At 43.9% G+C, this 64,561-nt stretch overlaps 1 protein-coding gene and 2 long non-coding RNA genes across 16 annotated transcripts; 2 read left to right on the top strand and 1 right to left on the bottom strand.

Moving 5' to 3' along the window:
- Positions 1-5,381: 5,381 nt before the first annotated feature.
- Ttll6 (tubulin tyrosine ligase like 6) lies at positions 5,382-52,255 on the bottom strand. 14 transcript variants are annotated; one of them, XR_007342667.1, is made up of 16 exons: positions 52,046-52,254; positions 44,875-45,090; positions 43,861-43,964; positions 42,609-42,727; positions 42,253-42,383; positions 40,600-40,756; positions 39,655-39,798; positions 38,948-39,033; positions 34,506-34,731; positions 33,033-33,208; positions 30,608-30,796; positions 29,548-29,725; positions 28,327-28,605; positions 13,755-13,877; positions 7,998-8,811; positions 5,383-7,892 (listed from the first exon to the last, which is right to left on the bottom strand). XR_007342667.1 is itself a non-coding variant. In XM_048789548.1 (16 exons), exons 1-15 carry the CDS (start codon positions 52,144-52,146, stop codon positions 12,453-12,455), a joined length of 2,745 nt encoding a protein of 914 aa, XP_048645505.1. In that variant the 5' UTR covers positions 52,147-52,253; the 3' UTR covers positions 8,675-8,811. The 14 variants fall into 14 exon arrangements, 13 of the variants coding, with proteins under 13 accessions (XP_048645532.1, XP_048645505.1, XP_048645513.1 ...); XM_048789548.1 differs by lacking the exon at positions 5,383-7,892 and adding an exon at positions 12,453-12,721 and having other exon boundaries at positions 8,675-8,811; positions 13,508-13,877; positions 52,046-52,253; XM_048789556.1 differs by lacking the exon at positions 5,383-7,892 and adding an exon at positions 12,453-12,721 and having other exon boundaries at positions 8,701-8,829; positions 13,508-13,877; positions 52,046-52,253.
- LOC125612337 lies at positions 38,214-41,401 on the top strand. The gene is made up of 2 exons (XR_007342673.1): positions 38,214-38,961; positions 40,739-41,401. It is a non-coding gene; the product is annotated as an uncharacterized LOC125612337 (long non-coding RNA).
- Positions 52,256-55,332: 3,077 nt separating the features above from the next.
- LOC125612336 lies at positions 55,333-59,215 on the top strand. Its single transcript, XR_007342672.1, has 4 exons — positions 55,333-55,342; positions 55,689-55,692; positions 56,593-56,600; positions 58,640-59,215. It is a non-coding gene; the product is annotated as an uncharacterized LOC125612336 (long non-coding RNA).
- The last annotated feature ends 5,346 nt before the right edge of the window (positions 59,216-64,561 follow it).

The raw sequence follows: 64,561 nt of genomic DNA, 5'->3' as shown, positions 1-64,561 counted from the left end.
CCCCCGGCCCCCCCCCCCCCACACACACATAGTCAGGGTTGGATTGAGAGGGATTTTAAGCTTCAGTTTCTGAAACCTTTGTTGACATTCTCTGACATCAATTTCCCCTTTCTGTCTCTTAGTTTTTACTGTTTCCTGAAGCTCCTCGGGAGACAGTGTCCACATGGGCAAGGTGAGTTATGGTGGAGTAGATGGTGAGGGGGCCCTATTTTAGCACAATTAGGTGACACAGAAATTTGGTTCCCGGGGCAGAAACTGAAGGGGGGGTAAAATGGAGAGCAGGGGGCCAAAGGCAGAACGTTGTATTGGCGAAAGGGAGCACTATGGTATACTGGAGTCCAGCGGCCTAGGAAAGTACAGAGACACCCCAGGCGACCCTCGGCCTAGGGGTCGGGGAAGGGACAAGCAGAGAAGTCTAGAAAGGCAAAGAAGTTAACGATGTTTGGTCGTCTGGGGGCTTATCAGTGCGCCCAGGGTCAGACTGGGGCCGAGCTGACGCGATGCAACAGGCGTCGGCCAGGGTTGGGGTGGTGCGGGCAGGGAGGGGCTGCCCAATCCGCTCAACTGACTCCACCTGGGACCTCAGAGCATCTGGGCTCCGAGTCTCAGATGGAAGAAAAGGGAAGGGGGTAGCTGTTGAATTATTAATCCTTTCGTGGTTCTGAGGGTGGGGGGGGGACCCTCGCTACAAAATACGGATGGAAAGAGGGGGAAACTGAACTTCCCTTTCTTCCATGCTCACTTCCAAGCCCCTTGAACCCCAACTCCTGGCTGGTGGGACACAGCATGTACCTTGGTTTTCTCTGTCTCCTGCTTCTTCCTCCTCAAGAGTGGGGTAAAGGGGGCCTGCGGGGACAGGGAATGCTCCAGAACGGGCTCCTACAAGCCTTATTATGCAAACCACCTTCCCCTCCCCAGCCCTGAAACTCGATCCCGGACAGACGGTGGCGGGGTTGGGTGCCGGAACACCCAGTGTCCCCTCGGAGGAGTTCTACTTGGAGGGGAGCCTTTGGGAGAGAGAGCGCGGTCGCAGTAGGGATGCCTGGGAGGCGGGGGCATTTCTTGGCAGGGCAGGGTAGGGTTTCTGAGCCTCGGTCTCCACCCTCCGCAGAGCTTGGGCCGCTGGGAGCCGGGCTCGGGTGTCTCCCGGTAGTGAATCAGGCTTCTGACCTCAGCGCTATCCCGGCCTCTCTCCGCAGGGTAAACATCCCCCGCACTTTGGAAACTGGTGGGACGAGAAAGTCCAGGGGGTGGCAAAGAGAGGGAGGGAGTAAAGGCGGGATTCTGGAAGGAGGGGAAGTCCCGAAATCCAATCCCTCCACCCCATCCCCCTGGAAACCAGCAGTGGCCTTCCATTAGGCTGCCTTGCTGCCCACTTGAGGCGGAAAAAGGAACATCCCACGGGATGTTGTTTGTGGAAGTCTTACAATGGAAATGGTGAATAAGTATGAAAGGAGGAGGGGAGCGAAAAGGGCAGGTTCCCATTTTTTAAAGAATCATGTAAAAAAACATTTATCTGAAGGGAGACCAGGCATATTTGGAGGGTTAAGGGTAGGAGCAGTGAGTTTCCCCCAGGACAAGAGTGGAAATCTGCACTCTTTAAGAAGGGGCCTAAACACATGCCTATAATCCCAGAGGCTCACTCAGGAGGCTGAAGCAGGAGGATGGGAAGTTCAAAGTCAGCCTTAGTAACTTAGCAAAACCCAGTCTCAAAATAATAAAAAGGGCTGGGGATGTGGCTTAGTGGTAAAATGTCCCTGGATTCAATCCCCAGTAAATCCACCCCCCACAAATAAGAAACTTAGTTACTAAATTTTAAGAGAATGGCTGCTGCCCCTATCCTCTTGATGTGAAGACATTGTGAGGAACCTGTTTTGACTCCCATTTCCAAACCGTTTTTGGGTCACTGGCCAGCAGAGCAGACAGAAGGAGCTATGAGGTTGGGTAAACTGAATATAGACCCCCTCTGATCCCACATCCTGCCAGTTTCAGGCTCCAGCAAGTGTCTTTATCTCCCTGAGAATAGTATCCCCATGAATATAATAACAACTACGGAGTTGATGCCAGATTCCAATCAATGCAGTGGCATGCCTACCACAACACAGCCTAGCACTTAGTGGAAAAATAAGTTCTGCCTGCCTCAGCTTCTTCTTAGATCTTGCTAAGACTAAACTGTCTGTTACCCAGAAAAACCATGGTCATTTGACTCGTGCCCAGTCCTAGCCAAGGGACTAGAGTCTGAGAAGTTCATTAAAGGAAAGAATCACACCCAACCAGCTCTTCTTCACAAACCCCTGAGGGGGAAGAATGGGGGTAGGTAGGAGGAAGCAAGGGAGGGAGGGAAGGTGGGAAAAACGGAGAGAGCTCAGTGCCCTTTTCCAGCAAATAGCTCTCCACACGAGGAGATTGAACAGCTCTGAGTAGAGGTAGATCGGAGTGAAGCCTCCTTGTGTGGGCCGCCATGATCCTAACAACAGCCCATTTCAACATTGCATTTCCTCTGCAGATGGAATTTCAGAGGAAGAGCAGCCTGGCAGAAAACTCAGATGTCCCTGGATTTGCGACTCAGAAGTTGCAAATCTTTGGAGCTGTCTTCTGTATTAGCTATGAGCTGGATTTCACTGAGCCACAGTTTCCTATACTGAAAAGTGATCACTGGAAGTCCTAATGGGAGCAGCGAGAGAATGGGGATGACCACGCTGGAATGTGCAGCTCTGCTCCCCTGCATGGCTACACTGATCTACATATTAGAAATGAATTCTGTGTCTTCAGGTTAACTTCAAACAACTGTGGTCAGGGAAGGGCGGGTGGCGAAATCTTAAGAGTCACTGCCGTGTTCCCTCCCGCTTCAAACACATTCTGGCTTACACCATCTCTTGGGGGCAGTTTTTATCATCTGTAAATGGGGCTGGTGTATCCCTTATAAGGTGTTTGGAGGATAACAAGACTCCCTGAAGCGCTTTGCTCCAGTGCTTAGCACATAATACGCGCCACGTAAGCAGCAGGGGCGCGGGTTCCTAAGCCCATTTTATGCCCTTTGCGGCTTTGGGCATTCCAGTGCGATAATTCTGGGGACGAGTGGTCAGAGGGAAGCTTCGCTTGCTAACCCATTGTCTGACCCTTCCCTGAGCATTTCTACTGGGACTACTGTCCTACTTCTTCCAGTCTGGCCGACCCGGCTGGGGCGAAAGCGGAGCTCCCTGGGGACGCCCTTTGGCCCCGCGATGCCTGCAGCCACCTTGCAGTGCCAGACAGTAGGTTTTGGCTGGAAAACTCCAGTAGACGGCCGCCGGGACCCTGCCTGGACGGGACCCTCTGCCAGCAAGGCACAGCGTCCTGTACGTTCTCAGAAAGTAGCCGCCCACACGGAGTCTTTCTGTAACAGGAGCGCGGAGGCACAGCATCCCGGGTCAGCCGTATTCCTTCAAGTAGCTTGGAACAGCAATGTGGACGCGGGGAGACGTACCCCACTAACCCCTCCATGAAGCCTTTTTTTCCTCTGTGCGTCCTGATCTCCAATTCCGAGAAAATAGTCAGGCTGAGTTTTTCGGAAGCATGCCTTCTCTAACAGAACCTCTGAGGCAACCCCACATAGACCTCTGAGCTGTTTTTTGGGAAGCTCCGACCCACAAATCACCTAAGTCCGCCCCATCTACATTTTCCCACTACTAAGGAATGGCATTTTCCCTAGAAGCAGAGCAAATGAAAACCCTGGGGACGGGGAGGGACTAATTAATTGACACTGAATCCAGTGAATGATTTTTCTTTCCTGTTCTTCAATCCGAATCTCAAATAATCATCTTCGCTTAGCAGGAGCCCAGGCCTTCCACTAGATGTGAATATAGCTACTGTGCATCTCCTCATTAAAGTTCCTAACCAGGTGGCAAGGAGACTTTTCATAGGCTCATTGCACCCTAGAGACAGCGAGGGGCTGCAGGTCATAAAGCGGGCCTGTTCAAGCTATGTCAAAACAGTCAAGTTATGACATGAAAACTGGAGGTATTGATTCAGATCTTTCATGTTTAAATAAACAGGGAGACATACTATTGAAATATCCAAAGAATTTTTTTTAATTGTAAACATTCTTCTCTCTGGGGCTCTATTTGTATTGGAGGTGTGGTAGACAAAATTAGGGATCTCAACTAGCTGTTTCCTGGTTTAAAAACAAAAATAACTGCCCCTCCTTAAGTTTCTGCTTCTCAGCTATGAAATAGAAAAAAAGAACTCAAGTCCCACTCAGACTGGAGGACCTCTGCTTGTGAAGGGACTGTGGGAATTGACAGAGTTTGGGGTGGAGAGGTGAAAGGGTGGAGGGTTGAGAAACGGAGCAGACACTGAGTTAGAGGCCCAAGATCAAGGTCTGCCTCTGTATCCTTATGTTCCCAAGCCTCAGTTTCTGCTTCTGTAAAATGGGATAATATTGATCTCATAGAGCTGCTTGGAAGAATAAATAAAATAACATGTGGAAATGGTTTATCATTATTAGCTTTTCTTTCGCATGGGCCAAACTGAAAGGAGACCTCAGCAAGGAGGGCAGGGGTCCAGCTTGGGCTCCAGCCCTACAATGGGTATGAGAATCCCCATGGCCACTGGATTTCTTTTTTTTTTTTTAATAATATTTATTTTTTAGCATTTGGCAGACACAACATCTTTGTATGTGGTGCTGAGGATCGAACCCGGGCCCCACGCATGCCAGGCGAGCGCGCTACCACTTGAGCCACATCCCCAGCCCCGCCACTGGATTTCTTGACGTGTGAATTTAGCTGGCTCATTCTAACTCTTGGCAACATCCAAGGGGAAGTGAGAGTCCACCGCAGCAGGGCTGTCTCAGTCCCTGTTTGCTTTGGCCACATTGTGATGGCCTTGCTGGTCTTGCTGGCTTTGCAAACAGGATTTTGGTGTTTGCTCTCCCGCTTGGCATGACTGCTGAGGCAGCTGGCATTCTGCTCCTGATTACCAGGATTCTGGTCCTGATTACTAGAACCAGAACACCAGGCTGGCTCCAAGCTGGTGTTGCTCCAGGCAAGAAGAACATCTCAGTGCTGCCTGCTTCCTCCAACATCCTGCTACTTCTGCCCCTTTCTCAGATGAACAGGTCCCATTTCATTATCGTAATGACTCCTAGGCTTGTGTAAGTAGGGCAGAGGAGGGGTACCTCAGTCTTTCCTTGTTTTTTTTTGTTTGTTTGTTTGTTTTCTGCAGTATTAGAAATTGAACCCAGGGCCTCATGCATGCCAGGCAAATATTCTACCACTGAGCTACATCCCCAACTCCAGCCTTTCCCCCTTTAAAATGGCTGCCCAAGGAGTACAGAACCAAGCACTAAGAGGAATCAGGAAGTAAGCCAAGAAAAGAAATGAAATAGAGAATCCAGGCACTGATCCGTGATCTTAAAAGGATTTGCTTTGCTTTCCCACATTTCTTTTCTCATGTTTTCTGGGGTCAATGATAGATATGGGAGCAAAGGGGAAGGGAGGTTCTTACTGAAGTTCACCTCAGACCAGTCAGAATTCTCATGGGGAAGAGCTGTGGTGGGAGCATGATTGGCAGGAAGAACATGTGCTGAGATCATCCCCTCCCACCCTGAGGCAACTCCTGGAGCCACTAGTCCCTCCCCAGCACACAGTGTGCATCCAAGAGACGTGAAATACCCTCCACATGACACATTGCCTGTTTGGCTTTCCCAGGCTGCTAGTTAATAACTTAGAATCATGGCTGGAGAGAGCGAAATAATTGAAAGTAATGCTTAGTCAATTGCAGTTTCAAGGTCTTCATTGCCTTCCTAACAATTTGCAAACCCCATTTTATTGCATTTTTAGATTCCTCAAGTTGAAATACCACTGTGTGCTGTAATTAAGCTAAGTGACATGCCAGCTGTAAAGACAAGGGCTGTGAATGATTACATTTAGCTCATGTAATCATCCAGTATGGGTGGGGGAGGACATTTGGAACAGCTGCCAATCTGCCAGACTTATACTCCCTGCCAGGGTAGAAGGAAAACTGGAATCTGCAATCACCCTTTTAAGGCTAACAGAAGTTACCCGGCCTGTTTGAAGTGGGTTGGGGTTATCCAGTGTGGGGTGAGCCATGCATCAGTATCCCCTAGGGAAGATTTATTTATATTTATTTAGGTGTTGTGGATTGAACCAAAGGACCCACTCAAGCTAAGCACCTCTCTATACTCCCAGTCCAAGTAACTTCCTCTCCTCCAAATTGGTTCATCTGATCTAGGGAGAACCACATGTCTTGAGAGTTGCCCAGCTAGTTCTGAGTCTAGAGATCAGGAAAACCTGTCCAGTCCAAAATAGATAGTTTTAACAACCTGGTCTTCAGGAACATCACTTTTATTCTTGGAAACTTTTCCATCAGTGGTGCTCTTTTAAATCCATCTGGGGATTGGAACTCGTTCAACTGCTTTATGAAACAAATAACCCTGATCTCTATTCCTCAAAAGTTCCTTCTCCCAAAGTTCTTGTTTTCTTTCAGGGGGCTCCATTCTTTTGGAGCCCTTCCTTTCCCTCCACCCTTCCACTCAGCTGCCATGTCCCAGCTCTCTGATGTTTTTGTCATCTGCTTCTTTGTCATTTTCTTTTTATTCTTTTGATTTATTGGGCTGAGGATATAGCTCAGTTGGTAGAGTGCTTGCCTCACATGCACAAGGCCCTGGGTTCAATCCCTAGCACCACCAAAAAAAAAAAAAAAAAGTTGATTTATTGAAACACTTCTGCCTTCTTTCCTTTCTAGTCAGTCATCCTGTTTGGTGCTGCAAGCGCTCAAAGGCAGGATCACCTATGAACCTCCCAACAGCTCTCTGACCCTGGATCTCTTCCCCTTGCCAATCAGCCATTCCTCCATCTATACAGACTCATCTTCTTAACACAAAATAAAGTCTCTCCATTCAAAATCATTCAGTGGTTTCCTATTTCCTACTGAATTAGGCAGTCACTTCCCAGGGTAACATTTTAGATCTCCACAATATTAACTCATGCAGCAACCATTTACTGAATAATGTCCTAGTTACTGGGTTAAGAGGAATAAAACATATAAAAACATGATGCATTCTAGTAGAGAGAGACACACACACAAACAAGTAATTATCATATGGAGCAGTAATGGTGATTGAAAGAGAGGGTCCCTGGGTCTCTTAAACCATCTTTCCATCTTCATCTCCCAATTTTCCTTTCTAATTTGGCTAAGTTGGACTAGATCTTAGGTCTTTATCACATTGATGGCAGTTTTTATTTTATTTTAGGTCCATATACCAGTCCACACTTCATATCCACTTTTTAAAATCCCCTGCTACCTTGAAGATCACCTCCTCAATGAAGTGAACTTCAGTCATCAGCTGCGTAGGACAGTGTTTCCTTCTCCTGTACTGACACTCTGTTAGTGCCACTTAGCTTAAGCTAGTTATATAAGGACCTGTACATTCCACAGAAGCAAGAACTGCTGCAAGCAGCCTTTGTCTTCCATCAGGAAAAAACAGACAGTTGCTCTACATAGCCCTTTGGGTCAGCAGACAGCAGGTAGGTAGGGCTAGGAAGGTAGCCAGACATTTTGCCTTCTCATTGGGTAATCAGAGCTGTTAAGAATCTCCAGGTAGGACCTGCTACATAATTTGGCAGGCCCAGGGAAAAATGAAAGTGCAGAACTTCTTGTTCATAAATTATTCAGAATTTCAAGAATTAAATAGAACATTAAACCAAGTACAAGACTCTTTTATGTGTGAGCCCCTAAGTGACTGCACAGATTGCCTGTCCATGAAACTGGCCCTGTCTCTAGGAGCAAAGATACTGGCACCAAAATGTCCCTTAGAAAACCAAAAAAAATTGTGATTTTACCTTATTAAGTGAGTTCCTTTTCATCAGTTCAGGATGCCTGGCTGGCTAAAACTAGTGATGAGGGAAGAAAGGGGAGAGACGTAGTACTTCCTGCAAGTCTTATATCATTTGTTTAGGCTAAGCTGTGCTCCATGACAACTTTATAGTATCAAATACCTTGGATAATTAAGGTCTTTTGCTTGAGGGGTTCAGTGGAGTTCAAGTATCCCAGACTTTCCCAACATCCTTGATACCAGACATTCATTTCATTGGGAATCCATAGGCAAACCTGGATCACCACTGTGAAGCAAGTGCTGGTCTTCAGATCTCACTTCTACTCTCCCCATATTCCCCCTGCAAAGCTGTCATGTGGGATCAACTCAGAAAGAGCAATGAGGCAAAAATCTTGAATCATACTCCTGGAGAGTCAGAAAGTTAACTGTCAGGTAAGGTGAGATATTATACCTATGCCCTTCTGATGATTAATCTGGATTGTCAACTTTAGTGGGTTTAGAGATGCCTAGGAAACACCTAAGATTAAGAGACTTCCACCTGTATCTGTGAGGGTGTTTCCAAAGATGACTGACATGAGGAACAGCAAATTGAAAGGGCAGACCCACCCTGAATGTAGGAAGCATTGTCAAATAGGCTGGGTACCCGGATGGAACAACAACAACAATAACAACAACAAAACTAGAAAGAAGAATCTGCAGCAGATGCAAGCTTAATTCTTCTTGAGAAGCCCAATTGTTCTTGGGTGGGTGTCTATTGCTGCTACCATCACCTGTGGACATCAGACTATATCTCCTTCAGTCTTCCAACATAGATTCTCACCAGCAACTCTCCAGGGAACTTCCAGGTCTTCATCCTCAAAATAGGGCTCCATTGTTGGTCCCTTTTGCTCTGAGGCTTCTAGCTTCTTGGGCCGAACAGCTACTGGTTTCTCTGGCTCTCCAGCCTGCAGATGGGCCACTGTGGGACTGTCCAGCTTCTGAATGTGTAAGTCAAGCTAATAAATACCATATTATAACTATATATATATATATATATATATACACACACACACACACACACACACACACATCTTGTTGGTTCTGTCCCTCTAGTGAATCCTAACTAATATATCTGGACAGAGATGGAGGTGCCATTGTACTCCAAAGTAGGCTGTCTTGGGCTCTGAGCTCCCAGTCCAAGAATTTCTCAGACTCCTGACATATTTTCAATAGATTTGGAGCTTCCTTAGTAAGGAGTGATCAGAAGAACTATCTTCCCACTTCCCATTCCCATCCTCTCTCTGGATCAGGCTCTTTGTGCTGGCATTGAACACAACAATTTATTTTATTAATGTATACATGAGGGGAAGGCATATAATTTCTGCAAGTCAGTGGAAGAAACATCTACGGGCACTTTCACCTCACCTCTGTCTTTGCCAGCAAGATTGAACTGGGTTGGAATGGGAAATAGCAAGATGATGTCTGGGCACTGAGGTGGTGGGGATTTGGGCTGGCTGGAGTGAGAGGAGGTCTGATCTTTCACTGGTAGCAGCTGCTCCAGTTCTGCCACATGTTCAGTCCTATTCCTGATTTTTATCTTTAGAGATGAAGACCAACTGGCACAGGCCTGTTGGAGGACTGAGGGCTTTGGACTCCTGGAAATCATGAGCCCTCTAAAACACTCCTCCCCCAAGTTGCTCTGCTTGGGGGAAGTGTTCTGGATGAGAATGCAGAGGAGTGCCACTGCTGAGGCAATTGGGATGTGAACTGGGGCAGCACCAATGACATCTAGAAGTCATGGTCCTATATTTTGGGAGGACACAAAATACAAGGCTATTGGCCTTGGTGGTGCTAATGGGAGGTATTTATCAGACCAGGATTTCTATATGAGGAAATGAAACTTTGGGTTAGTTTTGTGACATTATATACATTGTGGGAAGGACAAATAATTTCCTGGTAGTAAGAGGTGGGAAAGGAAAAAAATGGTAGAGAGATCCAATCTGATTCTGGAAGGAAAAAAAGAAGATGTCTCTTAGATTTTCTTTTATAATGGCCTCCATAATGTTAAAATTAATTAACTCATCATCACCATTCCTACCTAGTGGGTCAGGAGGTGCTTAGATGATTCACATCCACAATCACCAGACATTCCTTTTACCTGTATAACATTCGTCTTCCTTCAGCCTTACCAACCCATATATTTGATATGGATCATTTAAGAGCAGCCAAGATGGCTGGCTGGAGACAGTATGGGATAGTGGTTAAAAAGCTGTGTGCAGTAGGGCACAGGAGTGTAGGCCTGGAATCCCAGCAGCTTGGGAGGCTGAGGTGGGAGGGTTGCAAGTTCAAAGCCAGCCTCAGCAACTGAGCGAAGACCCTAAATAACTTAGCAAGACCCTGTCTCAAAATAAAATAAAAAATAAAAATAAAAAGGGCTGGGGATGTGGCTCCGTGGTTAAGCACCCCTGGGTTCAATTAAAAAAAAAAAAAAAAGAAAAAGAAGCTATGTGTGTGCCCTTGGCTAAATTACTTAACCTCTCTAAGTTTTGCTTTCCCTTATTTGAAAAAAAGGGAATAAAAATGCCTTGAGGACTGAGATAATTGTGCAAAGCTTTTAGGACACCAAAAGTAAGTGTGTCTTGGTTCAATCCATGCAAGGCTCAGCAGCAACAGCAACACAATATCATCATCATCATCATTGTCACCACTACCATCATTAAAGCTACCCTCTCTACCAAGACTTAGTTATCCTCAAAATCTTACAAAATTGGTTATTTAAGCCCTAGAGTTAAACTCTTGTACAGATCTGCATCCTGAGCTCAGTGACCAACCCATTGTAAAAGTGCATCCAAAGGAAGGATAATGAGATTATAGTGACTTCAGCAGAACAATGGAAGAATTTTTCAGGACTCTATTCCTTACATGAGTCAGGACAGACTTTAAGTTTGTGGCAGGGTGATAAAGAGGAGGAAACACTGGGTGATTTGTTCAGAGTCTGTCACACACATGAGGTTGGGCAAATCATGTAATATTCTCAAACTTGAATTTCTTTTTTTTTAATCTTTATTTATTTTTATGTGATGCTGAGGATCAAACCCAGTATCTCTCACTTGCGAGGCAAGTGCTCTGCCACTGAGCCACAACCCCAGCCCAACCTTGATTTTCTTCATCTGCAAATTGGGGATCAGGTAACAACTTCTGCTTTGTCAACCTCATATCACTGAACAGAGGATTCCTGAGCTGTGGTATGTAAACTTGTTACGTGGAAGGCGTTTTTACTACACTCAAGAAAACCCCTAATCCACCACATGGACTCTCTACCGCCCTTTCCTTCTTTCATTCAACCATCATTTATTATGCAATAGCCCCTTTCTCAAGCTTCATCCTGATCCATTTATAAATCAATGCAAACCCAAGATACCTGTTCAAAGGACAAATTCCTAAGGTCATGTTCCAGACCTCTGGTCAGAATTTTCAGGGGTCTGGCTTGGAAACTCTAGGTATAACAAAGTTCCCCACATGATTCTGGTCCTGTGGGATGTTTGGAAAAGAACAGACCCAGTTCTTTTGGCATGGTAAAAGGATTATCAGAGGAGCTTCATTCAAATACAGATTCCTGGGCCTGTTACTTAGGACCTACATATTCAGAATTTCGAGGTAGGCCCAGTGTTATGCAATTTTACAAATACTGAAGGTGATGCCTGTGGGCTACTATTTACTCACAGGCTCCCCCTGCAGTGTGAGCTACTGGTCACCAGGGGGCCAAGTCGGTGTTTGGTGACATGGTGCTTTAGGCTACAGAGGGAGGTGACTCAAATGCATGGCCTTCTTCCATAGACAGCCAAAAGCAGCGCATCCCTCTTCTCCAGGCAACACTATTTAATAGAGTTCTCCTGTGTATGTAGGACCTGCCTTCAGAATCCCTAAAGTTCTGACAAGGAGCCTCTTACTACCTCCTCAGTCTTTTTACACAATGGAATCAAGCCGGTTCCATGGGCCTGTTTTTCTGTCTCCTGCCATTACAAGGTTAGCTTTTCGAGCAAGTGATTTAGGCTGGAGCCAGACTGGCACAGTCTCGAAGGATGTGAAAATCAAGTCCTCAAAGTCAGTCTGATTCTTTCTCTTTCTGGGACCTGAGTTTATGACTTTCTCAATGTTAGCCATAAGTGAAAGGCAAAACAAAGTGCACTTTGTAGTGAGGACAGTTCAGTCTTTTTTTTTTTTTTTTTTTAAATAGTACAATGGACACTCACTCTTCATCTAAATTTTTTTTTCTTTTTTTTTTTTTTTAAGAGAGAGTGAGTGAGGGAGAGAGAGAGAGAGAATTTTAATATTTGTTTTTTGGTTTTCGGCGGACACAACATCTTCATTTGTATGTGGTGCTGAGGATCGAACCCGGGCCGCACGCATGCCAGGCGAGCGCGCTACCGCTTGAGCCACATCCCCAGCCCCGACAGTTCAGTCTTAACAGAAATACATGACACAAGGGGCTCACATTTTGATAGAGGCAAGTCTTGATGGTTTATTTGCCTGTATGTCTATATCAATCCATCTACCCTCCTATATACTCAACATTTCAGAAAGAGTGAGAATATACCTGCTAAGATACCAACATATTCTGGGAATATGAATAGCCTACCTAGTTCCTTTCACATCCTTTTTGGCCAGAGATCAGGCAGTGGCTGTATGCTTCTTGCTCCTGTATATGGGGGTTCCTCATAGCACCTGTATGGCTCCTGCAAGGCCTTGGATCCAGTCGGGCTGGAGTGGCAACCACCAGAAGGTCCTTCAGAGAATAGTCAGAGCTGTGAGGGTTCTGCAAGAGGAGGAGGGAGGGCACATCCATCTGCATCTTCTCACCAGGGCTGTGGCTAAAGGAGAAGCCCTTCCTTGGCAGAAAGGATTTTTCTGGAAAGGCAAAGTCATTGGCATCATCAGTCTGTGCTGCTGGATTTGGCACTAATTCCTGGCAAAATGCACCTCCAACTAGGGTCTTGTGGCCCCAAACTGACTGAACCAGAATCACTTGTTGCTCCTCTCCTCCAAATTGTTCCTCTTCCCTATAATTGGTACAAACTCATCTGAACAAGAATCAGGAAGTGTCAGAGAGGGTCCTCAGATTCAACATTCTATTCGATCCTTTGTCTTCTTAAGCGAGAGATTCCCTAAGAGTACCAACGGATGGATTTCCCTGAGGGCAGAGTCTAAGAACCCTTCTCATGGCTGGGGATCCCCAAAAGTTAGACTTGGTTTCGTTTGTTTCTCTCTCCCCTGAGGCTACAGTTTGGATATTGAGCGTCCCCCAAAGGCCCATGTGTTAAAGGCTTGGTCCCCAGGGTGCTGCTATTGGGAGGTGGTAGAGTCTTTAGGAAGTAGGGCCTAGTGGAAGAGCCTTAGGTCACTGAGAGTATGCCCTTGAAGGGAACTGTACAACTTTAGCCCCTTCTTCTTCCTCTTTTTGCATTCTAGCCACAAGGTGGCCAGTTTTGCTCCACCACATGCCCCCCACCATTGTCATCCAATGCCCATACCCAGAGGTCTAAAAGCAATGTGTCCCCCGATCATGGACTGGAACCTTTAAAAATAAAACTTTTCTCTTTATAAGTCAGTGATTTCAGGTATTTTGTTATAGTAAAGGAAAGCTGATTAACACGCCTAAGCTCCTGACACACCCCTGCATACATTGGCACTCACGTGACATGTCACTCAGCACCTGCTTCGGGCTGCAGTAAGCTGGGAACAAGGAGAGCCTCCCTCTTAACCGAAGCTTTGCCAATAGCTCTGACACCAGATGCTTCTCCTTCGTGTCATTCTTTAGCAAAGCCCAGCTTGGGTTCAAATTGTGTGAGAAGCTCCAGGATTTTGTAGGCACAGAAGGTTTTGATATGTTCTCCTGGATGAGCTTCTGGGGAATCTGCTGCTGCTTATATTTAAAGGATACTATCCTGACAATTTCTGGGCTGCTGCATTCAGAGCTGGTGGTCAGTGTCAGGCTTGGTAGCAACTCTGGAGAGGTTGAGTCCCAGGTGGTAGATTCAGGGGTAGTTTCTACTGAGGTTAAGGGCTGAAAGAGAAAACAGTCTAAATTGAAATTTTAGAAAGCAAAGGCCTCCTTCTTCTGCTATTCTTGAATGAAACAAACAGTAATGATTAAAATAGTAAATTAAGAGTGGGATTCAGCCTCAACAAGAAAGATTTAGGTTAGAAGAGTTTCCTAGCCACAATTGGTTAAACACTAGGGCAAAAGACAAGACGATGAGGAAAATATACAGCTTCCTGTAGAGGTCTTTAAACATGAGAAATTGTAAATACTAGAGATTGCAGATCAGAAAAAATAGGTGTTGTTTTACAGCTATCAGACTTGCAAAAATTAGAAAGCCAAATAATACCACTATTGGTGGGTATGGTGAATGCACAGGAACCCTCTGCTGCTAAGAATATAGACTGATAAGGTCATTTCATACCATTTAGAAATAATTGACATAGTGAGATACAAATATCCTGTTACCTAGCAATTTTGCTGCTAGGCTTATACACTAAATAAGTTATTAGATAACTCTTTAAAAATTATGTACACAATGGGGCTGAGGCTATAGCTCAGTGGTAAAGTGTTCGCCTTGTATGTGTGAGGCACTGGATTCAATCCTCAGCACCACATAAAAATAAATAAAGATATTGTATATTCATCTACAACTAAATAAACATTTTTAAAAATATGTGCACCAATATTCCCAACAGCATTTTCCACCAAAAGGTGGAAACAGTTCAAATGTCTACCAACAAGTGAGCGCGTAAATAAAACATATACATAGAATAAAATCTTATTCAGTCTTAAGGAGAATTCTGATGTATGCCACAATCTCAATGAACCTTGAAAAGATCATGGAAAGTGAAATAATTTAGACATAAAAGCACAGATATCATATGATTCCACTTATGTAAGGTAGCTAGAGTAGTCATATTCATGGAGACAGAAAATAAAGTAGAGGTTATCAGGAGCTGGGGGGAAGGAAAGAATGGAGAGTTACATTTACTGGGGACAGAATTTCTGTTTAGGGTGATGAAAAAGTTCTAGAAATGGACAGTAGTGACAGTTGCACAAATTAATGACTAACCTTAATGTCATGGAACTATACATTTATAGTGCTTAAAATGGTAATTTTGTTTTGTTTTGTTTAGGGGATGCTAGGGATTGAACCCAGGGGAACTTTATCACTGAGGTATAACACCAGCTCTTATTATGTTTTATTTTAAGACAGGGTCTCACTAAGTTGCTAAGACTGGCCTCAAACTTTTGATCCTCCTGCTTCTGTCTCCCAAGGAGCTGAATTATAAGCATATACCACTGTACCTGGCTTAAAGTAGTAAATTTTATGTTATATATATTTTATCAGAATTTTAAAAACAGAAGGATATTCACTTTAGTATTATTTGTAGTGGGACAGAACTGAAGGCAACCTCCATGTCCTTACTTTGGAAAATTGATATGATGAAATGGATGGTTGGAAATTATTCTTGGGGGAAACAAAGGAACTGCACTTATTTGCAGCTTTGCAGCCTTTTATCCAGGGACACCCTTAATCCACATGGCTTGGGCAACAGAAAGCCACAGCCTTACAATATAGAGAAGCTAGAGAAATGGGGTAAATTGTGAAAAGGGGAAATCTTTCATGTGCAACATGACTGTCTAATAAACTACACATACCGAAAGCAGGGGGGCGGGTGATGAAGAGGAAAGGCCTCCAGGGGACTCAACAAATAAGCAGCACCGGAGACTGAACTAATTAAAGAGATTTCAGTTGCTGCTGATCACAGTAGATTCAGAATTGGGATTAATGTACTATCCAAATAAAAATCACTCTTTAGAGGAACAAATAGAATCCAGAGACTCTACAATGAGTCACAGCATCACATATAATTTATAATGTCCAGCATCCAAATGAAACTGCCAGAAATGCAGAGAAACAGAAAAATATAATCCACACTCAAGAGAAAAAGTAGTTAATAGAAATTGACTCTGAAATGACCTAAATTCGGTGGTTCATCAATATATAAAGACTTGAAAGGAGGCATTATAAATATTGTCAAGGAGTTAAAGGAACATATGCATGAGAATTTTTTTTAAAAAATTGTGAATCTAAGCATAGAAACCAAAACTATAAAAATTATTTGCATTATATATAATTATAATGTACCAATTAAAAAAATAATTTAGAGTGGTGGTGGACATCTGTAATCTCAGTTACTTGGGAGACTGGGGCAGGAGAATCACAAGTTCAAGACCAGCTTGGACAATTTAGGGAGACCCTATCTAAAATTAAAAAGGACTGGGTGTATAGCTCTATGTATCCCTGGGTTTAAATCCTCAGTACTGAGGGGGAAATATATATATATATATATCCAATCTGAAGAAATAAATAGAAGCAAGACTGAAGAAAAAATAAATAGAACCTAAGAAGTCTATGAGAGAATATTATATGATTTAATATACATGTTCTTTTTTAAAATATACATGTTCTTTTTTAAAATATACATGTTCCTAAAGGAGAAGAGAAACAAAATAAGGTAGAAAAACTGTTTGAATATTAAACATAAACTTTTCAAATTTGGTAAAATACCTGAACTTACAAAACCAACAAGCTCAAGAATCCCAAATAGAATAGCTACAAATAAAAAACATGCCTAGACACATCAAAGACAAATTGTTAAAATTCACAGATAATGACATATTATATACAAGGCATTGCTATGAATACAGTTGATTTCTCATTTCATTTTGTTTATTTTAATGTTTTTGCTACTGAGGACTGAACCCAGGTATATTTTACCACTGAGCTACATCCCCACCCCACTTTTTAAAAAATATATATTTTATTAGTTGTTGTTGGACCTTTATTTATTTTTATGTGGTGCTGAGAATCAAACCCAGTGCCTCACACATGCTAGGCAAGCACTCTACCACTGAGCCGCAACCCCAGGCTCATCCCCAACCCTTTTCATTTTTAATTTTGAGACGGGGGTCTTGCCCAGGCTGATCTTGAACTTGCCACCAGGTCCAGCTGAGTTCTCATGTTTAAATAAACCAGAAGATAATGAAACAACATCTTTCAAGTGCTGAAAGGAAAAAAAAAATGAACCTAGAATTCAATTCTAGGTCCCCCCACCCCACAAATCCTTCAAAATGAAGTCCAAATAAAGACATTTTCAGATAAACAGAAATAGAAAACTTTACCAGCAGGTAAATGTGCACCATAATAAATAATAAAGAGAGATTTTGCAGGCTAAAAAATAACTTTAAAATATACATCCTTTTTAATATTACAACCTTTTAAAGCAAGAATTTTAACACTGTATTGTGTGATTTATAATGTATGATAACAAAATATAGTTTTCTATATTTAAAATTAAGTACAACATTAGATACACATTTTTTTATAATTTCTTTTAAAGAGAGAGAGAATTTTAATATTTATTTTTTAGTTTTCGGCCGACACAACATCTTTGTTTGTATGTGGTGCTGAGGATCGAACCCAGGCCGCACGCATGCCAGGCGAGTGTGCTACCACTTGAGCCACATCCCTAGCCCCATTAGATACACATTTTGATAAGCCAAAGATGCTTATTGAAATCCCTAGAACAACCACTGAAAAAAGGCAAAAAGTTATAGCTAAAAGGGCAATCTAGAGTTGAGATTTATAAATATCTAATTTCAATTTAACCCAAAAGAAGACATGAAAGAAAGGATGCAGGGGAAAAACAACAACAAAAAAAATTAATAAAAAAAACCAATAACAAAATTTCAGCCCTAACCATAATCATATTAATGATATTAAATGAAAATGGAATTAAAATTCTAATTAAAAGGCAGAGCATGGGACTGGAGTTGTGGCTCAGCGGTAGAGCATTCACCCAGCATGAGCAAAGCCCTGGGTTTGATCCCCAGCACCACATAAGAAAAATAAATAAATAAAATAAAGGTATAAGAATAAAAGACAGAGCTTGTTACACAGAAAGCAAGACTTACTTATACCTGTCTAAAGAGAGAGCCTTTAAATACTCAGTAACTGCAGAATACACTTTTTTTTTTTTTAGTGCACATAAAACTTTCACTAAAACAAATTGGTGGACCATAAATCAAGGCTTTTGTGTGTGTGTGTGTGTGTGTGTGTGTGTTTATGAAATGCTAGGGATAAAACTCAGGCCTCACATATGCTAAGCGAGTGCTCTACTACTGAGCTACACTCTTAGCCCTATATTTTTCTTTCCAAAATCTGGGCTTGGGATGTAGTTCAGTGGTAATGTGCTTGCCTACCATGTCTGAGGCCCTGGGTTCAGTCCCAGCACCACATTAAAAACAAAAAACAAAACAAAAACACCACCAGAGGGGTTCCAAGATGGCCGGCAAGAGGGAGGCTGCATTCTGTGTCACTCTGTGACCTGGGATTCGAGTAGTGGGAATATTGTTTCTCTGTGAGTTATTAGAGAAAGCCCAACAGCTGCTCCCACGCAGGAATCACGGCTGCCATGCCTGCACAGGAACTCCGGCCACTGCTCTCATGTGGACTCCCATCTACCAAAGTGGAGCTTCCCTCAGTTGCCTCCATCTTGGGACACTACAACCACCACCATAGTCCTCTACACACTGTAGCCTACACCTGGGGACAACACACAGGGTCTGGAGACAACCACCAGCCACAACATTGCATGCCACAGAGCTACATCTCTGAACATGCTGCCCACTGCCACCACCTAGCCCCACCCAACCCAACACCCCAAAGCTAAAAGCAGCTGCCTCCATTCTGGGACACCTTAGTCACCATCTTTAGTTGGGGCAACCCCCAGCTTGGAACACCAGCTGGGGCTTAGAAGCAATATCAAGGAGAGATAATAGAACCCTGCAGGGACACTACAAGCCTAGAGGGTAAAAACTATAATGCCCCGAATCCACAGTGCTAGAAGGGAAGACATATTAACAACATGAAAAAAACAAGGGAAAAACGTGCCCCAAACAAACCAAGATACAATGTTATTAGAATCCATGGCCAGCACAACAGAAGAAATGGCAAAGAGGAAGCTCAGGATGTACATCATTAAAATTCTCTGTGAATTAAAGGATGATATAAGAGAGTAAATACAGGCAGCAAAATATCATTTTGATAAAGAGCTACATACAAATACAGCAAGAAAAAGATTACTTCAATAAGGGGATAGAGGTTCTGAAAAACACAAACAGAAATCCTTTAAATGAAAGAAACAATAAACCAAATTAAAAACTCACTGAAAAGCATCACTAACAGATTAGATCACTTGGAAGACAGGACCTCAGACAATGAAGACAAAAATATAAAATCTTGAAAAGAATGTTGACCACACAGTAAAGATGGTAAGAAACCATGAGCAGAACATTCAAGAATTATGAATCAACATAAAAAGACCAAATTTAAGAATTATTGGAATAGAGGAAAGCATATAGTTCCAAACCTATCAGAAAATTTCCAAACATGAAGAATGAATTGGAAAATCAAATACAAGAGGCTTATAGGACACCAAATGTTCAAAATCACAACAGATCCACACCAAGGCATATTATAATGAAAATATCTAGCATACAGAATAAGGAGAGAATTTTAAAAGCCACAGGAGAAACGAATCAGATTACATATAGGGTGATACCAATTAGGATATCTGCAGATTTTTTCAACCCATATCCTGAAAGCTAGAAGATCCTGGTACAACATATGCCAAGCTCTGAAAGAAAATGGATGCCAACGAAGAATCTCATATCCAGCAAAATTAAGCTTTAGATTTGATGACAAAATTAAAACCTTCTATGATAAACAAAAGTTGAAAGAATTTTCAACTAGAAAGCCTGCACTACAGAACATCCTCAGCAAAATATTCCATGAGGAGGAAATGAAAAACAACAATGAAAATCAGCAAAGGGAGGTATTACACCAAAGGGAAAAACAATCAAAGGAGAAATCAAATAAGTTAAATACCAAAAATAAACAAAAATGACCGGGAAAACAAATCATGTCTCAATAATAACCCTGAATGTTAATGGCCTAAATGCGCCAATCAAAAGACAGACTGGTAGATTGGATTAAGACAAAGACCTGCCAGGCATAGTGGCTCACACCTGTAATCCCAGTGGCTTGGGAGGCTGAGACAGAAGGATCACGAGTTCAAAGCTAGCCTCCACAAAAGTGAGGTGCTAAGTAAAAGCAAGGTGCTAAGTAGCTCCGTGAGACCCTGTATTTAAATAAAATATGTAAAAAATGGCTGGGGCTGGGGCTCAGGGGTCCAGTGCCTCTGAGTTCAGTCCCTGGTGCCAAAACAAAAGCAAAAAAACCAAAACAAAACAAAAAACCCAACAATATGCTGCCTTCAAGAGACTCATCTCATAGGAAAAGACATCCACAGACTGAAGGTAAAAGGTTGGGAAAAAACATACTACTCACATGGACTGTGGAAACAAGCAGGGGTTTCCATTCTCATATCAAATAAAGTAGAATTTAAGCCAAAGTTAATCAAAAGGGATAAAGAAGAACATTTTGTACTGCTTAAGTAAACCATACATCAACAAGACATAACATTTATAAATATATATGCCCCAAACAATGGAGCATTACGTTCATCAAACAAACTCTTCTCAAATTCAAGAATCAAATAGACCACAACACAATAATCCTGGGTGACTTTAACACACCTCTTTCACCACTGGATAGATCTTCTAAGCAAAAGCTAAGCAAAGAAACTATAAAACTCAATAATACAATCAATAACTTAGACTTAACAGACATATATAGAATATTTCATCCATCAATGAGTGAATACACTTTCTTCTCAGCAGCACATGGATCCTTCTCTAAAACAGACCATATATTGTACCACAAAATAACTCTTAGCAAATACAAAAAAGTAGAGATACTGCCCTGCATTCTATCAGATCATAATGGAATGAAATTAGAAATCAATGATAAAATAAAAAATAGAAGCTATTCTAACAACTAGAGACTAAATAATATGCTATTAAATGAACAATGAGTTACAAAAGACATCAAAAAGGAGATTTAAAAATTCTTAGAGGTAAATGTGAACACTGATACAACATATCAAAATCTCTGAGACACTATGAAGGCAGTACTAAGACAAAAGTTTATTGCATGGAATTCATTCCTTCAAAGAAGAAAAAGTGAACAAATAAATGACCAAACATTATATCTCAAAGCCCTAGAAAAAGAAGATCAAATCAATACCAAAAGCAGTAGAAAACAGGAAATAATTAAAATCAGAGCTGAAATCAATGAAATTGAAACAAAAGAAACAATTGAAAAAAGTTGACAAAACAAAAGGTTGGTTCTTTGAAAAAAATACATAAAATTGATAAATCCATTAGCCATGCTAACAAAGAGAGGGAGAGAGAAAACTCAAATTACTAACATCATAATGAAAAAAGAAATATCATGATGGACACTACAGAAATGCATAAGATAATTAGAAATTATTATGAAAATTTGTACTTCAATAAAATAGAAAATATTGAAGGCATCGACAAATTTCTAGAGTCATATGATTTGCCCAAACTGAATCAGGATGATATACATAAGTTAAACAGATCAATTTTAAGCAATAGAAAGATGCCATCAGTAGCCTACCAACCAAGAAAAGCCCAGGATCAGATGGATACACAGCTGAGTTCTACAAGACCTTCAAAGAAGAACTAGTACCAATATTCCTCAAATTATTTCATGAAATAGACAAATAGAAAACTTCCAAACTCATTCTATGAGGCCCATATCACCCTGATTCCAAAACCAGAAAAATACACATCAAAGAAAGAAAACTTCAGACCAATATCTCTAATGAACATAGATGCAAAAAATCTCAATAAAATTCTGTCAAACTGAATACAAAAACATATCAAAAAGATAGTGCACCATGACCAAGTGGGGTTCATCCCAGGGATGCAAGGTTGGTTCAACATATGAAAATCAATAAATGTAATTCATCATATCATAGACTTAAAAATCATATGATCATCTCAATAGATGCAGAAAAAGCATTTGACAAAATACAGCACCGCTTCATGTTCAAAATACTAGAAAAACTAGGGATAACAGGAACATATCTCAACATTGTAAAAGCTATCTATGTTAAGCCCCAGGCCAACATCATTCTAAATGGAGAAAAATTGAAAGCATTCTGTCTAAAAACTAGAACAAGACAGGGATGCCCTCTTTCATCACTTTTATTTAATATAGTTCTTGAAACTCTAACAACAGCAATTAGACAAAAGAAATTAAAGGGATAAGAATAGGAAAAGAAGAACTCAAAGTATCACTATTTGCCAACAACAATATGATTCTATACCTAGAAAATCCAAAAAAAATTCCACCAGAAAAACTTCTAAAACTAATAAATGAATTCAGCAAAGTAGCAGGATATAAAATCAACACCCATAAATCAAAGGTATTTCTGTACTTCAGTGACAAAGCCTCTGAAAGAGAAACTAGGAAAACTACCCCAATTATAATAGCCTCAAAAAAATAAAATACTTTCTCAAGATCTCTACAGTGAAAACTACAACACACTAAAGAAAGAAATTAAAGACCTTAGAAGATGGAAAGATCTCCCTTGTTCTTGGATAGGCAGAATTAATATTGTCAAAATGACCATACTACCAAAAGCTCTATACAGATTTAATGAAATTCCAATCAAAATCCCAATGAGATTCCTCATAGAAATAGAAAAAGCAGTCATGAAATTCATCTGGAAAAATAAGAGACCCAGAATAGCTTAAGCAATCCTTAGCAAGAAGAGTGAAGCAGGTGGCATCATTATACAAGACCTTAAACTATACTACAGAGCAATAGTAACAAAACCAACATGGTATTGGCACCAAAACAGACTTGTAAACCAATGGTACAGAATAGAGGACACAAAGACAAACCCACATAAATACAGTTATCTCATATCAGACAAAGATGCCAAAAATATATATTGGAGAAAAGATAGCCTCTGCAACAAATTGTGCTGGGAAAACTGGAAATCCATATGCAGCAAAATGAAATTAAGCCCCTATCTCTCAATATACACAAAACTCAACTCAAAGTGAATCAAGGACCTAGGAATTAAACCAAAGACCCTGTGTCTAATAGATGAAAAAGTAGGCCCAAATCTTCATCATGTCAGATTAGGCCCTGACTTCCTTAATAAGACTCCTGTACCACAAGAAATAAAATCAAGAATCAATAAATGGTTGGACTCAAACTAAAAAGCTTCTTCTCAACAAAATAAACAACCTGGGCTGGAGATATAGCTCAGTTGATAGAGTGTTTGCTTTGCATGCACAAGGCCCTGGGTTCAATCACCAGCACCACCAAAAAATAAAAAATAAAATAAGATAAACAACCAGTGAGGTGAATAGAGAGCCTACAGAATGGGAGCAAATTTTTACCACACGCACAGAGCACTAATCTCTAGGATATATAAAGAACTCAAAAATCTTAACACCAAAAACACAAATAATCCAATAAATAAATGGGCCAAGGAACTGAACAGACACTTCTCAGAAGATGATATACAATCAATCAACAAGCATATGAAAAAATGCTCAACATCTCTAGCAATTAGAGAAATACAAATCAAAACTACTCTAAGGGACTGGCTCAGCAGTAGAGTGCTTGCCTCGCACATGCAAGGCCCTGGGAGCACCACATAAACATAAATAAATAAATAAATGGATAAATAAATAAATAAAATAAAGGTATTGTGTCCAACTACAATTACAAAAAATAAATATTAAAAAAAAACTACTCTAAAATTTCATCTCATTCCAAGTCAGAATGGCAGCTATCAAGAATACAAATGACAATAAGTGTTGGCGAGGATGTGGGGGAAAGACACACATTACTGGTGGGACTGCAAATTGGTGCAGCCAATCTAAAAATGGAGATTCCTTGGAAAACTTGGAATGGAACCACCATTTGACCCAGCTATCTCACTCCTCGGTCTATACCCAAAGGACTTAAAATCAGCATACTACAGTGACGCAGCCACAGCAATGTTTATAGCAGCAAAATTCACAGTAGCTAAATTGTGGAGCCAACCTAGATGCCCTTTGGTAGATGAATGGATAAAGAAAATGTGGTATATGTACTCAGTGGAATACTACTCCGCATTAAAAGAGAATCAAATCATGGCATTTGCAGGTAAATGGATGGAGTTGGAGAATATGCTTAGTGAAGTAAGCCAATCCCAAAAAAACAAATGCCAAATGTTTTCTCTGATATGCAGATGCTGATCCATAATGGGGATGGTGGAGGGAGCATGGAAGAAACAGAGGAACTTTGGATAGGGCAAAGGGGAGTGAGGGAAAGAGAGAGAGCATGGGGGGAAGAGAGGGGGCATGGGGGTGAGAAAGATGGTGGAATGAGGTGGACATCATTATCCTAAGTACATGTATGAAGACATGAATGGTATGACTTTACTTTGTGTACAACCAGAGACGTGAAAAATTGTGCTCTATATGTGTACTACGAATTGAAATGTATTCTGCTGTCACATATAACAAATTAGAATGAATAATTTTTTTAAAACACCACCAAAGAACTAGACTCCTCTTTTTTATTTTATAGTGACCAGCTTAACAAACATATATGAAGTGATGAAGAGATATTTTGTGGGTTTGATATGCATTTCCCTGATGATTAGCAATGTTGAATATGTTTTCATATGTTTATTGGCCATCTTCTTTACAGAAATGTTCATTCAAGCCCTTTGCTTTTTTTAGGGGTGGGGGTTCTGGGGATAGAACCCAGGGCCTAACACATGCTCGTCAAGCGCTCTACCACTGACTTGCACACCTAGCTCATGCCCATTTTTCAATTCAGCTGTTTTTTGTTGTTGAGTTTTATCATCTGACTTTTATCGTATGCATATCCCCAAATTCATATCAGAGCCTTCATGAGCCTTATAAATAAGGCCAAGAGAATTAGCTAGCTCTTTCAACCACAGAAGGACACAATGGAAACATGCCTTCTGTTAAAAAAAGGGGGGGGGCATTGAAAGACATCAAATCTGCCTGCACCTTGAGTTTTGGGTTTCTCAGTTTCCAGAACTCTGAGAAATAAATTTCTTTGTTTATAAGCTACTCAGTCTGATGCGTTTTGTTCCAGCAGCCCAAACAGACTAAGACAAACTCCTTATCAGATATGTGGTTTGCAAATATTTTCTCCCATTTAATAGGCTACCTTTTCTTTCTGTTGATTGTTGCCTTTGCTGTGCAGAAGGTTTAAGTTTGATGTAGTCTTGCCTAATTTTGCTTTTGTTTCTTTGGGCTTTTGTTGTTGTACCCAAGAAATCATTGCCAAATTCAGTGTTGTAATGCTCCAAAGCATATTCTCTTAAACATGCTTTTCAAACTATGGGTTATAAACCAATTTGTAGATCATGAAATTAATTTAGTGAACTACAATTGGTATGTTTTAAAAGAATAGAATACAACAGAATAGAAAATATCTAATGTGTTACACCGTATGTAGTATGGCTAAACATTGTTTTGGAAAGTTTTTTTTCCCCCAGTGTGTGTATATGTGATGGGTTGTAAAATAAAATAGATTTCTTACTGTGGGTTATGGATTAAAATTTTGAAAAATATTGAACTACTTTCTACAGCTCTTGGACCAAACAAAGTCCCAACACTGCTATCTGTCTATATTCTAATAGTTACAGTCAAGCCATTACATGGCCCTCAGTGGGCCTCAGTGTAATAAATACAAAGGGACCTGTACTAGAGTGGCAGGGACCACATCATGTGGCAACTTTGTTTCTGCAAAACTAGAAAAGCAACTGCTACATTAAATTAATATTTTTTAAAGCGAGAGAGAGAGAGAGAGGAGAGAGAGAGAGGAGAGAGAGAATTTTTTTAATATTTATTTTTCAGTTTTCAGTGGACACAACATCTTTATTTTATTTTATGTGGTGCTGAGGATTGAACCCAGCGCCCCGCACATGCCAGGGGAGTGCGTAAGTTACCGCTTGAGCCATATCCCCAGCCCTTAAATTAATATTTTTATTTGAATTATATTGATGCTATTATTTCAGCTTCCTTCTGTTATTGCAGAAGATCTGTAAGTGCACTCATCCTTTCTAATCCTAGAAGAATTGGTTCTAGGACCCCCTATGGATACCAAAATCCACGTATGCTTAAGTCTCTTACATAAAATGAAATAGTTGGGCACAGTAGCACATGCCTGTAGCCCCAGCTACTCAGAAGGCTGAGGAAGGAGGATTGCAAGTTTGAGACGAGCCTGGAAAACTTAGTGAGAACTTGTCTCAAAATAAAATAAAAAAAGGCTGGGGATGTAGCCCAATGGTAAAGTGCCCTTGAGTTTAATCCCCAGTACTGCAAATGAATACATAAATAGAGTCAGGATGTAGCTCAGTAGTAGAGTGCCCCTGGGTTCAATCCCAGAATAGCAATAAATAAATAGAAGTTGAATTTGTATATAACTTACATGCATCCTCCCATGTACTTTAAATCATCTCGAGATTACTTATAATACCTAATACAATGGAAATGCTACATAAATAGTTATTACACTGTACTGTTTAAGAAATAATGACAAGGGGCTAGGGTTGTGGCTCAGCCCCTGGGTTCGAGCCTCAGCACCACATAAAAATAAATAAATAAAATAAAGGTATCGTGTCCGACAACAAATAAAAAATAAATATTAAAAAAAGAAATAATAACAAGAAAAAATATGCATGTTGAGTACAGATCCAATTAAATTTTTTTCTTTTGATTTGCAGTTGGTTCAATCTATGGAAGCAAAACATGTGAATACAGAAAGATGATTGTATAAAAATTTTATTCATAGTTTTTTGCTTGCCTATGTTTATAGAAATAACTTTTTTTGGATGGATCAAGCTGATCCTGAACTCCTGGGCCCAAGCAATCCTCTTGCCTTAACCTCCTGAGTAGCTAGGACTATAGGTGCATGCCATGCCTCATGTGTAAAAATAATTTAAGACTACAATGGGGTATAAGAGTATTTATTTTTTTCAAAAGGTCCATGTAGCCAGGTATGGTGGTGAATATCCGTAATCCCAGTGACTTGGAAGTTTGAGGCAGGAGGATTGCAAGTTTGAGGCCAGCTTGAGCAATTCAATGAGACCCTGTCCTAAAAAATAAAAGGACCAGAGATGTAGCTCATCAGCACCATACACACACACACAAGTGTCCATACATTGATGGAATTTGAGAAACACTGTTTAGGTGGTATACTAAATTGAAAAGTGTCCACCAAACTTCATTTCACCTAGAGCCTCAGAATGTGATCTTATTTGAAAATAGAATCGTTACAGATATAGTTAAGTTAAAATGAGGTCATACTGGATTAGGGGAGCCCTAAATCCAGTGACTGGTGTCCTTAAAGAAAATCAAGTACAGCCAGGTATGGTGACGCATCCCTGTAATCCCAGAGACTAAGGAGGCTGAGGCAGGAGAATTCCAAGTTTGAGGCCAGCCTCAGCAACTTGGCGAGACCCTGTTTCTAAAAACTAGAAAGGGCTGGGGATGTAGTTCAGTTGTAAAGCATGCCTGGGTTCAATTCCCAGTACAAACGAAAAAAAAATAAAGAGGGCCATGTTTAGATATATAGGAAAAAGACATGTGACAACAGCAGAGAGTTATGCTACCACAAACCAACAATTTCCAGCAAGTAGCTAGGACTATAGGTGCATGCCACACCTCACGTGTAAAAATAATTTAAGCCTACAATGGGAGTATAAGAGTATTTATTTTTTTCAAAAGGTCCATGTATGATGGTGAATGCCCATAATCCCAGTGACTTGGAAGTTTGAGGCAACTTAGTATACCAACAGAATCTAACAAAGAAGCAACCTCTCTCTTGAGCCTTCAGATGGAACCTATCCTTCAGACACCTTGGTTTCTGCAGGAATAGAGAGAGGTTATTCTGGGCTGGGGATGTGGCTCAAGCGGTAGCGTGCTCGCTTGGCATGCGTGCGGCCCGGGTTCGATCCTCAGCACCACATACAAACAATGATGTTGTGTCCGCCAAAAACTGAAAAATAAATATTAAAATTCTCTCTCTCTCTCTCTCTCTCTCAAAAAAAAAAAAAGACTCTCAGAGTCATTTCCTTACTTTAAAAAAAAAAAGAGAGAGAGAGGTTATTCTTCTATGAGAAGAAATCATGCAGTTTTAAGCCACCAGGTTTGTAGCAATTTGCCACAGCACCCAAGAAAACTAGTACAGGTGGTAACCTGCTAAGAACAGGAGTACACAGAGTGACCCTCCTTAAAAGCCATCCCAGGCCCATCCTCCCAGCAAGTGTGCCATGCCACAATATGGTCTTCACAAGTTGGGAAAACTGAGGCCCAGAGAGAGCTAATGGCTTACTCAAAGGGCCATAACATGTCAGGGGAAAGAAAGGACCAGAAAGCAAAACTTTAAGAGTTTCCTCCTAGAACTTGGCCCTCTACTTACCATGGTACTAGAAAATATGTTCACTTCATTGACTGACTTGGCCATCTTGATTCTGGAATTGGTTTCACAGCACTGTAACCCAGAGGAATTGAGTCTTAACCGCCTCATGTCAGGTACAGATCTGCAGTGTCTTGCAGAGATAGGCTTGCAGGGAGCAGAATCAGTCTTCTTCTTTGCGGCCTCCTGGTCAAGGCTACTGCCTGTTTCATTCTTCTTTACATCTTTGACACTTAAGAGCAACTCAGGTGTGCAGGACACTAATGCCAATGGCCGGAAGTACTGGGAAGGAGGAAACCAAACACACAGCCAGTGGGAACTCAGCTCTGGCCAATTCCAGATTTGTCTGCACCCAAGGGTAGGTGCAAAGGAGATAAGGAGAAGGAAAAGCGGTTGGTATCAAAGTCTCTCTAATATGAGGATCTTAGACCTGGGGTTCTGGGACTCCTTAGAGGGCCCATGGATGACTTTAGGGTATCTTTGAGCCACTTGAAACCAGTTTTAAAATAGTGCATTGTATATTTTACCACAAGAGATCCCAGAGCTTTTATCAGATTCTCAACAGGTCTGGAACCTTAAAGTTTAAAAAAAAAAAACTGCTCTAATTCTGTCCTTCCAAGTAAGTCTTTAAGATGAAGCAGATGGGCTGACAGTCAACTGAGGTGGACTGAAAAGTCATCTATCCAGTGAGCTAGAAGAAAGCACTAGGCAGAGAAACCAGAAGCCAGAAACTTAGATCACAGGACAAGAGGGCAGCTACCAACAAGCCTGGAGGTTGGGCCAACCCATGCAGACAGCAGGAAGGACCCCACCATGACCAGTCATCCCTGTTAATGTTCTGAGGATTCTGCCTTCCAGAAGCTCTCCCAGTGGCCCACTGAATTAGGGCATTCCCACCCCAGCTGGAGTTGAGGATGTGGGTCCTGGAAACTGCTCTCTATATGATATCATGCCCAGTCTCCCAGCACAGCCTGCCTGCTCTTATTTCTAAGAAGATAAAAAGGACAGATGAGTGAGAATCCTCTGCTGCCTGAATGAAGTGATGCTCTGATGGACACTCAGCTCTGTGTGGCTGCCACAGTTCCCTTCCTGTGGCCCAGCCCTCCAAGTAGCCTGTCAGTATGTCTGGGCTCGGAGTAGTGGTCTCCGTGGCAACCCCCGAGAGACTGGCCCCAGCCTGGGAAGGGTGCCAGGTATGCACATTCCCCTCCCATCTGGGTTTACTTGTTTGGGGCTGTGGGCGGTGGTCTTGCGTTTCTGTTGTTTTTTCTGCTGGTTCTTGGTGCTCTTGCCCCTTGCTTTCTCGCCGGCTATCTCTGACTCTCCCTGCATCTCCACCTTCTTCTCTTTCATTTGGAAGGATTGCTTCTCCTGTTTCAGTCTCAGCTCCTGGATCAGTTGCCTGCCCAATGAGGAACAAGTGATTCTCATGGAGGTTAGGGACAGGTGGTGAAGGTGGGCATCCTCCTTGGGCGATAGACAAGTTAAAATGGAGAGGCAGAGTGCCCCCACTTCCCTCCCCCAGTGTGTCCAGTCTGCACAAGTGATTGAAGGTCAGAAATCAAGGTGGTAAGAAAGAAGTCATCCCTTTAATCATCCAGGGAATGGCATCATTTCAAATAGAAATGTGCAGTAAAAAGAGCTATGTTCTATTCCATCGCAACCCCATCTCCTCCCTACTTCCCAGTAGACCATCTGCATCCATGGCAGGTGCTGGAAGAGGATCTGGGTGGGAGACTACAGCCAGGGGCTCCCAGTGGGACCATTTCATATGATGAGCTCTTTGGCCAATAGATCAGGAAAGTGCTCTTAAGGTGACACAATATAGTGGAAATAATATGGTCTCGTGAGTCAGGTGACTGGGAGTTCTAATCCCTCTCCTGATATTATCTTGTTATATAATATCCTCTCTGATCCAATTTCCCCTTCCATAAAATGAGATAGTTGGTGGGGACTAGATTTAATGGGACAATTCCCTTCCAGCCCTTAGATTTTATACCTGCGTGAATCTGAGGAGGTGTGCATCCTGGAATGGGGTGAGGGCGTCTGTCTCTATGGTCAGTTTCTCTATGGTCAGTCACCTATCTACTTATCTACTTAATACCCCACACTAGGAAATCTTCCAATTTATGGCCCTTGTGAGACCACAGCAAATGTTCCCCAAGCAACTTCAAGGTTGGGAATTGAAGCTCAGGGACTTTCCCTGCCACCCCAGGACAGCTACCCAGCAGGTCAAGCACAATCCCCAGAACACACCGCCACCTCATCCTGGGAGCCTTCCTACCGGGCATACAACTCCCGAGCCCTGGAAGCAGCAGTATTCTGGAAGAGGGAGCAATTGTGCTGGAAAAACTTGTCATACTTCTCCAAATTCAGAGTGGGATAAATCAGCCGGAACCCGCCACAATTTTCCTTCTCATATTTCTCTGTTTTCTGTAACTGCACTGCTTGGAAACCCTTGGCTTCCTCAATCCTGTTGGGATTCAGAACACAGGGATACAGTTTTTTTGGAAGGGACATGCCCAAGCTGGATGTCATCTAGGGCCAGAGGGAGGCCTTTCACATAATAGTGGTTAAACAGTATTTGTTAAATAAAAGCAAAAATGTTTCCTGGAAAGGAGATTCTAGCCCTCCTGGGACAACCAGTGTCACAATTCACTAAGAGCTGGTTGGAAGAGCCTTTCTGACAGCTCACCAAATTCTCTCCCCTTACGAGTAAAACCCATTTCCCCCTTGGCTTAGTCTGACCAGGCAGACTGTCGCCACCTTCCCATTCATTACCCTTATTACTCTTCTCTGGAGAATGGCAGCTTGTGTTCTGCTAAATTTGAGGGCTTCTTGGATGAGCTTAATGAGCTTTATGAGCTGTAATGATCTCATTCTTCCTCATAGCCCCTTGGGGAAATGGAGGTCAGGTAGGGAGGCATGATAAGCCCCCTCTACAGAAGGGGAACCAAGAGACACTGAGAGATCCAGGACAAAGTAATGAAGGGAGACAGATGCAGAGGAGACCCTTGGTGTGATGGGTGTGATGGGTGTGATGGGGTGATGTGGTCTCCTCCTCAAAGAGTTGAGACAGCAGTACAGTGGAAAGGTATCCTGGCACCCAAGCTGGCACACCCACTGGGCTCTGGGTCCAGAGCTGTCACCAGTAAGGTGATCTCATGAAAGTCAGTTCCCCTTCTGGAGTCTTGGTTTCCTCTGCTTCAAGAACAGCACCACACCACACTCCATTCTACCTTCCTCCCTGCAGGGGAGACAGTACACATGAAAGTGCCAGAGAAACACAGTGCCATCTGGACACTAGTACAACACATTGCCCCTGTTCCAGAAGCTCGGTCCCAAAGGATTTGATTGGCTCTGTTTCTGGAAAGGAAAATAGGCAGAGGTGGGGGAGGGTCCTTAGTGGGATCTGAAAAGCAACCAGGGCACCTCCTTGACCAGGCCCAGAGTCTTAAGATACTAGAACCACTATGCAGAATGAAGGCCTCAGTGACAATGCAAATGACGCCCTTCAGACATTAGCTCCTGCCAACATAGTAACATGGGAAAGGACTGACGAACTTTTCATTTTAGTAAAAATAAAATATTGATTTTATTTTTTTATATTGGTAATTCTTAAATCTTCACATATTAATCAATTCATATCCGTTATATATATAGTTACATGTGTATAACTTAATCTCCTATTTCTAAGAACAAAAATTATCCATAATCCAACTGTTTGAATTACTATATTCTGCAACTAAAAACTCACATTCCAGCCAGGCATGGTGGTGCACACCTGTAATTCCAACAGCACAGGAGGCTGAGGCAGGAAGATCACAAGTTCAAAGCCAGCCTCAGCATTTTAGCAAGGCTCTAAGTAACTTAGTGAGATTCTGTCTCAAAAAAAAAAAAAATGTGAAAAAGTGCTGGGGATGTGACTCAGTGGTTAAGCACCCCTGGGTTCAAACCCTGGTACTGATCAATCTGGAAAGTTGTGACAAAAAGAAAGTCTTGGAGGAGGAGAGAAAGCGGGGGCAGTTCCTGCAGCAGTGTCCCNACATTTCTGTAAAGAAGATGGCCAATAAACATATGAAAACATATTCAACATTGCTAATCATCAGGGAAATGCATATCAAACCCACAAAAAACTATCACTTTCTAAATAGGATCATAGTTTGCTAGAAATAATCCACCCCCCAACTCCAGGCAAGATTCTTCTATTTTTAAATTTTTCTTTTCTGTCTTTTTTCTTTTTACTTGCAACCATTGATCCTCACTCCACCTCACAGGCAAAATTTTTGATAGCCTCTAAAAAGTTATGGTGCTGGGCAATATACTAAGACTCTATATGAATGATCTTATTTAATTCTCCTAACAGGCTGAGTGTGGTGGTGCCCACCTGTAATCCCAGTTAGTGAGGAAGCTGAGGCAGGAGGATTGCAAGTTTGAGGCCAACCTGAGAAAGTGAGACTCTGTCTCAAAATAAAAAGGGCTGGGGATGTGGCTCAATGGTACCCCTGGGTTAAATTCCTAGTACTGGAAAAAAGTAATTATGTGTCACTAGTTCCATTTCACAGAAAGATCACTGAGGCTCACAGAAGTGATGAAAGGCCACATAACTAGCAGGATGTTGAGTTGTAACTTTGACCAAGACAGCTAGTCTCCCTGGGAGCAGGGAAGTGAGAGAATGAGGGCCCTGGGGCCAGAGGGTGCTGCTGTACCTGACCTCCCGGGAGGGACACTGCTGCAGGAACTGCCCCCGCTTTCTCTCCTCCTCCAAGACTTTCTTTTTGTCACAACTTTCCAGATTGATCAGTACCAGGGTGTCATACAGCAGACTGTCTTTCACATCTTTATCCAACCGGGAGTCAGTAGAGAAGCTTGGAGAGTGGTTGACCTGTGAGGGCAAGATGACAGCTGGGGACAGGGCCGTCCAGGGTAAAAGTGAGGGGTAAAGCAGATGCTACCTCCAGATGCTGCCAACATCCACCTCAGGGCCCTGGCTGCCCAGACCACCCAGAGGTGACAAATAGTCTGTCCCTGAGACACAGTAAAGAAAGCAGAAAGCAGAACTCCCTCTGGGTTAGCCTGTTTCATCTTGGTCCTCTCTCCTCTGGAAGCGTGAGGTGTGCCCCCTCTTTGGTTTCCCCCCATCTGATATGTGTTCTCTTACATGCACCATGTGTGTTACACAGAGCAGAACAGAGGAGGGGTCTGAAAGATTGGCTTGGAGGTAGGAAAAAGAAAGGAGGAACACTTTCTGGAGCCTCATCAGGCTGAGGGGGAGAACAGGTGGGAGGAGAAGGAGAACTTATTCCTGCCCACAGCAAAGTCCATCCTGTTCAGAAGCACTGGGTGACATTTGTAAATTTCCAGCAGTTTTTGAAGGCTTGCTCACGCTGGCTCATTCTGTTCATGGGGTAAGAGCTCTAAGTGGCCGTCTCTCTATTTCCCTCACACCTGAGAACAAGGGTGAAGGAAGGCAAATCCCCAGGAATCCAATCTGCAGTTCTGAATTCTCCACGCTAAAGTATGACTCTGGCATCAGTACCTGGCACTAGCACCTCGGATGTCACCTAATGTACACACTTTGCTCCTCATCATTCATGCTGAATGGACACTTGAGAAGGTTCCTGAGCATCACTCCAACCAGGAAAAGAGACAGCAACTTGGAAAGATTCTCTTTCTCCTTCTACCCACCCCCATGGAGGCAGGAAACTCACTGAGTGTCTCTGCCACCCATTCCTAGGGCAGCAGACACCAGTTTGCTCTGCTGGTGCTTAGATCTGAGTCATGCAGATCTGCCAGAAGCCAAGGGAGTCAGCTCCCATCTGATACTTAGTATCACCTACCCAGCTTTGATGAAGAACACTGCCTTTCTGGAAGAGAACTCTGTTACAAAAGGTAGAATTATCTTTAGAATCACTCTGTGTCTGAGATTAGCAGCAAGTCTGTTTGCGAGTCTGGCTGGACCTCAAGAAGACACAAGGAATTCTCTAATTCCCAGCCGTCTACCCCCCTCTGGTGGCCACTTCTCAGCTAAGAGGGAAGCCCCACAGGCAGCAAGCACCATGAGAGGAAGTGGCAGGGGAAGTTGATTAGAACAATCCAGGTGAGCCAGGAGGCAGGGTCCCTGAAACTGGCTGACTCTAGTAACAGGGCACAGTTCTCACCCCTCGCCTGAACTTCCCTACCTCCAGCAGCCAGGGTTTGAGTTTGTGGTCCAATAAGATGTCGAAGCCCAGGATTTCAAAGCAGGCACTGTTAAGTGTGTGGCCAGGGAAGCAGGTGTGGTAGTTATGTTTGATGACTGGGTAAGCCGAGATGATTGTCTTGATGATGACATCCTCGATAGCCCTCCATATCTGTCCCACGTTGAAGCCGTGGTTCTCCATGTACGTGTTGAAGGTAGAGAGCTTCCTGGAAGGGAACCACAGGCCATCAGGCAGGGCAGCTGGCCTCTGGCCATTCAAGGCCACGGCATGCTGAAAACCAGAAACTTCTAGAGAAGATAAAGCTCTAGAGCTGGTGTGGATGAACACCCAGGACCTAGCATGACCACAGGGCTGGGTCAGCTTAGGAGGGAGCCTGTAGGAGTCATAGGCCACACCCCTCAGGTGTCCAGAGCCCTGGGGTAGGTACAAGTATATAGTCAAGTAAGACATGACCTGAGCACTTTCACTGTGGCCTAGAAGACACCTGTGAGCTGGGGAAAGGATGGGATATCTGGGTGGAAAAATTAATGGATGGGAACCAGGTGAGGTGGCACATGCCTATAATCCAGCACCTCCAGAGGTGCTGAGGCCAGTGTGAGGCCAGCCTCAGCAACTTAGCAAGGCTCTAAGCCACCTAATGAGACCCTATCTCAAAATAAAAAGTTAAAACGGCTAGCGATGTGGATCAGTGGTTAATCGCCCCTGGGTTCAATCCCCAGTATGGGAGGAAAAATGGTTAATGGATGAGAAAAAAAGAAAAAGAAAAAACACCCTACATCATAGTTGTGCTTGCGTAGCAATGGTTTCTCTACCTCTGGTGTTATCTACTTGGGGAGTCTTTTAAGAATACTGGTACCTTGGTTCTACCTCAATCATCTGAGGGGAAAATGAAAACACAGAAATCTTGTTTCAGGGTTGCCCACAGGAAAAAGACAATCCCACAACATTTCCACAGACAAGGTTACCAATAGCAGGCAAACTGAACTGTTCCTATTTTTGAACAGAGAGCCCCACATTCCAGGAAACCTCAGTCAGAGGCAGATCAGTATGGCTGTTGATCCAATTGCTGAGGAAATCAAGAGCCTCTCTACCAGAGACATCCATGAGGAAATATCTGAGTGGACAGATGCTCCATTAACTCTAAGCTGGGCAGCACAGAAAAAGGATGAATCTAAGAGACTGTAGAGGCAGTGGTGGGGGTGGACACTCAACCTCTCACACATATGTTCCAAATGTCCCCCAGAGAGTCAAAGTGGAAGTGGAAATACAGGAGAAGATGCAAGAGAATGGAGACCTGAGAAGAGAACAACGAAGACAAGAGACAAGGCTCCCAGGCAGTTCTAAAAGCTCGCTGGAGCCCAAGTGAAGTGGTCAGAAAAGGAGGAAGCAGGTCTACCAGCCAATGAGCATCTGATAAGGGCCTGCTGTGCATGCAAAGCTTGGTGAAATGAGGAGACACAGAGGAAACACCACCTCTGCCATGGGAGGCCTGGGCACCATTTGGGAAATCAACACACATACAAAACAACTAAGGATGCATTTATATAAAGACAGAAAAGGAAAGGTCATTCAATACAGAGACCACCTCCTCTACCTGCCATTGTCAGAGTGCATGTAAGTGGATTTTCTAGATCATTTGAAGTCAATCCTTTCAAGTGGAAAAAAAAAAGTGTATTTAATTTGCCTAACTGGGATGTAAATTTTCCTGAAACAGATCATGTACTTCCCTGACTTCTTATAACAGACGTTACAGAACATAACAAAACCTTCTTTTGATGACTCAGGCTCTATCACAATATACAATATTGTACAATTTCTTGAGGGCCAGCAAGTAGTGAACTCACTTTAACAACAGCTATATGCCAAGCACACAGAAGAGGAAGAGAACTGGTGTCTGCCCCAGAGTGCTGCCAGGTTTGAAGTTCTGTCTTCTCTTTCACTCTGAGGAGCACTTTTCTGGTTGAGTTTGCACCCCAGTTTGGGGGACTAACCAAAGGGTTTAACAGTTGGCCTTAGCTGCCAACTTTGGGGCAGGGGAAACAGCATAAGGAATAGGTTTTCCCAGAAGATGGGGAGGAACTGGGTGCGGTGGTGCACGCCTGTAATTCCAGCAACGTGGGAGGCTGAGGCAAGAGGATTGCAAATTTGAAGCCTGTCTCAAAATACAAATAAAAAGAGCTGGGATGTGGTCAGTGGTAGAGACCCTTGGGTTGAAAGAAAGAAAGAAAGGAAGAAAGGAAGGAGGGAGGGACAGACAGAGAAGGAGGAAAGGAAAGGAAGGGAAGGAAGAAGGGAGGCAGGAAGGGAGGGAGGGAGGAAGAGAGAGAAAGACAGGATGAAAGAAGGAAAGAAAGAAATGGAAAAAAAGGAAGGAAGGAAGATAGAAGGATGGAAGATAGGAAGGAGGAACAGGAAGAAAAAAAGCAAAAAAATAGGGGAGAATGAAAGAACTCCTCTACCTGGCCAAATGGAAAGCACACCAAAGACCAGGACATGCTGTGGTTTGTGTTCCCCAAAAGTTCATGTGCATAAACTTGCCCCCCGTATAGCAGTTTGAGAAGCGAGGCCTTGAGAGGTGATTGGGTCATGAGGGTTCTGTCCTCGAGAATGGATCAATCCATCAATTATTACGGGAGTGGCTCTGTTATGAAACAAGCTCTCTCTGGCACACTTGTTGAGGAGATGGGCTGAGCCAAGAGAGGGCACAGCCCCCAGGCCATGGGGGCAGAAGACTGCTCCACAGAGAGGGCACACAGAGAACAGGGGTGCGAGAGAGAGGTGAAGAGAAGGAAAAGGAAGTGGGGGAAGCTAGGGCAGCAGAAGAATATTTGAGGGTTGCGGGTATAGCTTAGTGGGTAGAGCACTTGCTGAGTATGCATGAGGTCCTGGGTTCCATCCCAGCACCAATAAATAAATGGAAGAAAGCAAAAAAGAGAATAATACTGGAAATCTTCACACCCTTGCTTTAGTTTTGTGCCCAACAACACCACCTCCATCATGGCCTGAGGGCCTGAGGCCTGTTATTGGGATATCAATTCTCATAAAAGGGAAATGAGGGCCTTGAGACCAAAGAAAAACAACAGTAACCAGAGCACTGTACTGCCAACAAGTCATCTGAGTCTCACAGAGGCCCCACGAGGTGGGCAGGAGAGGGCAGGTTTTCTCATGGCCCTCATCTTACAGACCCAGAAACGGAGGCTCAGAGAGATGAAGTACCTTGTCCAAGCTTTCTCAGCTGGCAAGCAGCAGAGCAGGGATGAGAAGCCAGGCCTCCCTGAGTGTTGACGTTCCACATGCACCACTGGCGCCCAAAGTTTGGGTGGGGACACAGGCAATACAGAGGGGCTGACGTCCTCTGAAAAGGGGCAGACTACCTCCTCCCAGCCTGACACATCCCCTCCAGCAGGCGTAGCCTAGAGATTTTCTGTGTGCTGAAATGCCACACATTTCTCTGCTGCTCTGACACCAAATGGATTGACTTTTCCTCAGTCCCTTGAGACCTGGTTCAGTAGGAAGAGGGTGAGCCTCAGAGTATGACAGGCCCAGCTTCTTGTCCCATGCTAGCATTCAGAGCTGGATGACCTTGGGCAACTTAGCCCTGCAGAGACTCAGTTTCCTCATCTATAAAATGGAGATGGCACCTAACTCATGGCTCTCCACCTACAAAGAGCAGGTGATAATGGCTTTGCCATTGTATTGTGGTGAAAATTCAAGAATGAAAACTGCACACAGGTGCCAGGCACAGCACCTCTGAGGCCACCAGAAGTACCAGAACACTGTACTGCCAATGAGTCATTTGAGTCTCCCAGGGGCCCTATGAGACTGCCTGGCCCTCTGCCTGGCCAAACTAGGTTCCTCGGCCTTCCTCTTTCTTAAAACTCAAGTGAGAGCTATTCGGGCTCAAACTCAAACACAAATGGAAAAGCTGCTCATGATGAGACTCATAAATTCCTTTCGTGTCCCCCCTTCTGGGGAATCTTAAGGGCCAGCTAGCCACACGTCATGTGGCACCAGGGCATCCTCATGACACATAGCTTGAGAATCTCTAATGGAGCAACACCCCAGGGAACCACAGACCAAGAAACCACAGCCTGGCAAGTCCTTCTCAAATGGCAGACTTGTGATCAATAAATGTCTGTTGATTTGGAAATGTCAGAAGGGCAACTGTAACAAGGCTATGTTTTAGTGTGTGTATGTATTCTGCTGGGGAAACGGTTCAAGTTTATCTCTCCTCCTCCCAGCCTCCTAGGGTTTACGATGTGGCCTCCTTTTAATGATTAACAGTCCAGAGAGCTGAGATGAGTTCTGGATTGAGAGGCAAAGTCTCTTCTGAGACCACGTGACCCAAGATGGAAACACTGACGGAGACTGACAGGGTTTGGGTAGAATCCTGGAAAGAAGAGTAAAAACTGCTCCTTTACCTCTTGCTGCCACAGTAAGCATCTTGAATGAAGTTGGAACTGTGCTTATTAATGGAATAATTAGTCAGGTGCATGCAAATATCATCCTGGGAAAAGAGAACATAAGATGTGGAGTCAGGCTGACATGAAGGCCTCTTGCATTCTCTCTGTGCCCTCCCATGGCCCCTGGGGATTAACTGCATGGAAAAGAAAGGGAAGTTTTAAGATGTACTTAAACTGGCAAAATTAAGGCAGTAAAAAGGGGAATCTTAGAGCCTGGGCAACTTAACCCTGTATAAGCTGGAGTATAAGAAACTCTAGCTCCTCCTGAGAGTGAGCGCTGCCTTGCCTGAGGGAAACTTCAGGAGTCCTAGGGGACTTAAGAGTGGGGGGATGGCAGGATAGCTCACTCCTGAGCACTGTGGACCTGGTGTTGGAGTCGGGCAGACTTGGCCACAAGTCCCAGACTCACCTCTTGCTAGCTGTGTGACCTTGGACAAGTCCCTTCTACTCTCTGGGTTTTAATCTCCCTCTCTGTAAAATGGAATAATAACTCCTATGTCTGAGAGTTCCTGGGAGGGCTCAGACTAAAGAATATATGCAACCTGGCATATAGGTAGTGCTCAGCAAATGACAGCCAGATCCATGATGTCTCAAGGAAGGGTATTTAAGCAGGACTTTTTATCATGCTAAGGAGGAGGGGGAGGCATCATGTCCCCTCAGCTCACCAGGTTGTCTGTGCAGGGGTAAGAGTAAGAAGTGGTAGCAAAGCGGACCAGTCCTTCTTTGTACACAAAAATCCTGAGAGGGTCACATGATGTCACCAGCACATAAATCCGTAGGTCAAACTTGAACCCATCAATAATAAAGGGCTGGGAGGAGAAGAGAGAAGTCAAACAAGCAGCAGAGGAGAAGCTCATACAAAAATTGCCAGCCCCCATCTTGTTTTCATGGATGGAATCAGTCCAACACTGTCTAGTGTTGCCAAGTGAAGGCTTGGCCAGGCCTGGGGAGCAGGATAAGGAGAACTTGGGTTTTGTGGCTTGACTTGTGACCTTGAAGAGGTCACCAAACCACACTGTGCCTTGATTTCCTGATTTCTTCATTGGCACAAACAACTACCACCAAGAGATATCTTGGCAACTAAATAAAGTAACAGTAAAAGTCCTTTGATGAAAGGACATATGGTTCTCATCCAGGGCTGCGTTATACTTGTGGTTCTGTAAGAGATTTCCTGCAACCAGTAATCCTGGTCATTTTGCCTTGGGTGGGAGGTGCAGTGCTTCTCCCTCTTCTCACACTTCTAGAAGGTTCCCTCCCTGCAGCAGGTTATACTGTGACCTGTGGCACTCAGGGAGGGAATCTGTTTACCATGAATCCCTCCAGGATGATTCCCTTCTCCCAAATAAGGTAGGGTATCCACAAACTAAGGTGTTCTCCCAGCTCTCATCTATTTGAGCAAAGGGGCTAGCCTGATGAGGTCAGACCAATAGACAAGTGTACATGGCAGCACCTCTGCTCAGGAAATTCGGTCTGACAAAGGCCAAGATAGAAGACAGTCTCAGCTTCATCCACACTTCCACCCCCCATTGACTCATTTCACATTGTATCCAGTGCAGCTACATCCCGAGGCTGCTGTGGGCAATAAATAAATAATCACAATAAGGAAGTACCTTTGAAATATAGAGCTGACAGATCATATCCTCCTCTGGTTTGATTTCTTTCACAGTGCGGGTGATGAATATACCTCTCCCTTGGCAACCTGAGTCTGGCTTACAAATGTATGTCTTATTTTTTCTTGACCTGCTATAGGTCTGCAAATCTCCCCAGCTACCAGACAGGGAAGGAACAAGATACACCATTAGCTGAAGAATAATGAAAAGGAAGACCAGTTCCATATGAAAAAACAAACCAACAAAAAAACAGAAGAGTAAAGGTATCTGAAGTACAAAGTCCTGGCATTGATAGACAGAGGCCCAGAGGCCAGCAACGAGAGAGATAATAGAACTGATGAAGTGGAGTGTGTGTGTGGGCTTCGGAGGGAATTCAGGTCTGGATTCAAGCCCAGGCAACACCACCCACCAGCTGTGTACCCGCAAGGACGTGACCTCTCGGAGTCTACATTTCATCATCTAGGAAATGTGGATAATGAAACCCATCTCATGCAGTGGTTAGTTAAGATGACATAATGCAGCAAAGTGATGATCTGTGCTATCCACCCCACGAAGGTGGCCATGACCCAGGCAGTTTGGCATTCTGGATTTACAGATAGGAGATTTGGAGTTCTTAGTCTGGCTCAAGCCCTGACAAGTGATGTGACATTGAATCAATAGGTCTCTTACCCTCTCTGGGCTTCAGTGTTTCATCTGTGATGTCGCCACCCCCAGCCAGAGGATGGGAGGGCAAATAAAACCTTTAAATGTGCTTTTAAGACAGTATATTCAAAAGAAAGAAACTAAATTAATGGATTATATATATCAGTCTTGCTATATTTCTTGTTTTTCATCTTAACTCAAAAGAACCTTGTGATTCTTGGGAAAATCACTTAGCCACAATGTTCCTCAGTGGCCATGAAATCTGGAGGCTCCTGTTAACTGGACAGTGCACACATTTCCTCGTAAGTTGCTGCTAAACCTTGGAAGTTGTTCCAGACTAAGGAAAGGCTGGGAGCTCCTGGTTTAAGGAAGTCTTGGGAGGAGAGGGGAGAGTGGGATTCCTCTTCTGCCCTTGCCATGTGAGTGTAAAAACAGACGGTGGCATGTCACACTACCCCTGCCTTGTCTCAACCACCAGATTATACCCCTGCTTGTGCTCATGCCATCTCAGATTTCTCCAGAGCATTTTGCCTATCAGGAATGGAGGTCCAGCTTTGAAATGGATAAAATGAGAGCAAAAAGGGACAGGGCTGCCCGTCCAGCCCGGCACTACATGGGACAGAGGCAGGCAGTCCTCCCTGCTCCTACCCTGGGTGCTAATCAACCCCAACCCCACTATCTCCAGAGGAGCTCCTGGTCCTAAAAAATTCAGAAACAGAACAGTTAAATGGTTGGAAGGAGTTCAAGATCAACATCCTTCAGGGTGAGAACAAACTCTCATCCAACTACAGGTACAGGCTCCAAGGCACCCGGCCCTTAATTGTCATCTCATTTTATAGGCAGAGCCCTGTGTGTTCTCAACCTTGGACACACCCTTTATCCTTTCTCTTCCTGGACAGTATAGAGAGAGATGGGAGATCTTATGGGAAGGGAAAGTAGCAACCAGGGAATCAGGGCAGGAGGGAAATGTAAATAGGGGTGGGGAAGAGAAGGAAATCTGGGCTCACTCACTCAGCAGGAAGACACCAGGTCCTAGGGAAAAAGTGGAAATCTTTAGGGAACATCTTTAACATGCGGCTCATATTCCTAGCCAGCAAGTCCTTGCGGCAGATTTCACTCATCCCAGGGAAGTGATTGATCTTCTACGAGGGAAGCAGTAATTCATGAACAATGGGAGGACATGGGAGCACTCTGAGATTCCCCTCAAGCGTCAGTGATTAAAAATGGGGGCCCTGGATGGGGATATAGTTCAGTTGGTAGAGTGCCTGCTTCTCGCATGCACAAGGCCCTGGGTTTAATCCCCAGCACCACAAAAAGGGAGTTGGGGGGGGACTGGGCAGATGTCACACTTAAATTGAGGAAAATACCTGGTAGCTCTTCATGTCCATCACCCTCTCCAGTGATACCGAGTAGTCCGTCCAGTACAGAGTCCAGTCATCGTTGTCACCTCCCTCTCGAAGGCCATACTGTTGGGCCACCCTACGCACTGCAATGGAATTGAAGAAAGAAATGTCCTGTTCGCCCAGGAAGCAAAGGAGGAGCAAAGGATGGGGAGGTTCCTTTTCTAGGTAGTTCCAGACCCAAGTACTGGAACAAGAGACCCAGCTCCTTAGGACTGTAAGCCATCTTTCCCTGTCTGGATGTACCACTACCAAGAAAGGAACATGGAGAGTTGGAAGCTGTTGAAGAACACAGCCAGTATGCAGTGATTCCCACAGAAAGTTATCTGGGGTAAATGTTTGACCCGCCTTGGCTTCCCCTTGCCAGGAAGCAAGCCTCTGGCTTTCTCCTAAACACCAAGCCCTGAGTGTTCAGAAAATACAAACTGATCCTTAACACCAAGCAGAGCTAATCTTAACTAGTGAGGTAAATTGGCAGGAAAAAAAAATTTAGACAATGTATTTCAAAACCATATATACCACTATCACATCTTTCTTTCCTGCCCCCTATTAGTATTAATAGCTAAAAAACTGATTTCAACACAGGCCAGATGCCTTCCTTCCTAGGCATAAGAAGGAAGGAGGACCTGCAGTAACCAGGAGAGGACAAGAGCAGGCCAGGACATTAGAATTTGAACTCAAACACAAAGGCAACAACACTGTGCTCTGTAATACAAAGCAAGTCTGTAGACCAGGGTTAGCCTCAGACTGCTGGATTGTGACATATGTTCTAAAACAGGGCCATTGACTGCAGCAACAGCTGCCTCTTCTACAATGAGATCCTCAGTCACTATATATATACATATATATATTTGCACCAGGGATTGAATTCAGGGGCTCAGGGGCACTTGACCACTGAGCCACATCTCCAGCCCTATTTTGTAGACAGGGTCTCATTGAGTTGATTAGTGCCTTGATTTTGCTGAGGCTGGCTTTGAACTTGTGATCCTCCCGCCTCAGCCTCCTGAGCCAATGGGCATACAGGCATGCACCACAGCACCCAGCCCCAGTCACTGTAAGCATTACAGATAGCTGAAAAATATGCCACGGGGATCGAAACCCATGATTCTTGGAATGAGATTCCCAACTCTCTCAAATAGTCTGTGGAGCCAGAGGAACCAAGGAAGGGGGTTTGAAGACACCCTTTTTTCTCAAGAATACCCTCAACATCAAGAGTGACCCTTCCCAACGTCACAGTGGGAAATGGTAGGTCCTTGTCCCCGATCCTTCGCATTGAAATGCTCACCACTCTCATACCGGCAGCTGGATAGATTAATCACCAATCATCTGGAAAAGAGAAAAAGGAAAGCACAAGACAGAGACAGACTGCACCCAGAAACATCCTGTCCCAGGTGGAGCTGCATGAAGCCTAAGCTATCACATTAAGCCTGATTCAACTATTCCCATCACTGAGGACATGAATGGGTACAGAGTGGCAGAAAGCATGGAATCAGTACTGTTACCCTGTCCATGGGATATAGAGTCTATATTGCAATTATAGCTAATTTAGCATGCAGCTTCATATTAACATCATTTTCTTAGTCCTTTTACTCCAGTAGTCCATCGGGAACAGGAATTTAAAATATTTTTGGCCAAAATACTTGCTTCTCTCTTCTTCTGCACAGTAGGGAAGCTGTCAGTGAGAAAGCAGACAATCTTTCAGACACTAATCAGTCTGAATGGAGCAAGACCTGGCAAAATATTAAACAAGAACTGGAATCCACAAGCTACAGTCAGATCCTAATACAATAGCATGGTTCTATTATATTTAAAGTGTATTAAATTCTCAGAACAAATAAGCACTTTTAAAAAATACCTTTTTTAATTTTTATTTTATGTGGGGCTGAGGATCAAAGCTCACATGGGCAAGGCAAGCACTCTACCACTGAGCCACAACCCCAGCCCTAAATAAGCCCTTTCTTATACTTATGCAAGGAAAGTCTCTCTCTTTACTCATTTTTTGAAAGGCATTCTAAACATAAATAGAATGAAAATTAGGACAAGGTGCAGTTTTACACATGATTATTTGATTCTATAAAACAAACCATCAAAAGAGCCTTCTTTTTATGTGAACTGAAAAGCAGAGTGGGTTTGACAGCTTCACAATTTTCCTTTACTCTATCAAGCCTCCTTCCCTCCAGGTCCTTCCTGTTCTTACCAACATGGAGTCCCATTCCCAATTTCCAATCCTAACCTCTTTTTCTTCCTCTTCTTCTTGCTTTGCTGACGGGCCTCCTGAAACCCCTTTTGTGTGTTCTCTCTCACAAAAGCCAGGGTGATGATTTCTTTTAGATCTTCTATGGAACAGTTCTCCCTCTCTTTGGAGTCTGCTCTTTTTTTACCTTCAGAAGTCAGGCACTGTGGCATCTTCCTGACTTGGAAGGAGGCTCTGGGGAAATACCAGCTACCCCTGGAGAAAGAGCAGAAGGAATGGTACTTACACAGACCCACCTGCAGGGGGACCCCCTCCCCTGCGCATGTGGGTAGTGAACTGGAATTCCAAGACAAGGCAACAGGTTGTATAAAATGCCAACCCACCTCCCCAGTTAGTGCAAGCTCTGGGAAGGAGCCCATTTCACCTTTTGCCATTGACTACGTCCTTTGGGGACTTAACCCAGCCAACCCTAGCCTTGGTTTTTGCCTCCTGGGGTTTTCCAGAGCAGGCTGAGATGCTGTGCATGACACTACTTGGTAAACAATCTTATTAAAGTAAGTGTCTGGAGACAGCTTCAGAACCAAGCCTGAAGCCTTCCTAGCTGAGGGAGCTTGTCCCCGAGGGTGCAGTGGAGGTGCATTTAAGCTGTTAACTCTTTCAGTATTACATCCAACTCCCCACATAGTAATCTTCAGGCCTGAAAATAAATGCAATGCTCATTCATGGAGTACAGTGCTGATTTGTAGCTGACTGTAAGATTCAAGTCCAGGGTCAAATGCAGACCTTCAAGTATGCCCACCACAGAAAAGTCTATAACATCTCCCTTACCATCCACTCCAAATTAAAAATAACACCAAATCAAAAAACACATACAAGGAAGTACAGCAAAGTTCTCATCCTCCTGATCCCCAAGAGACATCTTCGATGATTGCTTGAATTTTCAAATATCAAATTTTTAAAAGTGAACTTTAATGTTCCTCCTTCAATACTCTTTAGGAATGTGCTTAGTTCACTTTGGGTAACCCAGATATGCTAGGCCCAATTAATGCGAATTCTGTTACATCCAAGGCTCCTGTGGCCATAAGGCTCCTTTTCTAGTGCTCTCCCTTCCTCTCTTTACCTCCTAAAATCCTACCAAGCTCCTCACCATTTTAGCTCCTCTCTTTTGATACTCATAGTTATTTTGCTATTTACTATCTTTTCCTCCCACACACTCTTATTATTATTGAAAATACATTACAGGATTCTTTAAAAATAGGGAACGGTAGGCTGGGATATAGTTCAGTAGTAGAGGGCTTGCTTAGCATGCTGAAGGCCCTGGGTTCACTGCAAACAAACTCCTTAGAAGTGGGGCAGAGCAACTTTGACTCATCTGTGCCTTCTTTTATTCTTAATTTTCAAGCACAATTATTGTAGTCAATTTTGTATCTGCTTTTTGCCCACATAATATCATAAACTGTAAACATCCTTTAAGTGGTGGCAAAGTTTGCAGGTTCCTAGTTTTTAATGGCTGTGCAATATTCCATAGAAGGAATGTGTCCATATTTAACTAACCATTGTCTTGTTGTTGGAAATGTTAAGTTGCTTCCAATTTTTAATCTTATGTAAATAACTCTAAAATATATATTTTCCAAATGGGCTTGGTGGTACGAATCTGTAGCCCCAACTACTGGGGACGCTAAGGGAGGAGGATTGCTTGAGCTCAGGAGTTTTAAGACCAGCCTGGGCAAAATAGTAAGATGCCAGAGGAAAAATAATACCAACAACCCCCCCATACTTTTAGAGAGGGTCTTTTACTTTTGGGGGATTATTTTCTTAGATTAATAACTGAAGATTATAGTCCTAATTATAGGAAAATTGTGTAGCTTCTAGTATACATATTTTTTTTCTTTTTTACCTTGTTGTTTCCCAGAGGGGTTTCAACAATTTTTACTAACTACTACTAGCAACATGCAATTATAGCAGGCTCACCAGAGGTACACAATCTCTCGGGAATCACCTCCCCTCTGCATTTAAACTTGCTAATTCTAGCCAACTCTTATACCCTACAGCCATGTCTTTAACGTTATACCCTTCTACCTCTCTCTGCCCTTTTCCCAAAGCTAATTTGGTGTCGGTGGGAGCTCTCACTAGGAAGGCTATCCATGAATAATTTAACAATAAACCCTAATGTGGGATAGTTCTTTGGGCTTTGCAAACAATTTTCATATGCATACTCTCATTGAATGCTTATAATCACCCCTGGGAGAAAGACAGGCAGAATTATTACATGGACCAAAGATTGCCACTTATTTTCTGTCTCTCATTATCATTTGTACCCAAGTCCCTTTTTGGTGACAGCGGAGCAAGGGGAAAAAGAGTTGTACTCCATGCAACTGACAGATAAAACCTGAGCTTTGTAATGTAAAGTTTTTCTCATTGACAGGGCATATACTTGGCAAAGTTCAAGAGAACTAAGGAACATGAATCTTGACCTTGGGCTGCTCCCTTCCTTGCAGGTAAACGGCCAGCTCCACTCCCCTAGCCCTCCACAACGGCTCCTGTTTACCAAGCCCTCAAGGAGGAGTGGCTCGTTTACCTAAAGGTTAATGTTAACTTGGGGAGAAACTGACTCTGAATTTGACCTCTGGAGTCAGAAGTTATCTTTGCCCTTTTTCAAATCCTTACCCAAGTGGTCAGAACTAATCATGGCTGCTTATATTTGTCTGCCTCAAAGAGACTAACCAACCAGACAAACAAAAAGGTCAAATGGCTTGTCCTTTCATGAGAAGGGCTCAGACCCATAGTGCAAGGAGCTAAGCCCATGAACTTTAGGAGGGATGGGTTCACCATGGCATTCTTGCCTACATTCCCCTGTATTCTAGGCTGCCTATGACACAAGTACCTGGGTGGCACCGGAGACAGGTGGGAGATGGCAGACAATAGTCTTTGCCACACGTGATTATTTTTTGCTTTGTCTTTCTCTCTCCCAACCTCCCTATTTAATTTATAAGGCAGAAACCTGCTGGCTTCTCTCCAAAGTCTCCTAAAAGAGAATATCTCATTCAAAGGTTGCCTGCTGGAGACTTCCATCCTGAACCCAACCTGTAGAAGCATTCACTTGGCCCAGTAATGTGTTGTTATTGCTATAGTTGATAGATGTAGTTGCCAAGCTGTGCCTGCTGGTGAACACCTGTAATCCTAGTGACGCTGGAAGCTGAAGCAGAGGATCACAAGTTTGAGGCCAGCCTAAGCAACTCGAAAAAAAAAAAAAGAAAGAAATGCTGGGGCTGTATAGCTCAGGGGACCTGAGTGTCCCTGGGTTGAATCGCCAATACCACAAAATAAAAATTAAAAATGAAATAAATTCTAGCTCTATCACTTCCCAAATACCTAACTTTTAGGTGGTTTACTTAACCTCCTTCTGCAGTTACTTAACCTCATCTGTAAAATGGCTTACCCCAACTATGGGAAATAAACAAGTTAACTCATTTGACTTAATACAATATAAAGTTCCTAGAACAGTGCCTGGCTCATAGTTGGTACTCACGAAGTGCTGTCTATCACTATAAGCTGTATGACCCTGGGCTTCTGATGGCAGACTGAGGCACAGAGAGGAAAGTAAGGGGCACATCTGGGACTTAGAACACATGTCTGTCTGACCCCACAGCCTCTCTCTCCTCTATACTCTGCTGTTTTTTCTTCTCAGCCGATCACCCATAAATGGTGTGATTATAAAGTAATTGATTTCCTAGTTGCAGAAAGGAAATCAGAAATTGCACCCAGATGCAGCCTTGATGACGTTAGTTCCTTAAAATTAATTATTTCAGTCCGGTGGTAGAGCTTTGCAGTAGAACACTTATCTAATGTGCCTGAGTTCAATCCCCAGCATTACCATAAATAAAAAATAAATAAAGTGTCCCCACATCCCTTAAAGCCAACTGCTCCTAAATTTCCAACGAAGTTCACATCTCTCTGGATTCTTCATAACCTGGGAATAGCTCTGTTGTTTCTGCTTTGTATTCGTTTTCACTCTTTCCCTTCTTTTCACCAATATGCACATTATACCAGGGCTCTTTATTAGGGGTGTAATTAGAATAATTTTAAGATATTATGGAATTCCTGAATATTAGCTCTTGGAGGGACTTTGAAGAATGTCTATTTACTTTTTAGAGGAGGTTTTGAAATTTCTCCCCCGCCCCCCAGTACTGCCACTGGTCTGGACTCTAGGAAAGGGGATGTGCACAGAGCTGGAGGGCAAGTCATTGGAGCCAGGACCAAAACCTCTGCTTCCTACCCTGCATAATTCTCTTTGCATTGTTCAAGGACGCTTCTGGGTATGATGGCACATTCCTGTAATTCCAGTGGTTCAGGAGGCTGAGGCAGGAGGACTGTGAATGCAAAGCCAGCCTTAGCAACTTAGTGAGATCCTAAGCAATTCAGCCAGAACCTGTCTCAAAAAAATAAGGAGGGCCAGGGGCTGGAGATGTGGCTCAGTGATTAAGCAACCCTGGGTTTAATCTCTGGTTAAAAAAAAAAAAAATGCGCAAGAACAGCAGGCAAAGTGGACTAAGTAGTTTGGAGAGTTTGAAAAAGAAGACTAAGAGCCTTGCTACCAATGCAACAAACAAAACACAGTAAATAGCATGTTCAGTTGTTCTCTTTTGTTTTACTTTCTTTCCCCCCTGTATCCCTTTGGTACTAGGAATTGAACCCTAGGGGTGCTCTACCCCTAGGCTACATCAACCATCTCATTTTTTATTTTGTGGCAGGGTCTGCTAAGTTTCCCAGGCTGGCCCAATTTTTCTTAATGATGCAAGAGACGTTCAGTTCACTTTTCCAAATAGGATAGTTAGGATGGTGAAAAAACACTGTTGTTTCCTTCCATTTAAGTATGGGTTTGATCTTGAGATCTTCCAAACCAGAGGCTGTCAACTTCATTCTTAGTTAGGGAGCATGAAAATACTCTTTATTGGCCACCAGGGGGAGTAATTGAGCACTGGGATGGCTGGAGGCAAACTCCCTACAGGTTATTTGGAAAAAACTTGGAGTCCATGTCTGGTTTCCACTTCTGAAGGACTACACATTTGACTACTCTTCTTTTCACTAGGAAATGTTTAATGCTTTCTTTTGCCAAGATTGAATGAATACAAATGTCCATTAGTGGGAGGAAAGAATAATTTTGTGGGTGATTTGCCGCAGTCCGGCTGGCTGGGCAAAATAAACGGGGGGGGGGTGACGAATAACTTGTGTACCTTGATACAGCAGGAGTAGGAGCCCTTTATTGCAGGACAGGAGCAGTATTTATACATTCCACACAGCTTATCTAATTAGCATAAACTAGATACATCAGTCAACCAATAAGGAATCTCCACACTTAATGGCTTGTTTTTGTTACTTCTCAAACCACTCCCTCTGGCATTTTGCCAGGCACCATCCAGACTTGTTTATGAACTCTAACATTCCCCTGACAAAATGCCAGGTGTTATTTTGACTTGTTTACAGACTCTAACAGTGATTAAAATAAGAATGATAGGAAGCATGGCAGTAGTGCATGCCTGTAATCCCAGTGTCTTGGGATGCTAAGACAGGTCACAAGTTCAAGGCCAGTCTCAGCAGTTTAGAGAGACCTTAAGCAACTTAGTAAGACCTTGTCTCAAAATAAAAATTAAAAAGAGCTGGAGATGTAGCTCAGTGGTAGGGTGTCCCTGGGTTCAATCCCCAGCCCTGGGAGAGAGACAGGGTGGGATGGGGGTAGGAAAGGATGATATAGGAACATGTTTAAAAGGTTAGCCAAATTCTTTCATTCCTTCCATTTATAGTCTGGACTTTTCTTCCAGTCTGAAGGACTCTCCTCTTTTGTCTGCCTGAAACTTCCTCCTCTTTTCCCAAATAATAGGTTTTCCTTCACACACCCTCTTTCATGTTTTGGCTCTTGTTTCCCTACTAGAAGGGTCCCTCTGAAGCCTCCAGTGACCAGCTCTTGGAAAATGATGAATGGAGTGGGGACAAAAGAATGTAGAGGAGATACCTCTGGATCTAGCTTTCAGCTTAGCCCTTCTGACTCAATATGGCATGGGAGCCACTTTATTATTTCCTTTCTTCATTCCTTATCTTCTTTATGCTTATAGGACCCACAAGAGATTAAAAACTTCTCATTCAGAGTATTTGAGCTTTGATCCAGACAGGATGAAAGAAGATGCCTTTTGCAGCCTCTTTGCTTTTCCTTTTAGCCACCTTTGGAATTTTAGCAAAATATAAACTAACAACAAAGAGATGTGGAATCAAATTGCTCAACGGCTCTGCCAATTGAGAAGTCCTGAAAACAACAGGCCACTTTCACTGGGAAAGATAAGAATCTTGCAAACTCAGATGCCATCTTTTATTCTGCTAGAAATTTAGGAATTCTGCAAGATCGGAAGATGTAATTTTCAGGTTAGGTTCATGTCTAGTCATTTTCTTCATAATATTCAAGACAATATTAGCAAAAACAGATTCCAGCTCTGTACCTCAGTTTCCTCATAAAAAAAATGAGGATAATAACAGACAAATCATGAGACCATTCTAAAGACTGTGTTAACATTTCTAATGCTCTTAAAGCAGAGCTTCGTTCAAAATATGTGCCATATCATAAAATTTTTTTTAAAAAAAGTAATGGCAGGATTGGTGTAAATATTAAATAACTTTCTGGAGCACCCGGCGCATATCAGTGCTTAATAAACGTTAGCCCCCTTCCCATTTCAACCCCAAATGTAAGTAATATTTTTTTTCCTAGAATTTAAATCCCAGAAATAAATTTCCTCAAACCTGGAAGAATATTCCCTCAGAAGGGGTGAGAAATAACAAGTGGAAGGGAAAGAGGGAGGAAAGGAGGCAGGAAAAATGCGAAGCCCAAGGAAGAAAACTGACGAAAAGAAGAACCCACGATGGTGAAGAAGGAGGTGAAGGGCTGTTGGGAGTCCCAGGGATCGCTTGTAACTAAGGGACATTTCACAGGTGGCACCGAGTTTAGGAAATCGGGGGAAGCCGGAAGCGAGCGTTAACAGGGGGGGGTGAGAAGAGACGAGCTGCGGAGCTGAGGGGCTGTGAGGGTGAGTAGCTGGCAGAGGGCAGCCCTGGGAACTGGGTCTCAGATGGGGTAAGGGGACGTGTCGAGTCAGGTTTGCCGTAGTGGGGAGGCATTAAGAGGCCGCGGTTTGGGGCCAGCACCGGACTTCGGGGGCGCTCTTACCCGCGAATCCTTCTACGCGGTCTCGCCCGAGCTCTACGGCCCGCACCGCTCACAGCCACACCTGCAGGCTCCCCGGGAGGAGTAAAGAGAGACGCTCCCATTGGCTGCCAGACAACCCCAAATCCAGCCCGCTCTCCTCCTAACTCCGCGTCCGCCAGTCTCTCATATTTACATACAGGAGGTCTCGGGACTTCGATTGGCCCCTGCATTAGCGGGCCATGGCCCCTCCCTCCGAATCTAATCAACCGTCCCAGAGCTGGTAGAGGGAAGCGCTGAGGTTGTCCCGGGAGACGCTGGGGACGCACCCGCTCCCTACAGCTAAGGGGCGCGACTACCCCTCGCCCTCCGCGGGGCTCCTCCCCAGCCCTCACCCAGCGATCGGAGTTCCCGCGGAGGTTCACCCTGGCCGGCGCCTACCGAGCGCAGTGCACCGGCGCTGTCCGAAAGACTAGCTCCCGAGCTCCGGCTGCACCCGCCGCGGGGAGGGAAGGACTTGAACTTAAGCCCTCCAACGACGGTCAATTGCCGAAACCAGAAGCTGGAGAGCAGTGGATGGAGACTCAAGTCAGGATCGCAGTCGCAGGCCTCTTTTGCCTGTGTGACCTTGGGCAGTCCACATTACCTATCTGAGGCTTAGCTTCTTTCACAGTAAAATGGGTGTTGCCAATCAGCCATGTACCGCTCAGACTTTCTGAATCAGGACATCGACCTGATTAATAAGAGTGCCACCCAGACCGACTGAAAAGTCAATGAGGCTTAAGGGGTCAGGGGTCTCGGTTTCTCACCACAACCATTTGGCTGTCCTCAGAGTGGGAAACCGTGGTAGTGACTGGATTCAAATATTTGTACTTTTCTCGCCGTTCCTCATACCTCGCCCAGACTGCAGCCTGCAAAGGACTGGTAGGCAGAGAGGAGGTCTTTCTGCCTGGATTAATTCAGGATTTGGTGAAAGATCAAAGGGTCGATTTTAAGTGCATAAACTATAGTGTTTTATCTTATGTATTGGGGGACGGCTACGAGGGGTTGAACTCGGGGGCACTCGACCACTGAGCCACATTCCCAGGCCTATTTTGTATTTTATTTCGAGATAGGGTCTCACTGAGTTGCTTACTGCCTTGGCATTGTTGAGACTGGCTTTGAACTTGCGGTCCTCCTGCCACACCGCGCCTGGCAACTATAGTGTTTTTAGACAATGCTTTCTTGTTGTCAATGTCCTTACTTCTTCAGTCATGAGAAATTTTCAGGGGTTTGATGCAATGCCACTGAAATGTGGTCACTTCTATGGGAAAGGTTTAGTCTCTAGGATCATCCTCTCTGCTGAGAATAGAGCCTTTGCTGGTCACTTAATGAGCAACAAAAGGAGGAAGAAAAACTGTACCTTCTCAGGAAAGCTACAGTCCAAAATTCTAAGAGAAGGGGCAGAAGCCACATTTCTGATGGGGACCCTTTGGGGATTAATCCAGGAAAGCTTCCTGGAGGATTTCAGCGAACTCATTGGGAGCATTGTGCCCATGGGTGTGCCCAGCACTTCATGCTGTGCTGTGATAGAATATGGAGGAAATGGCAGTGAAGGGACTTCAAAAATCAAAAACAAAAAACTTGCATAGCATGGAAATGCATGTCTGTAATCCCAGCTACTTGTGCGGCTGAGGCAGGAGAATCAAAAGCTTGAACCAACCTGGGAAATGGAAAAAAAAAAAAAAGGACTGGGATGCTGGGGTGTAGCTCCAGGGTTAGAACACCCTTAGGTTCAATCTCCAGTACTGAAAAATTAAACTAGTAAAATTAAATTAAAGGTTGTCTAAATATTATTTGAAAGTGAAAACCCATTTGATCTGCAGCACATGCAGAAAGAAATCCTATGTTAATTTCCCTTATCTAAATAAAGCACCTGTCACAAACCCTCTATGGAGGGAGGGTCTCTCTCAAGGAGTTTTTCTCCTTGTACATTCTTAAAAAATTCTGTCAACAGCCTCATAAGAACCTCCCATCCTTTGAAGCCCTAAAACACCCCCTTCCCTATAAAGCTGGTATGTAAGCCTTTATCCCCAGCTGTTTGGGGAGTTACTTACTATATGCATATGATGTTGTCAGCATTTGAACCTAGGTTGGTAACCTAAGCTCCTCCGAGCCAAAGAAACTGCCCCTTTACCTGCTTATTTGCAAGAGCAGGAGGCTATAGGTAAAGGTGTAGCTTAGCCCCATGGATACCAGAAGTCTGTGACAAGAAGCTTACATGGAGTGTAAATGAACAGAAAAGTGAACAGAGAAGTGGAGTGAACAGAGAAGCCCAAGGTGGAATCAGCAGCCCATCTGCTGCTCCCAGAAACCTCTCTGCCACATAGTCCTCTTCCCTCTACCCTGCAGGTGGCCCAAGCTGTACTGCCCCTCCCCCTCTCCAGAGCCCTAAGGGCCCAGGTGACCACCATCAACTGGTCCCCCAGCAGATGCTTCCCTAAGACAAACAGTCCTAACTCTGTTCCCCTCCCCCACCCCACCTTTTTCTCTCCCCAGTGTCCTACCAATCTGCTCCACCAGGCTGACGCTTCGGTTTCTTGTCCCTCAGGAGTGATATTGTGATGGAAATGAGGGAGAGGATGCAGAAGGGAGCAGCAAAGATTTACAGCTTCCAGAGGGTTTCCATTAAAATCCCTGACAACTGGTTATTTATGAGAGATGGTTGGCTGCAGCGGGAGCTAATAGGCCAGATCCTGGCACCGCTGTCCTTTCAGGGGTAATGACAGGAGCCAACAGGGTAAACGGTAGAGCGGCCCCAATATGTAGGCCAAAGCAGGCTTCCATGGTCAGGCACACTCTCCAGGGCCAGAATGAAGCCAGGAAATCAAAGAACATCAGTGATTTGTACCAGGCAGACCCAAATCAGAAAACCCCACGTGGCAAACACTGAGGGACTTTCTGGACTGGGCATGAAAGGTGGAAGGTCTTCCCAGATGTCAAAGAGTGTTGACTGCGGGGTTGTGGCTCCGTGGTACAGCACTTACCTCGCAGGTATGATGCACTGGGCTTGAGCCTCAGCACCACATAAAAAATAAATTAATAAACAAAGATATTGTGTGTCCATTTACAACTAAAAAAATTTTTTTTAAACAAAAGTGTTGACTGCATCCCCTTCTCTGAATTCCAACTCAGAGAAAAGCAAGGTGGGATTGGGGGGTGGGGGGAGTAAAAACAAGCCTGAGATGTTGTTTTCATTGTTTTGTGCCTAAAGCACCCAAGTGACTTGATAAATAAAGGGTAAAACAATAATGAAACCCTCAGAAGATTGTTTGCTCTATAGTTGACACACAGAATTTTCTCAGCATGGGATTCTTCTTTCATGAAATTAATTACAGAGAGATCCTGCCTCCCGCTTCCTGAACCCAGGTCCCTCCTGAAAGCCTTTTCTTCCAGTGCCAGTCCTGCGGAAGGAAAGTCTAGATATATGTTCCAGGGATGGGTTAAGGATAGGGAGTGGGAATGAGGCAAGGACGGTAAGGTGAACTTTTGCATACCCCAGATTTTTTTTTTTTTCTTCAAGTCTACAGTGCATGAGGGAATGGGTAGAAATATGTACACAACACTTACAGACCCCTCCTCCCCTCCAGCATTTCTCTTTCTTTCGGATAAAGAAACCAAGGCCTAGAGAAGTGAGTTGGACTGTCCAAGGCCTTGTAGTGGGTTCATAGAGCCCACTGTTCCCTTCTCTACACTCTTACTAGTGATATTACTGACATAAAAATAGAAATTACAAGCTAGTCACAGTATAGCACATCTGTAATCCCAGCTACTCCAGAGACAAAGGCAGAAGAGTTGCAAGTTCAAGGCCAGCTTGGGCAATTTAGTGAGATCTTGTTTCAAAAGAAAAAATAAAAAGGGGACGAGGGATGTAGGTCAGTATTAGAGTGCCACTATATTCAATTCCCAGTGTATGTATGTATGTGTGTGTATATATATATATACACACACACAGCCAGTGGAGCAGGCTTGTAATCCCAGGAATTTGGGAAGCTAAGGCAGGAAGATCACAAGTTTGAGGCCAGCCTTGGCAATTTAGCAAGATCCTATCTCAAGATAAAAAATTTAAAAAAAAGCTGTGATGTAGCTCAGTGGTAGTGCACCCCTGGGGTTAATCCCCAGTACCAAAAGAAGAAAAAGAAAAAAAGAAGAGAAATAGAAATTGCTGCCCAACACTGTTTTTGAGCTCTCCACACTTTGATGCATAGCTGTATCTGATGGGAAATAGGGCTAGAAATAGGACTGTCTCTGGAAATAGGGCTGTTCAGCCATAAGCATGGAAATTTCAGATTTCTGTCTTTCTCTTGCCTGTCTTCTTCTTCTTCCTCCTTCACCTTCTAGGGAAACAGCTTTTCCTAAGAGTAGGTAGCTGTTTATGGCTATTTTAATGCATCCTTTTCTTGGTATGGGGGCACCTAGGAACAAATGCCAGAGAAATGCCTCCACTGCAAGGGGAATAACAAGCACATTCCTTAAGACTGTCCTATGTGCTAAAGGAGACACAAACTCAGTACTAACACACTACATGGAAGAAAAGGAAGTGGTGCAGTGGCACACACCTGTAATCCCAGGGACTCAGGAGGCTGAGGCAAGAGGATCAAAAGTTTAAGGTTAACCTTGGCAAATTAGTGAGACCAGGTCTCAAAAAATAAAAAAGGACTGGGGATGTAGCTCAGCATACAATTCTCCTGGGTTCAATTCTCAGTACCACAAAAATAATAAATAATTTAAAAATATATTTTATTAGTTGTTGGTGGACCTTTATTTTTATGTGGTGCTTAGAATTGAACCCATGCTAGACAAATGCTCTACCACTAAGCCACAACCCCCAAATAAACAATTTTTAAAAATAAGCAAAACAGTGGCTCAAGTGGTAATGCACTTGCCTGGCATGTGCGGGGTGCTGGGTTTGATCCTCAGCACCACATAGAAATGGAATAAAGATGTTGTGTCCACGAAAAATGAAAAATAAATATTAAAAAATTCTCTCTTCTCTCTTTAAAAAAAAATAAACAAAACAAAAGGGCCCTCTGCAAAACCGTCATTTCGCTTTTCTTCAGAGGGCTTGGGACATCCATTTCCCAGTAACACTTATTTTTGGTAGCCACACAATGCACATGCATGTCATGGGTATGTAATATGTAGCATGATACACTGATAACATTTCATCTGATAATACCAGTAATATGTAGTCAAATCCAGACTTACAAAGCAGTTAAGTACCTTCAGAATCTTTACTGTTTAATGATCCTGGGTTCAATCACCAGCATCATCAATAATAGCTATTATTATTTTATTGTTGTTTAATGAGCAATTTAATATGTAATGGTTAGAGAATGGTGAAGTAAATCATGGTAGAGTCACTTGTAACAAAATAGAAACCAGTAAAAATTAGGTTTTATGTGAAAAAGTTTTTTAGCTAATAATGTGAAAAAAGGTTACGATTATGTCAAACACAGACTTATATGCAAAAAAAAAAAAAAAAAATAGAAGAAATGCTAAGAGAGAATTTTCCAAAAAGGGGGGTGGATGGGGAGAGAGAGAAAGAGAGAACCACAATTCTCTCATACAGATTTTTAAAAATGAATGTGTGTTAGGGCTGGGGATATGGCTCAAGCGGTAGCGCACTCACCTGGCATGCGTGCGGCCCGGGTTCCATCCTCAGCACCACATACAAACAAAGATGTTGTGACCACTGAAAACTGAAAAATAAATATTAAAAATTCTCTCTCTTAAAAAAAAATTTTTTTAAAATGAATGTGTGTTAGATATTTTATTTGACACATTCAAATGAGGAAAGCATTCAGATGGTTAGATGGTTCCAAAAAGAAGTCAAGAAGCACAAAATTTGAGAAAAAGAATATTGAAAGGAATTGCAAATGGAGGCAAAATGCCGCAGTCTGGCTGGGCACAAAATCAGGAGCCACCACACAGCTTGTAGATTCAAAACGCAACTCTTTATTCCCGAACTCACACCAGCCGTCTACAATCACGTTCTGGGGAAATCCACGTTCTCTGCCCAAATCCACCCCCACTGGGCTTCTCTCCCCAAAAATACTGTCTGAATCCCGTGAGAACTCAAGGGGAACTCTGCTGGTAGCAGGCCCGCCCTGGCCCCTGGGGACTCAACCCCCAGTTCTTTGTTATGCATGTCAATGTGGCCAGCTCACAAGGCCATGACGCAGGCTTGCGGTTCCCTGTTTATCTGCCTGGAGCATATGTGTCTCTCGGGAACATCTTGACCTGTTCGAGCCTCCTGATAGGGGACGGTGACGTGACGGTAACCCAAGGACGCAGTTATTACTCTCCCCTCCTCACTTTTGAGTAATTTCCCGCAGCTGTTAAAAAGATATATAAGGGGAACAAATTTGGCAATAAAGCGCGCACACGCTCCCTCCTGGATGAAGAACCTTGGTGTCCTGTGTATTTTTAACCCCGCCGTCCCTCGCCGGACTCGGCTCCGTTAGCCGGACGCGGCATATGGAGGTCCCACCGAGATCCGGAAAGTAGGGGTAAGCGGACGGGGCTCACCTTCTAAAGGTAGAAGGGGGAGGATTGGTTTAAAGGTAATTTAAAGAGACAGGGTACGTACCATGGGTAACTCAACAGCGAAGGTTCGTCTGGCCAACGAACTAAAAGAGCTGTTAAATACACAAAGAACAGGAATAAAAACTAAGACTGCAACCGAATTCGTTGAAGTTATAGCCCAGGCTTGTCCTTGGTTTCTGACAGGAGGCTTTCTCAATAACAATGATTGGGATTTAGTTTGGCAACAGCTTCCCAGGGCTGTGTTATCCGGAGGGGATTTTTTGTTGTGGAAAAGTGAAAATCAAGAGAGGTGTCGCGAGCTAGCCCGAGTCAATCAGGACGCCGGCTTCCCACGGCGTAACCTCGAAATGTTAACAGGCTCGGGACAATATGCTGTCATAAATCAGCAAATTAATTATGATCCTGGGGGTCTATGCTCAGATAGCCTCAGCTGCGGTCCATGCCTGGAAAGCCCTGCCCGTTTCTAAGACTGAAGCAAAAATTTCCAAGATCTCTCAAGGGCCCTCTGAACCTTATTCGGACTTTATAGCCCGCCTAATGCAGGCGGCTGGAAAAATATTCCCTAATCTGGAACAGGCTATGCCACTTATTAGACAACTGGCATATGAAAACGCTAACACTTACTGCCAAAATGCTATTAAGTCCTCCCGGGCCAAAAGTATAGATGACATGATTCGAGCATGCAAAGATATAGATGGGCCTCATATTACTGGTCAGGTTTTGGCTGCTGCCCTTAAGACTGGAATGCAAAAATCTGATAACAGGGGAACCCGCTCTAAGGGGTGTTTTAAGTGTGGGAAAGAGGGACATATAAGGAGAAACTGCCCGGAAAGGAGCGAGGGTGCTGGCAGAGGGATGCTTGGAATTTGTCCTCGATGTCATAAAGGAAATCATTGGAGTAGTGAGTGCAGGTCAAAATTTGACATCCAGGGTAACCCAATACCGTCGGGAAACGGGAGCAGGGGCCCGCCCCGGGCCCCGGAAGCCAAAGTGTACGGGGCAGTGCAGGGAGGAAACAGTGCCCCGGGGAGTGGGCGTCTCCGCCGCCTCCCCCTGACCAACCCCTTTCTATCCGGGAACTCCCCAGGGGAACACCGGGAAGTGCAGGATTGGATCTCAGTTCCACCTCCCGAGCAGTACTGACTCCGCAGATGGGTCCCCAGACCCTGCCAACTGGAGTCTTTGGCCCTTTGCCGGAGGGAATTGTGGGACTGATACTGGGAAGAGGCAGCACTCTGCATAAAGGGCTCAGAATTCTTACAGGTGTGGTTGATGGTGATTACCACGGGGAGTTAAAAATTGTTGCCGAGGCTACCCAAGGGATCGTTATTATTCCTCCCGGAGAACGCATAGCACAATTATTGCTGCTGCCGGCGGCGTCTCTACCCAGCCGCGCCCTACAGGCAGCCCGGGGTAATGGCAGTTTTGGTTCCACCAGCACTCCTCAAACCTTTTGGGTAGCACACTTGGACTCCCGACCACAGTTAACCATTAAAATACAGGATAAAATCTTCAAGGGGATATTAGATTCAGGAGCTGATGTCTCTGTTATCTCTAAGAAACAATGGCCATCTGCTTGGCCTCTCCAAGATCCCTCAGCTGTATTACAGGGGATTGGGCAGACGAGACCAGAAAAAAGTGCCTCCTTTCTAAAATGGAGAGATGAGGAAGGACACAGTGGTTATTTTCAGCCTTACGTAGTGGCTGGACTCCCCACAAACCTTTGGGGAAGGGACCTACTTCAACAAATGGGAGCTATCTCACCACTCAGACCCTAAAAGGGAGTAATAAATTTGTTAATGACATGATGTTAGATATGGGATGGCTTCCTGGAAAAGGACTGGGGAAAAGACATGAGGGAAGGGCAACGCCTGTGGACCCTACAGAAGAAATTACCAGAAGTGGAGGAGATCGGAGGGGGCTAGGAAATTTATCCTAGGGGCCACTGAAATGCGGCCACGTCCTCTATCTATTACTTGGTTATCAGATGACCCTGTGTGGATAGAACAGTGGCCCCTAACTAAGGACAAATTGCAGGCCGCGACCCTTCTGGTTCAGGAACAGCTTAGGGTGGGGCATATAGTGCCTTCCACTTCCCCCTGGAACACTCCTATTTTTGTCATAAGAAAGGGGTCTGGAAAATGGAGGCTTCTCCAAGACCTGCGGGCTATTAATAATACCATGCAGCCCATGGGACCTTTACAGCCAGGACTACCCTTCCCCACGGCTATCCCTAAAGATTGGCATCTTATTATTTTGGACCTAAAAGATTGCTTCTTTTCTATTCCCCTGGCCCCCCAGGATTGTAAACGTTTTGCTTTCTCTTTACCTTCAATAAATTTTAGGGAACCCTATCAGCGGTTTGAATGGACTGTCTTACCTCAAGGAATGGCCAATAGCCCTACTATGTGTCAGTACTTTATAGCAAAAATTCTGCAACCCTTTAGGCAACAATTCCCAAACTTTTACCTCGTCCATTATATGGATGATATATTGTTGGCAGGCCCTGATAGGAAAGCACTTTTCCGGTCTTATGAAGTCCTCCAGTCCCTGTTAAAGGGGGCCGGACTGATTATAGCCCCAGAGAAGGTGCAGATTCAGTATCCTTATAACTACCTAGGATATACTATTAACAAGGTAGGGATCACTCCCCAGAGGCCTCAATTTCAGGTGAACCAGCTCAAAACCCTGCACCAATGGCAGACATTTCTGGGGGAAATCCAATGGCTGCGGCCTTCCCTCCATGTCCCTACTGGTGAACTTAAACCCCTGTATGACCTTTTGAGAGGAGACCCCTCACCCACCTCCCCGCGAAAACCTACTCCAGAAGCCTTGAAGGCGCTTAGATTGATAGAGACAGCCTTACAAGAGATGCAGGTGATGCAGGTGGACTACTCCCAGTCCTTGTTATTCATTGTTCTGCCATCAAAACTCACCCCGACTGGAGTCTTTTGGCAGACTGGTCCTATTTATTGGGTTCACTTACCTGCATCCCCCTCCCGGGTCTTGATACCTTTCCATGATCTGGTAATACAATTAGTTTGGAAAGCAAAATATCTAGGAGATGCTTTGTTTGGGAAAACCTTTGATGTTCTCATATTACCATATAATCAAGACATTCTTTCTAAATTAAGACAGGAACATGATCTCTGGTGTCTTTTCTTCTGTAGTTTCATGGGACAGGTTGACAATCACTACCCTAAAAGCAGGCTCCTTGAAAGTCTAAAGACATGTCCAATAATTTTCCCAAAGATCCTAAAAAAGGATCCTCTCCCGGGGGCACAAACCGTCTTCACTGACGGGGCCAAAAATGGGTTTGCTGTCGTTTCAGATGGAACCCAAGTCATCCGCAAGAGAGTGGCCGATTGTTCAGCCCAAAAAGCGGAGGTTGCAGCCTTAATATTGGCCTTACAGACCTATAGCTTGGTGCCCCTTAATGTTTTCACAGACAGTCTCTATATTGCCAGGCTCGCCTCCGCGATTGAGACGGCACCTTATATTGGAAAACAATCCACTATCATGGATCAACTACAAACAGTGCAGCTTCTTATATGGGCTAGGGCAGACCCCCTCTTCATAGGTCACATTAGAAGTCATTCCGGACTTCCAGGTCCTCTGGCAGCGGGCAATGCCATGGCAGACGCTGCCACACATGCCACTAATTTTATATATACAATAACTGAGTATGATAAGGCCCTACAACTTCATAATAAATTTCACCTAAACGCACAAACTTTGCGCTTCCGCTCAGGATGTTCCCGGGATCAAGCTTTAAAAATTGTCTCCCTATGTCCTACTTGTGCACCTTTTATCCATTCCCCTTCTCTGGGAGTCAACCCAAGGGGCCTTCAGCCAAACGACATCTGGCAAACTGATGTAACTCATATTCCTAGTTTTGGAAAGCTGTCTTTTGTGCATGTCAGTATAGACACGTTCTCTGGTTTTATCTCCGCTACTTTACATTCAGGAGAAAAGGCTAAGGACGTGATACAGCACTATGTTAAAACCTTTTCCTTTATGGGAACCCCTCAATGTATAAAAACAGATAATGGCCCAGCTTATATTAGTCAAACCTTCCAAAAATTTTGCTCACAGTGGGATATTATACACAAAACAGGAATCCCATATAACCCCCAAGGACAGGCCATTGTTGAACGGGCCCATCAACATCTTAAAACCTATTTGCAAAAAACAAAAGAGGGGGAGATATACCAGAATTGTCAGGGACCACAAGCACTCCTAAGCATAACTCTATTCACTTTAAATTTTTTGCTCACTGACGCCGAAGGCCGTACAGCGGCGCAGCGTCACTTTTCCCCTCCCACCATACAAAAAGCACAGATAAGATGGAAGGATCTGGCTACAGGGAAGTGGCAACCCCCTGCTCCACTCTTGGCTAGAGTGAGAGGAGCTGTATGTGTCTTCCCTCCAGGGACGGAAAAACCCATTTGGATCCCGGAGCGCTGCACCAGACCGGTGAATGAAAATTCAAGACAAAATGAAGTTCCCAAGATGGCTGATCCTGCCGCTGTTGTTCCCACCCCTTCAAGTGAGTGCCGAGACACACCTCATGAGCTGGACCCCGCTTGTGGCATTCCTTCTGGACAGCCAATACAGGTTCACTACCAACGCCTGGAGATGGATGACTCCGCCCACGAGGTGTACTTACGACCCATTCGGAGATGAGATGTAACTGGACAGGAGCCAATACCCAAGCCCTCCTATGTATGCCTGCTTTTGCCCAGGTCCCTAATTACCCTGCTGACTTGGTGCCGTCATCCCAGACCCTTACGTTCAGAAAGCTCCCTGGTCATAGCTATCCCACTGGCAAAGATGATGACTGGGATCCGCAGTTGTGTCCTGCTGGCCATGACATCCTTACTGAAAAGTGTCCGTTTACGTAGGACAAGAGCTGATCTTGTAGTACCCAGTGACGGGCAACTTCCACGCTTGCACTGCAACCTAAGCCAGGGGAATGGGGCCTCCCCAGAGACGGGTAAGCAGTGCAGGGGCGGTGGACGACCTAAGACAGGGGCTACTTGATTCCCATTGACATGCAAAAAACAAAAAAGGGGGACTTGCTGGTAGCAGGCCCGCCCTGGCCCCTGGGGACTCAACCCCCAGTTCTTTGTTATGCATGTCAATGTGGCCAGCTCACAAGGCCATGACGCAGGCTTGCGGTTCCCTGTTTATCTGCCTCGCACATATGTGCCTCTCGGGAACATCTTGACCTGTTCGAGCCTCCTGATAGGGGACGGTGACGTGACGGTAACCCAAGGACGCAGTTATTACTCTCCCCTCCTCACTTTTGAGTAATTTCCCGCAGCTGTTAAAAAGATATATAAGGGGAACAAATTTGGCAATAAAGTGCGCACACGCTCCCTCCTGGATGAAGAACCTTGGTGTCCTGTGTATTTTTAACCCCGCCGTCCCTCGCCGGACTCGGCTCCGTTAGCCGGACGCGGCAGAACTCAGGCAGCAGGATACGCCCTATTCCCAGCAGGAATAACCTAAAACCTGGAACCACCCCAAACCCGGATAGTCCTAAACCAGGAACGCCCTAAACCCAGATCCGCCCTGGTCCTTGAGCAAGGTCACCTTACATGCAATGTCACTGCAAAATGTCCTATTTCCACGAGTCCTTCCACTAAGCAACATGGGGTACACTGGCAAGGAAATTGTCATACCTACTTGGCTAATGGCTCCCAGCAGCAAAATTTTTTGGTTTTTTTTCCCCCAGAAGGGAAAGAAGACAATTAAGTTTCTATCAGACCAGACAGAATTTACTTCTCTGTTAATTATCTCCAATTTACAGAGTTATAAAATGCCGCAGTCCGGCTGGCTGGGCAAAATAACCCGGGGGTGACGAACAACTTGTGTAGATTGATACAGCAGGAGTGGGAGCTGTTTATTGTAGGACAGGAGCAGTATTTATACATTCCACACAGCTTA

The sequence above is a fragment of the Marmota marmota genome, unplaced genomic scaffold (assembly GCF_001458135.2).
Source record: "Marmota marmota marmota unplaced genomic scaffold, marMar, whole genome shotgun sequence".
NCBI lineage: Eukaryota > Metazoa > Chordata > Mammalia > Rodentia > Sciuridae > Marmota > Marmota marmota.
Note: the sequence above shows the minus strand (reverse complement) of the source record. Positions and strands in the feature narration are given on the sequence as shown.

What these genes read in the sequence shown, in the direction of transcription:
- Ttll6 (XM_048789542.1), bottom strand. Translation starts at nt 52,254, where the DNA reads ATGCAGGGGCCAATCGAAGTCCCGAGACCTCCTGTATGTAAATATGAG. An exon ending in TGGACATGAAGAGCTACCAG is followed by an intron (nt 42,384 to 42,608) that starts GTATTTTCCTCA and finishes CTTCCCTCGTAG; the next exon opens with AAGATCAATCACTTCCCTGG. An exon ending in GGTGCTGAGTGACATGTCAC is followed by an intron (nt 12,722 to 13,507) that starts GTGAGTGCCAAT and finishes TTGCCTTTCCAG; the next exon opens with AAAAATCCTTTCTGCCAAGG.